The sequence below is a fragment of the Humulus lupulus genome, chromosome 1, assembly GCF_963169125.1.
Source record: "Humulus lupulus chromosome 1, drHumLupu1.1, whole genome shotgun sequence".
NCBI classification, from domain to species: Eukaryota; Viridiplantae; Streptophyta; class Magnoliopsida; order Rosales; family Cannabaceae; genus Humulus; species Humulus lupulus.
In genome coordinates this window covers 243466560-243538648 of record NC_084793.1, presented here as the reverse complement: position 1 = coordinate 243538648, position 72089 = coordinate 243466560, and positions in this window count along the sequence as shown.

Below are 72089 nucleotides of genomic sequence, written 5' to 3'. Positions count from 1 at the left end.
ATCGCAGCTATAGGGGGCGATATGTCGCAGCACGTAGATACGGAAAACACGAAACGATGCACGGTCGCCTCGGGCATACTGGCCCAGGCGATATATCGCCTACAGGGGGCGATATATCGCCTCCTTCAGCATGGATTCAAACTCTTTTGAATTCATTTCCTTTCAGCCATTCAAACTCCTTCAACAGTCCAGCATCTTCTGAACGAGTCTTCAGCCTCTGCTGAACGATTATTCAAATGATTTTCACCTAAAAAGCCATTATTTTTATTCAAGTAAAATCAAGATATTTTCATTCCCAAACTCTATAAATAGGACCTAGTACCCAGCCATTATTCACCATTTGCTCTAAGTTCAGAAGCTGCTAGTGTTAAGTGAGTGTGAGAGTGTAAACACCTGGTTTGGGGAAAAATCATAAGCTTAAACATCATAAGCTTATCAAACACTTTGGGAAGTGAGTTCTATAGTATTTCGGTTGTGGTTAGATTGATCTTGCAAATCATTGAGGTAACCAAAACTCTAGTTCCTTTCTGTATTTTATGTTATTTCTTTTCTCAAAACCTTCTACTCAGTCCCCTAACCTTATTCTTATTTTGGTTAGGGAATCCAAGCTCTTAAGCATATAAGTTGGTAAGTATGTTTTTATGGTTTAGTCTTTCCATCTCTTTCATTTCATCTCCTTTCTTTAGACTCACTCTTTCTTATGGTTTTAGGAGTGTTCCAAAAGTCCCAACTCAGTCCATAATCCCGGTAACTTTGGTAAGGAAAATAGGCTAGAATTAATATGTTATGTGCTTATGTTATCTATATGTTTTTATGTTATTAAAAGTGTTATGATATGTATATGTGTATGTTTGTAGGCTTGGGCATATGACCCATATGACTAACAAGACCCCAAATGGGTTATGGGCATATGACCTACTTAGCTAGTAGGACCCCATTAACCCCATGGGCATATGCTTGTTTAGTCTATGGGACCCCAAGTAATAATGGCCATTATAATAAGTGTATTATGTGTTATGATATGTCTTTACGTTGTTATGACATTATGTTTATGTTTATGACTATGTGTTAGATTTTCCTTGCTGGGCATTAGGCTCATTCCTTTCTGTTTATGTGCAGGAAATAAGCTTTAGAGGCGGAAAGATTCGTGACGCTTAGAGGATGTGTATCGATGGTGAATGGAGTCAAGGGGCCGAGCGTTATTCGATTCGAGGATGTAGTCTTGTTTATGTTTTTTATGGTTTTAAATGTACTTTCCGCATTTTCTATGTAACCCTTTTTAGTTTTTAAGTTATTTTTGTTTTAAAGACAATGGGTACCCATATCCTACTTATTTTATGAAAGTAAACTTTGTTTCTACAAGTTTCTGATAAATTATGGTATTTTCGCAAAAATGTAAGATTTATGTATAGATTCGTTAATGGTCCAAGTAGTCTAGATTAGTGGGTCGTTACAGCTCCATTCTTCAAAACTCCTTGGCTCTCCTTCTACGATTGATTGTCCCTCTTCTTCGTCTCCTCCTTCATTTGGTCGATAGGTGAACCCCACTATGAAGTCTGCAAGCACTTGTCCATTGATGAAGGTCCTTGGGGTATAAGTGATGTCAAATTGACTCAACTCGATCGACCATTTCATCAGTCTCCCTGAGGTTTCAGGTTTATGCAAGACCTATCTTAAGGGGCTATCGGTGAGTACTTCGATTGCATGGGCATGGAAGTAGGGCCTCAACTTCCTTAATCCACAACTAACGCGTATGCCAACTTCTCTATCTCTGGGTATCGGTTCTCCGCATCTACTAACCATTTACTGACGTAGTACATGGGTTGCTGGTGCTTCTTCTCTCATTTAACCAAGGCAGCGCTTATGGCATGCTCGGATACTGCCAAGTATAAGTATAGCCTTTCGCCCTTTTCAGGTTTTGCCAACAAGGGTGGCTTCCCTAAGTGTTCCTTCAACTTGATAAAAGCATACTCACATTCTTCATCCCAAGCGAACTTTTTGCTCCCTTTTAGGATGTTGAAGAAGGGGAGGCACTTGTCCGTAGACCTCGAAATAAATCTATTAAGGGCTGCCACCCGTCCCGTTAGAAATTGCACCTCCTTCTTGTTCTTAGGTGGGCTCATTTCTATTAGGGCCTTTATCTTATCAGGATTATCTTCGATGCCTCTGGAGTTGACCATGAAACCTAAGAACTTTCCCGAGGATACACCGAAAGTGCACTTGAGTGGATTCAGCTTCATTCGGTACCTCCTGAGTGTGTCAAACATCTCACCTAGGTCTTTGTTGAGTTCTGCGGCATTTTTGGTCTTCACCAGCATATTGTCAACGTATACCTCCATGTTCTTCCCTATCTAGTTAGCGAACATTTTGTTCACCAATCTTTGATAGGTGGCACCCGCGTTCTTTAATCCGAAAGGCATCACTTTATAACAGTAGAGTCCTTTATCCGTTATAAATGGCGTATGCTCTTCGTCAGTCGAGTTCATAGGTATCTGGTTGTATCCAGAGTAGACATCCATAAAGCTAAGTAGCTCGTGCCCGGCCGTCGCATCCACCAGCTAATCTATCCTTGGAAGCAGAAAATTGTCCTTAGGACAAGCCTTATTGAGGTTTGAGAAGTCAACGTAAGTCCTCCATTTTCCATTCGGTTTTGGGACTAGCACCGGGTTCGATACCCATATAGGATAGAATGATTCGCAGATGAACCCATTGGCCTTCAACTTGTCAACCTCCTCCTTTAAGGCTGCGTACCTCTCTGGGTCAAGTGCTCGTCTTTTCTGCCTAACAGGCCTCGCCTTGGGGGCGATATTCAATTGGTGGCACATGATAGCAGAATCTATTCCCACCATGTCTTCGAGACTCCAAGAAAATACATCCAGATCGTCCTTCAAAATCCTTACCAACTTCTCCTTAGCGTCGCTCTGAAGGCTTTTTCCCACCATCAACTTTCCCAATGGCTCTTCCATCACCACGATTTCCTCTACCTCCTCCATGGGTTCACCCCTGGCTCCTCCATGATTATGGGGTCTAGTTCATGTGGGTTTGTGCCCCCATGTACCACCATCGCCATCGGTTCTTACGGTTTCACAGACGTGCGAAGGGAGGTGTTATAACACTCCCTTGCCTTTCTTTATTCTCCTTTCATACTCGTTACTCCACCAGGAGTTGGGAACTTGACGGCGAGGTGATATATTGAGGTTATCGCTTTCAATTCTCTTAGGGATGGTCTCCCCAATATCACATTGAAAGCTGAAGCACAATCTACCACAACGAAGTTTGCCATGGTTGTGGTCTACCTGGGTTGTTCTCCCATGGTGAGTGCCAATTCGATCACCCCTAAGGGTTGTATCGAGTCCCCCGTAAATCCGTATAAGGAGGATTGACAGGGTTTCAAGTGTCTGACGCCCAAACCCATCTTCTCCAAGGCAGGGCGATATAAGATATCCACGGAGCTTCCGTTGTCTACGAGGACCCGATGCACCCGCATGTTGGCCAACTGAACTGTTAACACCAAAGGATCATTATGGGGAAAGTGCACCCCTCGTGCATCCTCCTCCGTGAAAGTGATTGAGTCATTTTCTCCCTTAAAGCTTTTCAGTGGTCGTTGCTCCAAACTCATGACACGCGGTGGTGGACTCCGTCTGGCTTTTCTAGCGTACCTGTCTCGACCCTTCCTGGACTCTCCCCCGAACCTCGGACCTCTGAAGATCATTCTCACTTCTCCTTGTATCTTCGGGGTTGTTTCTTGTGCTTGAGGTATCACCGGCTCATCCTCCGATTTCTATTTTTCCCTTCTGACATATCGGCCTAGGTATCCCTTGCGGATGAGCTCTTCAATTTCTTCCTTTAGATGGGTACATTCTGCCATGGTATGGCTGATATCCTTGAGGTACTGACAGTATATGCTAGGTTTCGTCTTGAACCGATCTTTTCTCATCGGTGGAGGCCTCTTGAAGGGAACCCAATCCTCATTTGTGAGGTAGATATGCTCTCTGGTGTCCGTCAGGCTTGTATAGAAGGTGTAAGTCGTTTGCCTATGGTCGCTTCTGCATTTGGGCCTTCTTTGTTGATCATCTCTTGGCCCTTCATATGCCCTCTTCTTCTTTGCCCCATTCGACCCTTCATTGTCTGGGGGCTTTACATGGGATTCATTTTTTCCTGCCTTTAAGTTCGCATGGCCATCCTCCACACGAATGTACTTTTGTACACTTTCGTAGAAGTCATCTAGGTCAGTGACTTCCCTTTTGAGCATATTATCCCACAACTTGCTTCCCGGACGCACTCCGGCTGTGATGGACATTTTTAACTCCATGCAGTTCAAGCTCCCTACTTTGGCTGCCTCCATGTTAAATCTATGGATGTAGTTCTTTAGACTCTCATTTTCTCCCTGCTTCACGTTGGCGAGGCTGGTGCCCGGCATTGTGTAATCACGCATGGCGTGATGTTGTTGGAGAAATTCATCAAAAAACTGCTGCCAAGACCTGATGGACCTTGGTCGAAGTCTCTTGAACCATTTGTACGCAGGTCCTTTCAATGTGACAGCAAATCAATAGCACTTGGCTCCGTTACTAATCCCCCTTAACTTCATCAGGTCGTTAAATGCGTCCAGATGGTACTTAGGATCTGTGTTTCCTTCATATGGGGTCATATGAGGCTCCTTGAAGTTGGCTGGGAGCCGAATGGCTTGGATCTCCTTAATGAAGGGTGATTCGTGGTCGAACTCATCCTCAATGGCTTGTCCCCCAGACGCGATGACGATCTTGCTTCATAGGCTCCTCATTTCAGTGTCTAGGTCTTGTCTCCTCTTTTTCAAGGAGTCTCTCAATGTGGACGGGTTAGCCTTTCCTTTTCCTTTGTCCTCATGGGGTGCCATGGGAGGTGTAGTCCTTTTGTCTGCCCTTTTCTTATTGAGCTCCTCTCGCAAGTCTGGGGGCGTTCTCTTTGACATGACCTCGACTTCACTACGTGGGTCAACATTGTTCCTCTGTTTTTTCCTCTGGGGCTACTCAGGTGGTCCGGGACGTTCGTGCTACTTCGTCTCGGGGGTATTACTGGTGGAGAGCCGAGTTCTCCCATCGTCCACTGACATTGTGGTTTCTACCCCCTCTTGCCCTTTCTCTTTTCGCCTAGGCAGAGGTATGCTCTATTTTCTTTGTAATAGGCCATTTAACACCTCTTGCATGTTCTCCAAGGTGGTTTCTAGCCTTTGGTTCTTGCGGTGCAATTAGCGTATCTCTTCTTCGTAAAATTGAGATTTAGAACTCGAGCATACGGAGTGGACCCGGGGATGCTTGTCAGGTCTGCGCGTCGATGGGCCTGGATCTTGCCGGCCGGAGTTCGGCACCTGCGACGGCTTCGGGAGTAAGAACTCACCGGCATCCCTTGTAGGGGTAGTTGCTGACTTTGGACGATTATCATCAGGCGGGACGGCTGGGGATGAGGCCTCCCTCTCATCTTCATCAACCTCGGGCTCCTTTGGGGCCTCCACATTTCTGGGTGGAGGGGGATTCTTCATGGAGGCCTTCAGCTGGTCTCCATCAAGGTCGACCTCCACCTCCCGTGGCTCTTTCAATCGCTTAGAGCATCTTGGCATCTCTTTATGCCGGAGTTAATGGAAGAATAGTGGCTTGGCACTTATCCTTCCCACAAATGGCGCCAAACTATTGATGGTAAGAACTCATCAACGATTTAAGGTTAGAAAACTCAAATTATACTATGAAAGATAGCTAAGAATAAGATGAAATGAACTTGGAAGAGAAGAGAATGCAGAACTCTCATGGAGCAAATATCATATATCCTTTAATTGTCTGTTCATATAGTCCATTTTCCAACCCCTTAACCTGAGGGGTCGAAACCTATTTATAGGTGAGCTCTATTGGCCCCTGATACAAGTAGGTCCCAGGGGACAAGGACGTATGCAGGTATAAGGTCAGGGTAGTGGCTCAGGACATAGTGGTGTCTATCCTGACAATGCTAAATTAGTGGTACAGGACATCGTACTGTCGACTCTGGTATATGGTCGAGGGTGCTCAAGTAGTGCCTCCACTCTCTGTACAAGTTCGTACCGCCACTACTCATCAGACGCGGATGACAGGGCCACGTGTAATGCCCTAGATAACCAAGACCGTTACACTGTGTGTTTGAAATAGTGCAAGACCTGCTAATCAAGTCATTTAGTTTGAACTGTGTATCTATTGACACAAGGGATTAGATTAAATAGAATTTGATTATAAACGGTTAAACTTTATTGAAAACAGACGTTTATTATATGGGATCCCAAATCAGGGTTTAAATAACGTAAATACAAAATTCTTAATTACAAATAATTGACCAAGCCACTCTAATGGCAAAATATACATTTTAGGTTCCCGTTCCTGTACAAATCCTCAACCGTGGTGGCCGAGCAGCTGACAATGTACACCTCGCCCCCAGAGCTCTCCAACCCATGGTCAACTTGTCCTACCTACACCATGTAGCACCCGTGAGCCGAAGCCCAGCAAGAAAACATAATATCATGACATAACAGTATTAACAGCTAGGAGTACACAGAGCATAGTCCAATAACCACAAAATACTATTCAGTACCATCAGGCCATAAAATTCATTCAAAGCTACACACTGACCAAAAACCATTAATCCAGCTCCAGACACTCATTAAGTCACAGACATTAATCCACAATAAACACATATCAAGTAATAACTAGGGTTAACGCCCGCAGGCCGCACCCTCTATTTAACCCACTGCCTTTGGCTCGCTTAGGCCAACTACAGTGACATGCCCACTGACTCTGGCTAGCTTAACCGAGTTCAGTGCATAATAAGCTGTCCTCGGATACCAGTGTCCGAGCCGCGCCCTACGCGCAAGTGTGGATTTTGGCACCCTTAGGCCGCTACCACATGTTCTCGTGGCATAATACCACCTTATGACATTCATATCATTATAGGGAGCTCTTAGTCCCAACATATTCACATAGTGTATCGCAATCACGTAACAACACATTCAAGTATAGGGAGCACTTAGTCCCATCCTATCCACATATACAGGTGCAGTTTTCTTACCTTGATTCGAAGTGCTTTAATTCGAAAGGACGACCCTCGAGCACAATCCATTCTCGAGCCCTAGCTTATCACCTAGCCACAACCAAACTAATGAATTCTATTAATATTAACATATGGGTTTTCATGAATAATCAAATATAGGTTTCCAGTTACAAAACTAACTCTCGGGACTCCTAATTCCACCAAGCACGGTGGTGAAACCAAACCCGAGCACACTAGACCACTCCCCCGTGCTCAAAACCCTCAAAATCTCAAGTGTGCAACCAAGGGCTGTAGCCCTTGAAGCTTAGCCGCGGCCCTTCTCCAAAACAGAGCCAACACCACACCTGAAGGGGACACGCGCCGCGGCCCTTACTTTGGCGCCGCGGTGCTTGCCTTTGGCCGAGCCTTCTTGGCTCCTTTGCAAGCTAGGGCCGCAATGCTCTAGAACAGAGCCGCGGCCCTCCCCGTCAAACCCAGAATTTCCACCATTTTCAACCTCCAAACCTATCCCAAAATCATCCCAAAGCTCCCTACTTCAATATCAATCACTCCCAACACTTTTAAGACAACTTCAACAACATAATTCAATAAGAAACCCAATCTAAAACTCTTTGCAATCCATGTTTCAATCTCTGAAACTCAAGAACATCAAACACCATAACCAACCATTCAAAACTCAGATTTAAACTCTTAAATCATAAATTAAGGTTTACCTTTTCAGCTGAACCCCTTCTCTAAACAGAATCCCAGCTAGTTCCCAAGTTCCTAGCTCCAATTCAACCTTAAACACCAAAATTGTAATTATCTTATTACCCAGAAAAACTCAGAGCTTCTAACCTTAAAACACAGTTGGATTCTTACCTTGACTTTGATTAAATGTTCCTTGGATAATCTTTAAGCTAAGCTTTTAAATCCCCACTGAAATCCTCTGAAATCCCAGCCTAAATCCTCCAAATTCCCCTGTTTTCCTTGTGTTTTTCTTAGTTTTCTTGAGAGAGAGAAGGGAGAGAAAATAAGAGTCGGTCTATCTGTGTTTCCCCTACCTTCTTAAGTCTAACCTTATCATTTAAGTCAAACCCAAGGCTCGGGGTGCCGGAACCGTCCCCGAGGCCAAAATGGTAAAACCCCCCACTATTCCCACCTAGACATCCTAACCTCAAATATATCTCCACATATTTATTTTCATAACCCGATAGTCTAATTGACTACCCGATACCTATAACATCCCTGACTTATCCAAAGTCAACTATTAAACCCCGCTGTGACTTTCCTGCTACTTGCTCCCTAGGATCGCCTCGTGCCAATAATTACAAACGCACACACCTGTACACGCATATATATATATATTTATCAAACTACCCACATAATAATGTGGTCTCAACAATTTATCACACACATTCACATTTATTCCCTAACGGGCCAAGATTACCATCATACCCTTACCAGCCAAACAGGGCCCGCATACTTACTCAATACCCATTTCACGCTTTCTTACCATTAATTCTCTTAACCTCCAATTATGCCTTCCCGGCACACTAATCAAGGCCCCTAAGCCTTATTAGTAATTTTGGGTCGTTACACCGCGCCTCTGTCCTCTTCATGATCGTACATCCCATATCAGTACACGTACCTTGTACCCAGTCGTCCTCATCAATTCATGTTTGGCGCCTAATGATTATTTGACATACCCGTTTGGTGTTTCCAAGTGCTCCTCGTACACATATCGAGGAGGCTCCAAACTTCACATGTCATGAGAAACCAAGGCGCAAGGGTGCCCCGCTAGTGGCACCTACTTCTCGAAGGGAATTAGGGCCTCTTCAGCGAGGCACGGGGTGTTTGTGGCAAGACAAGGTGTACATGGGAGGCCTAGCAAAGGTCTCACATAACAAGATGTTAGGGATCCTTTGAGGGTCTGACATAGCAAGACGACCCTTGGAGACCCTCGTTTGGATGCAACGGTCTATGTAGGTGGGACACGAGAGACCATGAGAGGCTACACCATCGCATAGCGAGGCTGGCCTAGGTGTGGACACATACGCCTATGGGCGCAGGACACACGAGATGTAGCGAGGCTGCACCCTCGCATAGCTCGGCTGGCCTTTGTGCGGACGCATACGCCTATGGGCACGCGACACGCGAGATGTAGCGAGGCTGCACCCTCGCATAGCGAGGCTAGCCGCCTTTGGTGATCACATGGAGGCTTGGCGCGATGTTTTGTGTAGACACTGTGCGCGGGAGGCTAGCCTTGAACCTCGCATAGTGAGGGTGGTGCCTTGGGATACCTATGTTCGGGTGCTTGGGTGCGCATGGGAGCCTCGCACGACGTGGCACAAGGTAGCCTCGCATAGCGAGACATAGGGTAGCCTTACATGGCGAGTTCCTCATATGACAGCCCTTGAAGACCTATACTTTGATGCATGTGTCTATGCATCTCGACTCTTGACCTTATCATCCTAGCGTAGGCACATCGGACCTCTCTATACAAAACCTTCAAGAATGAACACTACTTAAAATATTTCTTAGGAAATTATTCAACATTTACATGTTCTAAGTATAGTGATCAATTGTAGTAAGGTATTGTGAAGGGTATTTTAATTGTGATGGAGAATTGAACCTAGGTTAAATGAATTGCATGTTTAATGAATTTATTCCCTAGATTAACTTGTTTCCATTTAATGTAATGTTTTTCCTAAGTTAAATAGATTGCATGCTTAATGTTTTTATTGCATGGTAAAAAGGATTAATTAATGAGTGTTTAGCTTTAATTAATTATAATAAGGAAACTGGGATAATTGACTGCTTAAGTGTTATCTGTGGAGTAAATAGTTTAATTGAGAATAAGGAATAATGTTTGTCATTGTTGATTGATTAATTATTGAAGGTAGAGAATAATTCTTAACTATTCTTTAAAATCGTATTATCAATTATTCTTCGTTTATTACTTTATTATATGTTATTAATTCTTGAAACAAAATCCCCTATTTGAGTTTTGTTTTTATTTTGAATGATAAATGTGGGTTCTCGTGGGTTCGATCCTTACTACCACTTTACTAATAATTTAGTGAGTAATAAGGAATAAATATAATTAAATTTGGTAAGGCATACGACATGCATCATTCCTCCTTTAGTCAACATGTCATTTAATTCACATAAATCACTGTGTATTAAATCTAGCAAGTAGGAACATCTATCAACACTTGGAAAAGGTTTCTTAACCATTTTAGAGTTAACACATAATTCACATTTTTCATTCTCTTTCACATTACAATTAATTAATCCACATTTAACAACTCTTTTAATTGTGTTATAGCCTATATGAGCAAGTCTATTATGCCACAAAGTAATAGAACTTGAATTAATTTTATTACAAGATTTAGATGTCATATTATTATTGTCATTATCAATAGTACAAAGTTTGATCATCCCACCACATGAATAACCCTTTCCCACAAAAGTATCCAATTTACTCAAAATGAATTTACTGGATTTACTCAATAGACTTCCACTTACAATGATTTTAGTCATATCAGGAACATAGAAAACATTACTTAGGGTCATTTTATTTCCATTAGTGAAGAACAAATCAATGCAGTCCCTTCCAAGTACCTTGGATCTCTTTTCATTTCTCATTTGGACTTCAAGTCCCTTCTTTGTACTTTTAAATATTTTGAAAAGAGTCTTATCATAGGCTGCATGAATGGTGGTACAAGTATCATACCACCATCCTTGCACATTTCATTGGGTTGCATTAACTTCACTCAAGGTTGCAATGATCTAAACATCAATTGCGTTGACATGTTTACCTTCTCTTAAGGTTGCATTAGCCTCATCACTACTTGCATAAACTATGTAAATTCCTTTTAGGATTATCATGCAGTCCTCATTGAATGCATTATTGTCAGTTACGGTGACAATGCATTAAATTTAATTAAGGTCACAAAGATCTCATCATCAATTGAAGTAACCCAATTAAATTAATTTATAAGTGCAATGATCTTAATATCAATTCTTTTATCCCTAATATTATTATGGTTAATTTTACAATTACCAAATCTCACATGATGGTCAATAATTTTATAAACAAAAACAAGTATAACAATAACCCTTGAATTGTCCATTAACATTCACTATTGTACTCTTGAAATAAACAATAAACTCAAACTCATAAAAATACGGCAGCAAACACATTTCATTAAAATTCTTGAAATCTACACATTTAGAAATCAGGAATTTAATGCTACCAATCACCTTAAGTATGTAATCCCATAGAGTAGTCTCATATTTGTTAATGAAGACTTTGAATTCATATTCACATTCATGTAGCGCATATCCAAATAGAATTTTATTTGAACTTTCATGGTTATGTGTTCGATACAACCCAAATTTTGAAACAATGATTTTAAGGTTGTAGAAGATGAACAAATTTTCATCATTGTTGTGTTGGTATAAAAAGAGCAAATCAGAGATACTCAACGGGGGGATGGGCCCATTTTAATAATAATTAATACCAGCCTATGAAGAGTAGCCTATCAAGTGTCCTCGAATCTTTTTGTATAAAACCAATGATCTTCCTATCCAAATTCTAAAGACTCACACCTTGATCTTCCAGACCAATCCTCAAACACACAAGGGCGTGTGTGGGAACGTAGGATTCAAAAGGTTGATTTATGACTCTTTATATGTACTCAACACATGAGATCTAGAGAGGTTTGATAGAGAGAAGAGAAATTGAATAGTTTTTAGGTTTAGGAAAACTATCGCTTCTCTTTCTGAGAGAGAGTCTTTGTTTTTTTTAATAATAACCTTTTTTTTAGGTTTATAAAGATAACTAACTTATTTAATTAATTTTTATTTTATTAAAATAAAACTAATCACTTATAACCTTATTTAATTGTTAAATTTAAATCATATTTAAAAAAGAATAATTAAACATATAAAATTAAATAAAAAAAATTATTTGAAATTCAAAATTCAAATCCCAGAGATAGGAAATATCCCTGTGTGGCATCATTCACTGTGCAATACAGTGAGTGGCGTGAGCCATATTAGGGTTTTTCCTAATTTTCTCATTTGTTTATTTAATTAATATTTAAGACAATACATTTATCCCAAAATAAATATTAGTTAATTAAAAATTAAATTTATCACAAAATATCAGTTTTAAATAAATAAATATCGTATTCTAAATAAGATAATTATTAATCTCTTTTTATGTATTAATCCAAACAAGATTAATATTTATTTTAACATATAGTTTTTCAAAATAAAAACTATATAGTTAAATAATTAATTAATTCATAGTTAATCAATTGCCCATAACTATCAAATAATTATTTCATTGCCTTGGAAAATTAATTCCTTTGCAATTAAGTCATTCTTTCTTCAAATCTTATTTGACATATTTACCCTTGATAGTATAGGACAGAGGTAATTTGGGGACCATGGACCTATAATACGAAGCTTCAATAAATCTAATCTTATTTATTAATTCTATGATTACTCCACTATAATATGGAATTGCACTCTAAGTATTTATAGAATTATATTTACAAAGTTTTCTCTTGCAGTCCATTGATATAATCAATAAATGTAGTTTTGTCCTCCATTTATTGGTTTGTTAATTAGAGCTGGTTAAGATTACCGCTCACCCTTCTAATTACCTCTTGATCCTTAAGTACCATTAATTCACTAGCGAATAATTAATATATAATCATATTATAGATTTGAGCTCAATAACTATTCAGTTCCAAAATTAACCCTTAAGGGAACCAATATTCAATCTGTTAGAAAAGCATGGATTCTATTGTTGTAATTCATGTGTTCTAGCCATTCATGATATCGAATCTCCAAAACAAAAATCATTAGCCTCATTATACTAAGAAACCTTAACGAGTGAATCAAAAGATCTAATAAACACAAACAGGAGTTCATGAATACTCAGGATTTAGTAATCTGAATCTAGATCACTTGCATCATGTATGCTTAGTAAACTGCACTAGTAACAATTCATTAAAGATTCATTACTTTAATATGTTTGACTATTTTATTCATTATATATGATCTTAATTCTCATTCTCATGAATGAATAATGAATCTTCTTGATATTATCATATAATTAATTCAAACAATAATTATAATATTCAAATATATAATAACATTGTTTTTTTTATTTAGGGTTTTTTTCAGCTGCAGTCCCAATTCTTTACACTTTGTAACACTTAGGTCCAAAAAGTTGATTTTGTATCAATTAGTTCCCCAACATTTTCAAATCGTATCATTTACGTCTCTAAATGCTATTTTTATTTCTTTTTTCTTTTAAAATAAATAAAAAATACAAAATAAATGGTGAATCATTCTTTAAATATTTGGACATTTAATTTATGACAATAACAAACATAACATGAGAAAAAAAATATTTTCATGATATTTTTAAAAATATATAATATTTTTTAAATTAAATTAATTATTCATTAAAAAAATATTATTACCTACAATGTTATTCTATAATTAATACTAATAACTATATTATCTCGATTATCTTGATACTATCAATTTTTATTATGTTTATGCTTGTTTATTTCATACTTTTTTAAAACTTAATTGTGTATATAAAGTTATTTATGTGCATATATATATGGGTGCACTATGGGTGCACTCTTAATGGTTACTACCCATGTGTTGACCCACGATTTAGCCAACTGACACGGAGTCAAAATATGAATGATATGGACAAATTTAAAGAGAATAATGTAATGACGAAAGTAAAGAAAACACCGTAATTTATAGTGGTTCGGTCCCAAGGTTTGGTAATGACCTACGTCCACTTAGAATAACATTAATATGAAATCAGAAGTGTGATCATAGAACTGGGGGTTCAATGAGTTTCAGCACTTCTCACAAAACAATACAAGTTTTTCCTGGAGCAATTCTACAATGTCTAATGATTCAGAATCCAAAAGTCCCTTTCCTTGAGCCATCTCTTCTTATTTATAGGCCTAAGGTAGGTTACAAAAGATTGTTACAAATATTATCCCCGGAATAGTGGGATATTCAGAAGATTGCATGAGATAAATTCGGGATTCATAAAGATCTTCCCATAAATATTGCTTTGTTACAGAACCATCGACCAGACTGTCGCGAGTAAGACAGGCTCGTCTTACATCTGGTGTGTCTCCTGCTCGGTACTCTAGCAGATGCTTCCAGGCATTAGCCACGTGTCAAGAAATGCTTCGCCACGTCACAAATGCTATTTTACTGGATAACATTTGCCCCCCAAAGTTTATTTACTACGAACAGTAAATAAACTTTGAACGAATGACTCTTCGGTAACGCCTCCTGACGTGTCAGAACCCTTCGTGCGTCCTTGAAAAAAGCAGCCCACTCCTGTCTATTCAGGACTTTTCAGTTTCCCAGAAACAATTTTGACGGCCATCACGTTTCCCCATACTTCGAAAAAGGAAAACTAATGATCACGCCTTTTGAATATCAGAGACAAACTTATATAAGATCACCAGAGCCACTTCTTTCCTTTTCACGCACGCCACCACTCTGCCGAAAACCCTAAAAACCAGAGCTTTACTTTCTCCGGCGAACTTTCCTTTGTGCTTTCTAGACTCAGACGGTGGGCTCCTTGACTCCCGAAGCTCTCACTTCCATCTTCACGACCATTTTCCTTGGTAAGTTTTTTGAAACTCCATGCTTCTAATTTTTTGTGGTGCATGCTTTTAAATGGTGTACTGTTTGAGTCTCTTGGTTTTTGATTTTTTTAAATGCCTGTAGATAGGATATTTTTGTAGGCAGAGTAGGCTTATGAGTAGGTTTAAAACTCAGGATCAGTGCTTTTTAGGACGTAGAATCGAAGTAGCATTTCGATTTTTAAGCCAGTTGAAAATAATTTTTTTCCCGCCCTAAGGGGAGTCGAAAAAGCTCTTCAGGAAAACTTTTCACTTTCGCCCTTTGATCCGTTTTTTAAACTGTTCACACAGAAAGACTTAGTTTCTTGTTAGAATGCTGTTATATAAAGGCTTAGCTTTTATACTCGACCAGCGTTATTCTAAAAGCCTTCTAGACTCCTCTGACCTCGCCTCCCCATTCTTCTGTTTGCAGATTTTAATGCCAGATTTGTGGGGAGGTGAGAGACCCATCGACGACGACCTCCTCGCCCAACTGCTCAAGGGAGAAGAACAACCAGCCGACCACATCCACCAGATACCTTTCTCACGAGCCTCTTCCAGACCGCACCCTTCTCCTCCAATGGCCCGTTCAAAATCCTCTGGCAAGAAAAGGCCCGAATCTGAAAGTAACCCTTCTTCTCCTGCCCAGCCTGACTCGCAGGCGGGGGCTCCCTCGACCAGTGGTCGAGAGAATCTTGTTCCTGACCCTAATATCCAAACTAGGGCTCGTCCTCGTCATCGGAATCCGCCTGATGTCGAGTGGTATACTCCCCCAGCCAGTTCGATGACGCCTCGGATGGTCGCCAACTGCTTCAGAAAATACCCCCTAACGGGGGTAACCATTACACGTCCTACTGCGGACCAAAGGGCTAACCGTCCAGGAGGAGCGAACAGCGCCTGGTCCCGGTATCACATTGAAGCGGGGGCTTATCTCCCTCTTCATCCTTTCTTTGTGGGGGTGGCCAATTATTTCAGCGTCGCTCCCTTTCAAATAACTCCTAACGGATATAGGATGTTGGCTGCACTCTATGTCCTGTACAAACTTAACAAATGGCCAGAACCTTCACCTCATGAGGTTAACTACCTCTTTGACCTCAAGTCCAATCCTCAACACAACGGGACGGGCTTTTTTCACTTCTGTCACCAGGAAACCGGCCGGACGTTTTTGAGTGGCACCACCCATATATCGAACGTGGGGCATTACAACAAGGAGTACTTCTTTACTCCGGATATAGCCAGTAACAACTTGGCCTTCGCGAGAGGAGGTACAAATTTGTCTTTGTCTTGGTCGATACTTTATCATAGAGTATTTCCTTTCATTGTCTCTCAAACTTGATCTGCTTTTCAGGCCCTTGGTTACGTCCGACCCCAACACCAGACATGGTGTTGAGGTCTAACACTCTGGCCAGGATGTCTGCTGCAGCCAAATGTGTCAAGACTCTGACACTAGAAAAGAACTTGAGGTCGTCTGGCCTTCTGGCTCCTCGTCATGAAAATAGAGGGTCCGTGGCGGACGAACCCACTGCCGAGGGGGTTCCCAAGCAGCAACCTCCTGTGCCTTCTCCTAGGAGGAGGCCAACAGGAGTTACGATCAGGGAACCCACGGGCAGCCCTTCTGCAGAAAGGCCTTCTGCTCCCCAAGGCAAGGGGAAAGAAAAGGCCACAGAGCCTGTTGTTGACTTGGAAGAGTCTTCTGATGACAATGGTAACGTTATTTCGCTTTTAAATGGTTTGCCAATCCCTTGTCACATGTTTGACGGGGATGGTAACTTTACATATGCTCCAAATCTAGGGCCAAACTTCTTCGTGCCAGAAAATGAGTATATGATTAATAGAGTCAATAGTATAGCGACCAGTAGTTGTAGCTCGGGTATTCACTTTATTATCTTCTTTCTGTTGTATTATTTACTTTCACCTTTCTCTTCCCTTACTAACCTCTTGCGTTTATTTTCATGCAGATATGTCGACTCCCAATATTTTTGACATGTATCATGCCGAAGAGGAAGAGGAAGTCCCTCAACTTCAACGGAGGTCAAAGAAGTGAACTGGTGAAACCAGTCAAGGCCCTTCAGCCAAGAAGAGTCGACCAGAAGACCTTCCTCAGGGTACACCAACTGGGCAAAGTCCTGCGCCAACTGGGTGAACTCCCACTCCTCCTCCAGCTCCTTCTGAACAGCAAAACACTCCTGCTCGGTCCAACCCTCCACCTGCGCCTGCTAGGGAGCAGCTTTCTCGCGAAGAGGCCCATGGGGCCAGGCTCGTGAGCCGTGCCATCCGATCCGCTAAGGACCGACTTGAACGCATAGGCAAAGGTGAGCGTGTTGGGACTGCCATGATCCAAGCTGAAGAGCTACCAGTCGACCAGATCCTGAACAGGGCTCTGAACGAGATCTCCAACGTAAGTGTTTCTTTATTCCTCGAGTCTTTGTTTTTTTAGACCTCGTGATAAGTCTTGACTTCTTTTTCTTTCGTTTACAGGCCTTACTTTCTGCCACTACTGCTCGTACCCGAGCCCAGGCCTACTTTGAGCAGGTTGAGGCTAAAGTTCTTGAGAAACATCAGGTGAAGGCGGCCGAGGAGCTTTCGGCTGCTGAGGCCAAACATGCTAAGGAGTTGGAGACGGTGGTCCGAGAGAGGGATGCAGCGGTAACCAAACTGTCCGCGGTTGAAGCTGCAAAAGATGCAGCAGTTAAGCTGAGGGAAGAGTACCGGTCGTACAACAAAACTCATCTCCGCGAAATCAAGCATCTGGAGGGGGTAGTCAAGTCTAAGGACGAGCTTATTGCCACTCTCGAGGGCAAGGTGCAGCAGTTGGAGCTTGACAACTCCAAGAATCTGGAAAAGTACAAAAGGACGACACTCCGATGTTTCTATAACTTCTGGAAACACAATCAGGGTGCTGACTTTAGCTACCTTTCAGAGGAAGTCAGAGCTGCGGAGTTGGCCCGGTGCGCTGCTCAACTGGCTGAAGAGGAGGCAAGAGCTACGACTCCTACAACCCCAAGCGTCGTTGGTTTGGAAGAAGAAACCATCGAGGAAGTGACTGACCAGGTTGTTGCCCATGACCCTCCTGCCCCCCATGCCTCTTAATTTATTATTAACTATTTTTCTTTCTTTTTGAACATGCGACCCACGGGTCATGATGTAAAGACAATAGTTTCTTTTTAAACTTTGCTGCACGGGCAGTAAATCTTTTTGTTCGAACAGTTACATCCAAGCAGCAATGCTTGCGGTGTAAAAGCTTAACTCTTGGTGCTATAATATTTTTACTTATTATAACATTTGTCCGTATGACCGAACTTAGCATAGTACTTTGGCATGATTTAACAAAACATACATTTTGAAAAATACTCTAAGTACTTGTAGCATGCTTTCACTCATTTTGTTCATGTGTTTACATACCTTGAGAATATGCTTTGCTATCGATGTGCCTTATATGCCCCCCAAGTGATCGAGGAGCTTTAGGTCCTTGGTCACTTGCCTTGACCATGGCCTGTCTGAACATTTCTGTTCGTGTGGAAAAATGATACTTGTAATACAGCAAAACAACACACGTAATGAACAAATACTTACAAATGTAAATTCACAAAGGTTGGCAAGAACGACTGGCTGGGCACAGTCCCTTATAATTTCGTATTAGAAATGGACTAATCATGTCTTTACGAGCGATTCTGAAATAGAATCTTACATATACGAGCAGTTAGCCACACAACGTGGCTAACCCTCTTTGCAAAACTTGTAAAAGAAAATTTAAACAAGCCAGTCCTTTAAGAAGGGTTGTTCATTGATAATACTTGCGCAGGTGTTCTCCATTCCAATAGCGTGGAACGAGATCTCCGTTTAAGCGCGCGAGTTTGTAGGTGCCTGGGTGAAGGACTTCTTCAATTTGGTAAGGCCCTTCCCAGTTAGGTCCGAGCACTCCAGCTGTGGGGTCGCGGGTATTCAAGAAAACTCGTCGTAACACCAAGTCTCCGACGTTGAATCTTCTTTCTTTAACTTTGGAGTTAAAGTACCGGGCGACTTTTTGCTGATAAGCAGCAACTCGGAGTTGAGATTTTTCTCGTATCTCGTCAATTGAGTCTAAGGACTCCAGCATTAGCTGGCTGTTTTGGTCTTGATCGTACGTTAAACGCCGATGCGAGGGGGGATCTAACTCGACGGGTAACATGGCCTCATACCCATAAGCTAAGGAAAATGGGGTACGTCCTATTGCTGTTAGATGAGATGTTCTATACGACCAGAGGACTTCAGGCAGTTGTTCTGGCCATGCTCCTTTAGCTTCTTCAAGTCTTTTCTTCAGGGTGTCCTTGAGGGTTTTGTTTACAGCTTCGACTTGCCCATTCGCTTGGGGGTGTGCGACTGAAGAAAAGCTCTTAATTACCCCGTGCCTCTCGCAGAAATCGGTGAACAGGTCGCTGTCAAATTGGGTCCCGTTGTCTGATACTATCTTTCTGGGCAAACCATACCGGCACACAATGTTCTTGATGACAAAGTCGAGAACTTTCTTGGTCGTGATGGTTGCGAGTGGTTCAGCTTCGACCCATTTTGTGAAGTAATCGACTGCCACAACTGCGTACTTTACTCCTCCTTTTCATGTTGGCAGTGATCCAATTAAGTCTATTCCCCATATTGCGAAAGGCCACGGGCTTTGCATCTGCTTTAGCTCGTTTGGAGCTGCTCGTGGGATTTTGGAGAACCTTTGACATTTATCACACCTTCGTACGTACTCCATTGAATCCTCGTTCATTGTTGGCCAGAAATAGCCCTATCGGAGAACTTTTTTCGCCAAACTCTGCCCCCCAGCGTGATCTCCGCAGAAGCCTTCATGTACCTCTTTCATGAGTTCTTTAGCTTTTTCTGATGTAATGCACCTGAGCAGTGGCATTGAATATCCTCTTCGGTACATAACACCGTCGAGCAGTATGTACCTAGCGGCTTGCCTTTGCAGAGTTCTGGCCTTGTTTCTATCTGCTGGCAATGTCCCATTTGTCAGATACTCCAGGTAAGGCGCCATCCATGTATCTTCTATACGAATTTCCATGCTGGCTTCGGCCGCATCTATGCTTGGTTCACTTAATCTCTCTACTGGGACTATGTTCAAGGTGTCAGCATCTTTAGCACTTGCGAGTTTGGCCAAGGCGTCTGCATTCGAATTTTGGTCTCGCGGAATCTGCTGGAGGGTGTACTTTGTAAATTGTGCTAGCAAATCTTTTGTTTTGTTAAGGTAAGCCATCATCTTTAATCCTCGCGCTTGATATTCTCCTAGGACTTGATTCACGACCAGCTGAGAGTCGCTGTAAATATCGAGCGCTTTTATATTCATATCCCTGGCCATTCTCAGTCCAGCGAGGAGTGCTTCGTATTCCGCTTCATTGTTTGACGCTGCGAAGTCAAACCTGATTGCGCAGTGAAATCGATGCCCTTCGGGCGTTATCAATATCACTCCCGCTCCAGCGTGAGATTCATTAGATGATCCATCCGTGAATAGCTTCCATGAAGGAGTCTTGTCTTGAGGCATGGGCGTTTCAGGCTGTTTGCACAGCTCGTTGCTGGGGAGTTCGGTGAACTCCGCAATAAAATCGGCCAAGGCTTGCCCTTTTATTGCTGCTCGCGGTGAATAAGTTACGTCGAACTGTCCTAATTCGACCGCCCATTTTAATAGTCGTCCAGCCGCCTCAGGTTTTTGGAGGACTTGCCGAAGGGGCTGGTCGGTCAGAACTGTGATAGGATGGGCTTGGAAGTACGGACGCAACTTTCTGGAGGCTAGAATTAGGCAATATGCTAATCTTTCGATCGGAGGATATTTTAATTCTGCACCGATAATCCTTTTGCTGACGTAGTAAACAGCTTTCTGTACGCCTTCTTCCTCCCGTATTAGTACCGCACTAGCAGCAACTTCGGTAATCGCCAGATAAATATACAAAGTCTCTCCTTCGATTGGTTTCGATAGGATGGGAGGTTGCGACATATGAGCCTTTAAGGTCTGGAATGCTTGCTCGCAGTCTTCTGTCCATTCAAACTTCTTATTTCCCCTGAGTAGATTGAAGAATGGAACGCACTTGTCAGTTGATTTTGAGATGAATCTACTAAGGGCAGCTATCCTTCCGGTCAGGCTTTGGACATCCTTGATCTTTCCTGGCGACTTCATATCGATCAGGGCTTTTATCTTGTCGGGGTTGGCCTCGATTCCCCTTGAATTCACTATAAACCCCAAAAACTTTCCTGACCCGACTCCAAAGGAACATTTGAGGGGATTCAACTTCATTTGGTACTTGTTTAACACATCAAAGCATCTTCGCAAATCCCTCACATGTCCTTCAGCCTTCTTGGACTTTACCAGCATGTCATCCACATATACCTCCATGCTTACTCCGATCAGTTCCCTGAACATGTGGTTGACCAGTCGTTGGTAAGTTGCACCTGCGTTTTTCAGTCCGAAGGGCATTACTTTGTAACAATATAAGCCCGTATCGGTCCGAAAGCTAGTATGATCCTCATCAGGGGGATGCATGCTGATCTGATTGTAGCCTGAATACGCATCCATGAACAAGAGGATCTCATGTCCAGCAGTTGCATCGACTAGCTGGTCGATCCTCGGGAGTGGGAAGCAGTCTTTTGGGCAGGCTTTATTGAGGTCTGTAAAATCCACACAGGTCCGCCACTTGCCGTTAGGCTTGGGGACCAGCACCGGATTGGAGACCCACGATGGATAAAACGCCACCCTGATGAACCCATTTTCTTTAAGTCTTTCGACTTCTTCTTTCAAGGCTTTTGATCTGTCTTTATCGAGTAGCCTTCTTTTTTGTTGCACCGGTGGAAAGACTTTGTTTATGTTTAGGACATGGCTGATCACTGCAGGATCTATCCCGACCATGTCTTTATGCGACCAGGCAAAAACTTCCTGGTTCTCTTGCAAGAATTCCACCAGTGCCTGCTTTGCGGTAGGTCCTAAATTCTTCCCAACCCTCACGACTCAGGTCGGGTCTTTTTCATCGAGCTGGACCTCCTCCAAGTCCTCGACGGGTCCAACATTTTCTTCAAAATCCCCAAAGTGAGGATCTAAATCTATATCCTCACTTTGGGCAACGCCCTATTTGGTGATGTTACCACCTGATTGGGCTTGTCTGTCTTCTGTTATCTGCAATCGGTCTGGGGTAGTGCTCCTCGCTGCTCCACTTTTTGCCTTTGTGATCGAGGAGTTATAGCACTCCCTGGCTTCCCTTTGGTTTCCTATGACGCATCCTATCCCTGCGTCAGTCGGGAACTTCATGGTTAGATGCCATATGGAGATGATGGCCCTCAGATCGACCAGTACGGGCCTCCTAATAACGGCATTATACGCTGAAGGACAATCGACCACTACAAAAGTGGTGAGTAATGTCCTTGAGGCAGGCGCTGTACCCGTTGTCACTGGGAGTTTGATCATTCCGGCTGGGGCGAGTCCTTCTCCAGAGAAACCGTATATAGTTTGATTGCAGGGTTCCTGGTCTTTTACGGACAACTTCATGCGTTCCAGTGTTGACTTATACAGGATGTTCACTGAACTTCCTGTATCGACCAGCACTCGTTTTACCATCATATTGGCCATTTGGATGTCCACGACCAGCGGATCGGAATGTGGGAACCGGACGTGTTGGGCATCGCCATCAGAGAAGGTTATCCCGTACTCCTCTGAGCGAGCCTTCTTTGGTGGTCGGTCCTCCACAGTCATCATCTCGATGTCCTGTTCGTGGCGTAGAGTCCGAGCATATCGTTCTCTAGCCTTTTCGCTATTTCCTGCGAGGTGCGGGCCTCCACAGATGGTTAAAAGTGTTCCGGCTACGGGGGCAGGCTATAATGGTGGCGAGCGTTGGCGTGTGGACGTCTGCTCGTTGCCACCTGGAGCTTCTCGTTGGGAAGTTCCCGAGGCCCGTACGTACCTTCTCAAGTGTCCTTGTCTAATGAGGAACTCGATTTCGTCTTTTAACTGGTTGCATTCATTAGTGTCATGTCCGTAGTCGTTATGGTAACGACAGAATTTGGTAGTGTCTCTTTTTTAGATGTCTTTTCGAATGGGCCCAGGTTTCTTATAGGGCACACTAGAGCTTGTGGCCTGGTAAACCTCTCCTCGAGACTCAACGAGGGCAGTGTAGTTAGTGAACCTAGGTTCATAACGATTACCCTTGGCTCGTTTATTGTCGGAGGTGGAAGGCTCATTGTGTGGCCGTTTCCCACCATTCTTGCCATTACTGTTGCCATTCCTGTTGCCCTTGCCGTTGCCATTTGGTTTGGTGCCGTTGGCGGCTTTGGCGAGTTCGGCAGCCTTCTTACCCTTGTTCGAGGGTTTTCCATCATCGGCAATGGCTTCTTCGAGCTTGATATACCGATCAGCTCGGTCTAAGAACTCCTGGTGGTTTTAAACCCGTCCTTACGAAGACTTTTCCATAGGGGCGAACGGCGCCTCACTCCAGCGGTTATAGCCATCATTTTTCCTTCGTCCCCAACTGTCTTTGCTCCGGCTGCCGCTCGCATAAAGCGCTGGATGTAATCCTTCAGTGATTCTCCATCCTGCTGGCGGATCTCGACCAGTTGGTTTGCTTCGGTCGGTGGACACGACCTGCGTAGAACTGCCCGTAGAACTCCCTTACGAACATTTCCCAAGAAACTATGCTTGCAGGTGGGAACTTAAAGAACCATTCCTGCGCGGCTTCAGAAAGTGTTGCAGGAAAGATCCTGCACCGAGCGTCTTCGGACACTTTCTGAATGTCCATCTGGATTTCAAACTTATTCACATGCGAGACGGGATCCCCGTATCCATCAAAGTTCGGGAGCGTAGGCATCTTGAACTTGCTGGGAGTCTCTGCGTTGGCTATTCTTTGGATAAATGGAGTGCTTTTTCTTCTATCGTGGTCGATGTAAGAGGTCCTTCCTCTAACCAACTGTTGCACAGCCTGATTTAGTGCGTCTATCTGGGCTTGCAACGCAGTAGGAATAGTTACAGTCTCTGCTGCTGGGGGGATGTTCTCACCATGCTTCTCTCGACGATCATTGAGTATGTCTCTTAGATCTTCCTCTCTTCTTCGTTGCTCGCTACCTCCGAGCCGGTTGAAGACATTATTTTGCCTGGGTTGCCCCCCAGCATCTTGTCTATTTGGTTGGTCATCTTGAGGTATTTGGCTCCTGCTTTTACCTCTATTTCCGTTCCTCCCATCAGCATTGCCCTTGCCTGAGTCAGCCTCGTTGTAGCCGTGGCCATCTTTGAACTTTGATTGGCTATGGTAAGATTGGTTGTTCCCTCTATTTCCGTCTCTGGCAGAAACACCTCGAGCGTTAGAGGGTGGCCTGCGCTGGTCGCGATGTCCCCTTGCATTATCATGCCGTGGGGGTCCACGGACCGCAGAGCCTAACTCCGAGTCCCTCCTGTTACCAAGAGGGTAGTGACCTCTGTTCGCTTGGTGTGGCCCATCATTCTCGCGGCGTCTAGGACTACGAGGCTGTCGCTCGGCCCTATTCTGCCTTTGCTGCGGGGGATTCCCTCGAGCAGCTTGGGATAGTGGATTTGCCTCGGGGTCCAGTGGGACGTCGTCATGGGGCATCTGGGGCTGTTCGGGCCTTTGCAGACTTGAAGGATGGATCGGTGGGCTAGGATTGGGACCTCCCTGGGGTGGCCCATTTTCAGGTTGGTTAGGGTGCGAGGCAGGCGCGGCCTGATTTCTGGCCAACAGCAAGGCCGCTTCAAGGGCTGCCATGGCCTCGGTCTGGCGGCGATCCACCTCTGCTTGTCTCTCGCTCAACTCCGCCCGCTGACGATCAAGTTCCTGATGCTGCCTTGCCATAGCTGCTGCGGCAGTCTCTTGATTGGCTCTCAGACTAGCCAACTCTTCCTGCAACGTGCCCAAGGTGCTCCTCAAAGTCGCATCGTCCATTTCCTCCTCTTCAAAATCTAGTTGCGGCTCATCTTCCGCCATGCTTGCAGGGGGAGGAGGAGGTGGCGGATTCGACGGTGCAGCGGCGGCGGTCTGACCAGTTTTCTTTCCTGCTTTCGCCATTAGTTTTATCAACAACGATGAATCGTCCTCTCAATGAAAGCACCAGAATGTTGACCCACGATTTAGCCAACTGACACGGAGTCAAAATATGAATGATATGGACGAATTTAAAGAGAATAATGTAATGAAGAAAGTAAAGAAAACACCGTAATTTATAGTGGTTCGGTCCCAAGGTTTGGTAATGACCTACGTCCACTTAGAATAACATTAATATGAAATCAGAAGTGTGATCATAGAACTGGGGGTTCAATGAGTTTCAGCACTTCTCACAAAACAATACAAGTTTTTCCTGGAGCAATTCTACAATGTCTAATGATTCAGAATCCAAAAGTCCCTTTCCTTGAGCCATCTCTTCTTATTTATAGGCCTAAGGTAGGTTACAAAAGATTGTTACAAATATTATCCCCGGAATAGTGGGATATTCAGAAGATTGCATGAGATAAATTCGGGATTCATAAAGATCTTCCCATAAATATTGCTTTGTTACGGAACCATCGACCAGACTGTTGCGAGTAAGACAGGCTCGTCTTACATCTGGTGTGTCTCCTGCTCGGTACTCTAGCAGATGCTTCCAGGCATTAGCCACGTGTCAAGAAATGCTTCGCCACGTCACAAATGCTATTTTACTGGATAACACCATGGATGGTTACTTTAATATTAACCATTGGATTAAGATCAATGGTCCATATTTATAGTTGTTAATTAATACTTCTAAAAATAAATTTTGATTTTTTCAAATTTTTGGAAGGGTTACCTAATGAAAAACGTGTATTTATTATGAAAATATAATATTGTAAGCTTTTCATTTTTCAAATGCATGTCAATTTCTAAATATAGCTAGTGTCTCTCATTGGTTGGAAACAACATTAATTATGGCAAAAAAAATAACTAAATTCGAAATTAATATAGAAAAAAAATTTACCTATTGGTGACTTGCTATACCAAGTAACTATGTTGCCACATCATCATAATTATCAGTACTCATCTATAGGTAGTAACTATTTAGAAGTCTTCCATATATATTTATGAAATATACAAATATATATATAATATTTATATATATATGGGTACCTATAGATGGGTACTAACAATTATGATGATGTGGCAGCATAGTTACTTGGTATAGCAAGTCACCAACAGGTAAATATTTTTTTTCTACATTAATTTCAAATTTTTTTTTTGCCATAATTAATGTTGTTTCCAACCAATGACAGACACTAGCTATATTTGATAATTGACAAGATTTGAAAAATTAAAAACTTACAATATTATATTTTCATAACAAATACACGTTGAGAAAATCAAAATTTATTTTTAGAAATATTAATTAACAACTATAAATATGGATCATTGATCTTAATCCAATAATTAATATTAAAATAATTATCAATGGGTAGTAACCATTAAGGGTGCACCCAAATATATATATGTATGATTTGTTATAAGTTGCATTATAGAAAAAAATTACAAAATAAAAATAAATATGTACATGATAAATATTGATAATCTCGCGATAGTTCAGTTATTAATATAAAAATAAATGTAGGTAAGAATTTTTTTAATGAAAAATTAATTTAATTTGTAAAACTATTAAATATTTTTTAAAATTTCATGAAAATAATTGTTTTCAATGTCATGTTGGTATTGTCAAAAATTAAGTGGTCCAATTTTTTAAGAATTATTCACATGTTTTTTATATTTTATTTATGTATTTTGAAAGAAAAAAGAAATAAAAATAGCATTTAGGAACCTAAATGATACGATTTGAAAAGGTTGGGGACCTAACTGATACAAAACAAACTTTCAGAACATAAGTGTTACAAAGTGTAAAGAATGAGGATTGTAGCTGAAGAAAACCCTTTTATTTAATTCAATAAAATGTCTTAACATTCTTTTAGGGTATTAATCCTAACAATCTCCCCCTTGCCCTCAAAGCAAGTGAGGCATCTCTCTTAATCCATGTTGCATACATGACCCATAAACGACTTTGTAGGAAGTGTCTTGGTAAACGGGTTAGCCAGGTTCTGTTCCGACGCTATCTTCATAGAAGTCACATCACCTCGATGTACAATCTCTCTAACCAGATGGTATTTCCTTTCTATATGTTTTCCTCTCTTGTGGCTTCTTTGTTCCTTGGAGTTAGCTACTGCTCCACTGTTATCACAATATAGGATTAGTGGCTTATCCATATCTGGAACTACTTCTGGATCAGTGTAGAATTTTCTCAACCAAATCGCCTCCTTAGTCGCATCACAAGCCGCTATGCATTCGTCTTCCATGGTTGAATCTATTATTGTAATGTCTCAAAATCCCTAATGTTGCTTAAAGCCTGTATTAGGGGGTCGGGAGTGCCATAATTGATTTATTATGCAATCAAATGATTATATGCATGATTATGTGAATTATATTATTATATGATGATAAATGCATGCATGTGGGTCCACAATTCATTTTAAGGGTATTTTGGTAATTTGGCCCATTGAGGGCATATTTGTATATTTTCATGCATGTTGGTGAATTATGGATGAGGTCACATTATTATGTAGATATGTTCGAGCTATTCGGCATGAGATGATCTTAGAATGCAAGTTAGCGGTTTGGTCATATCGGGGTTATTTACCGGGCTCGGGGTGAGTCTCGGGGTAATTTGATGATTAGTACATTATCGTGAATTAAAGTGTAATGGGATTTGATTTATTAATTATTGGAGAATATTGAGAATAACGGGTATTGGAGGACGTTAATTATAATTAATGGGATAGTTGAGAAATGACACTTTTGCCCTTGCTAGCCTTGAGAGGGTTTTAATTGACCTAGGGGCATTTTGGTCTTTTGACCATGGGTTATATTTAAAATTAGATGGATGTAGAAGGTTAAGGCAAAAACAGAGACTCTTTCACTCACTCACTCAATCATCTCTTTCTCTCTTTTCTTTGGATTTCTTTGGTGGGAAAAGCTTGGATTTGAGAAGTTTAAGCTAGGGAATTGCTTGGGGGATTGCTAGGAAACTCTTGAGTTCTTGAGGTAATGATTCTCTACGCTTTGATCTTAAGTTTTTCCTCTGTTTTTATAGTTTTTATAGAGTTTATAGTTTGATGCTAGTTTTGGGAATCAATGAGGTTTTTGGGAAAGTTTTATTGGGTTTTGACGTCTAAGACATGTAGAAATGGTTTTGGGTTCATTTGTGAGTTTGGTTGAGGTTTGAGGTCAGTTTTTGAGGTTTGAAACTCGGAGAACATGAAGAGAAAAACCCAAAGTTTGGAAACTATAGTTCTGGTGCTACAGCGCCCAGTATAGGGCGCTATAGTGCTGGTCAAGTGATGGCAGCTCTGTCTGTAGGGCCATAGCACTGCCCCATTTTTCCAGGGCATGCTTTTGGGTACTTTTCAGGGTTTTGGACCGAGGGCTCGGGGGATGATTCCACCACCCTGTTTGGTGAAATTGGAGGTCTCGAGAGCGCGGGATTGGTCCCGGGATTAGGTTTTGGAATTCAAACTCATTGAGACACCATTTATGTTTGTGACTAGATGACCGCTAAGCACCTAAGGACGGGATCATTCCCAAAGGTCGTTTTTAACCTATTTTACGCTCAAAGTTTAAGGTAAGAAAACTAGACCCAGTATGTGACATGAATGGTTATTGATGAGGCATATTGAGTGCTCTATATGTGTACATTGATTGCATATTAAATGCTTAGCAGTCTTGATTACTTGTGAGTGGTACTGACTTATTAGTCAGAACCAGCAATGGTGTCATTATTGACTGTGAAGATGTGACTTATTAGTCAAGTTCGGCAATGGTATTGAGCACTGGTTGTATGGAATCGACCTATGAGTCAAGAATGGTATTAGCGTTTTAACGCAAGCCAAAAAGATTAGATCTAATTGACATAAGCATTATCAATATAACACGAAATGCTTGACCGACTTAATTTCGATGAAAACAAAAGCGCTTGTCTAGTCTAAAGGCTAGTTCCTTAGAGCCAGAGCCAAAAGGCTAAGGTGACTGATACGTCACATGGCTAAGGGAGCGGATCCCCAAAAATGGACTTATTAGCCATCTATTTAAGGAGAAAAACCCTAGAGATGGACTTACTAGTCATTTATATAGGGAACAAATCCTTGGAGGTTGATTTATTAGTCATCTGCACAGTGTCTAACTCAATAGTCACTTATCTGATTAGGGCTACAAGCCCCAGAATGATTACCATAATCATTTATTGATATTGTATATATGCAGTAATAAGTTTTCTTGCTAAGCCTTGGCTCACGGGTGCTATGTGGTGCAGGTAAAGGGAAAAAAAAGCTCACCCAGCCGTGGAGAGCTTAGGTGATAATGTGTACATATGCGGCCGCTTGACCACCACGGCCAAGGTGTTTCTCAGAGGAACTAGGGGTTAACCCTATTTTTGCCACTTAGGTCGGCGAGTTGTAATTTTTACACTGTAATGACCATTTTGGATTGTAATAACTTTGTAAACACTTTTATGGGCCTATGTACAGTTTAATGTAATAAATAAAATATATCCATTCCTTTTAATAGAAATTTTCACCCTGGCCTATTAATATCACCTACATGCACGTTTATAACCTAATGACTCGTTTAGCGAGTTAAGCATTGTTTAAAGTTCACAGTAATTGTCTTGGAGTAACCAAGGCGTTACAACTTGGTATCAAAGTGTGCCAAGGTTTAGGATTCATGTAGACTAGCTGGGCATGTACACTCGCCACTAAAGACAAGCTCGACTCATGGTTTGGTAACTATTTATCTGGTTATGTGTTTAACTGTGTAAATAGAATATAAATGATTTACCTGTCTACATGTGATATGTTAATAAGGCTGGGCCTTGACTATTGCATCATAAGCAAGAACGTGCTTATTAGTACTAATATTGCTAGAACATGCTTATTAGTATTGTTAATCATTGAACTATTAACAGATAAGTGTTATATGCTAAATGTTATGATCATGTATCCATTTGTTTATCTGTATGATTGTGGAACATGGGTAATTATCTGTTTGATCTTGGACCGTGAGGCGGCAAGAGGTTTAGTTATCACTGCCTAACTGGCTGCATTGATTTTTTTAGCAAGATTTAAGTTGATAATATGATTCCGAGGCAGATAGATTCACCAGCTAGCCAGGAAGATCAGGGCCAGAATAACAGACAGGGTCAAGAGAATGACCATAATCATATTCCACAGTCAATTCCTAAAAATTGGCAACAGTTGTCTGTTTACTTACATGCCAGAGTATTGAGGCATGAAGAAGAAATCTGCCTCCTGAGACAATAACAGGTTCCTGCAGGGAAGGTTTTACTTGAGGCACCACCTGCAGCGGTGCCAGTAGTTGAGCAGCTGCCAGAGGCTAGAAGCAAATGGGAACCTCTTTATGAAAGGTTCAGGAAACAACAACCTCTAGTTTTTTAGGGTATTGCAGATCTGGCTAAGGCAGAGGAGTGGATGAGTATAATTACCACCATCCTTGACTTTATGAGGTGTCTGGTAATGAGAGGGTGGCCTGTGCCTCATATATGTTTCGGGAGGATGCCCGAATTTGGTGGGAAGTGATATCCCAGACCAGAAACATAAATGCCCTGAGTTGGGAAGAGTTTCAGACTCTGTTCAATGAAAAGTATTACAATGATGCCATCAGGGCTGCAAAGGTTGAAGAGTTTATCAGATTCCTTTAGGGGAGTTTGTCAGTGACTGAATATGCTCTGAAGTTTGATAGATTGGCAAAGTTTGCCATGGAGCTAGTGCCCACTGATGGGACCAGGAGGGAGAGGTTTCTCCAGGGGCTACGGCCTAGATTAGCCTGAGATATTCATATCACCACTGTGGCTGGAGTTACTACTTATGCACAGGTGGTGGAGAAGGCGCTCACAGCTAAGAGCGCAGAGAACGAGATTTGGCGAGACAGTGCAGCCAAAAGAGAGTTTAGGAGGGCAGGACCTCCATTTGTGGGTTCAAGTAGGGGCAGAGGCCCCAGTGATCAGAAGAGGAAGGCTCTTAATGCCTTCCCAGCTCTAGGTCCTGACAGGCAACCACGTGGTATTTCAACTGGTCACCAGGGTGGCAGTGAGGCCTGGAGAATTTATCCAGAGTGCCCTAGATGCAAGAGATGCCATTTGGGGGAGTGTAAGGCAAAGGCTTGCTTCTTATGTGGGGCAATGGGACTTCTCAAGAAAGATTTCCCAAAAGCAACAAAGGAAGAACCCAGAAAGGCGGACAGCTCGGCCCCAGCTCGAGTGTTCGCATTGACTTAAGCAGAAGCTGAGGCTTCACCTTCAGTAGTTACAGGTCAGCTTGTTAGTGCTGGAACCCCTTATACTATTTTGATTGATTCTGGTGTTACACATTCTTTTGTTTCTAGTAGAATTATTGATAGATTATGTAGACCGTGTGATTATATGCTGTGGGGTTCGGGACCTTATTACCCACTGGGCAGTTGGTAGTATCCAGGAGATGGGTCAGATCTTTGTCAGTGATAGTGGAGGGCGGAGAGTTGTCAGTTGATTTGATAGAGTTAGTTATGACTGACTTTGACATGATTCTGGGTATGGATTAGTTAGTGAAGTATGGGGCAACCATAGCTTGCAGAAGGAAGATGGTAACCTTTGAGCATGAAGGTGAGGATCCTTTTGTATTTGTTGGCACTATGCATGGACCCCGTATACCTATGATATCTATTTTGAGTGCTAGAGATCTATTGCAAAGAGGTTGCATAGGATTCTTAGCCAGTGTGGTGGATACCACTCAGGCCATGCCAGTGGGACCAAAGAAGACCAGACTAGTCTGTGAGTTTCTGGATGTGTTTCCAGAAGATTTACCAGGGTTGCCACCACACAGAGAGATTGAATTTGTGATAGAACTGGCACCAGAGATGGAGCCAGTGTCTAGAGCACCTTACAGAATGGCCCTAGCAAAGTTAAAAGAATTGAAAGTACAGTTGCAAGAGCTGTTAGATTTGGGTTTTATCAAACCTAGTTTCTCACCTTTGGGTGCACCAGTTCTGTTTGTGAAGAATAAGGATGGTTCTCTGAGGATATGCATTGATTACAGAGAACTGAATAAGTTAACAATTAAGAACAAGTATCCTCTGCCAAGGATAGATGATATGTTTGATCAGTTTCAAGGTAAAAAGGTATACTCAAAGATAGACCTTCGATCTGGTTATCATCAGTTGATGGGTCAAGGAGGGAGATATACCGAAGACTGGTTTTCGCACTAGATATGGGCATTATGAGTTTTTAGTCATGTCTTTTAGATTGAATAATGCATCAGCTGCTTTTATGGATTTGATGAACATAGTATTCAAGGATTATTTGTACCAGTTTGTGATCATCTTCATCGATGATATTCTGGTTTATTCTTAGTCAGAGTCAAAGCATGAGCAACATCTGAGGTTGGTCCTATAAAGACTGAGGGAACACAAACTGTTGACTGCATTTTTAGCCAACGACGTGAGAACGTCAAATACGACAAACCTTCAAGAGAAATAAAAACGACACAGACGGTTTAAACAAGAAAAGTAAATAACACAGGAGATTTTTATTGTGGTTCAGCCCCGATTGTCGGTAATAGCCTAATCCACTTAGAATTGTGATTTATAGATCTGTACTCAAGATTAGATGGACTGAGCCAACTGAGTTTCTTCAGTACAGATTGTAAAAATACAAGAATTCTCTCTCTAGAATACTCAGACCCAACTTTCTCTCTCTAGAATACACAGTCCCAATTTTCTCTCTCTAGAAAGAAGAAGCAGAAGAAGACCCTTCTCTCATCCCATAAGCTCTCTATTTATAGGCCTGGGATCCTCAACTGATATCCCCTTACGATAGGGATATTTTATTATTCATCTTATATTTATATTACAAAGAAACATTCAAAATTCGAAATGTAACAAACCCCCCATTTGTGGGAAGAATGAGAGATTCCCGCGTATGTTGTTGAAGCTGTCTCTGGGAATCTTGACTTAGTCTCCTCTAGCTAGTTGATCCACCTCCTACTGACCACTCATGCAAGTGTTGGTCGGACGTGCATGGTGGTAGGACATGCATGGTGGTAGGATATGTTTTTGTGGGTTGAACGTGCATGGTGGTAGGACATGCATTTCTCTCCTTTAACATGGCACTCTCCTCTAGCATGCCATGTTCCTCCTTGAACCAATCTCCTTGGCTTCTCCTCGGACCAAGGTGGTCCGAGGCAACCTCCTTGGCACCTTACCTTGGACAAGTTCAAAACATTCTCCTTTAGCATCTCCCAAGCATGTCCGATCGGACATTGTGTAGGCTCTCCTTGGAAAAATCTAAGTCCCCATTCTTGACTTGCATGGGACTCCTCCTCCTTAGCTACTTACCTTGGACACGTTCGAGCCAACACTTAGGAAATCTTGGGAGGCTTACCTCAAACACACCCTTGGGGTCTCCTAGGACCACATCCTCCTTGGGGTCTCCTAGGACCACTTTCTCCTTGGGCTCTCCTAAGACCACTTTCTTGAGTTCTCCTCGGACATTATCCTTGGGTTATCCTAGGATCACTCTCTTGGGGTCTCCTAGGACCACATCCTCCTTGGGGTCTCCTAGGACCACTCCCCTTAGCTTTCCTAGAATGCATTCTCCAATTTTTGGGTATAACACAAACTGTTTGCAAAGTTCAAGAAGTATGAGTTCGGGTTATCTCAGGCATCTTTCCTTGGGCACATTGTCAATAAGGAGGGGATTAAAGTGGATCCAGCCAAGATTGAGGCGGTCAGAGATTGGCCAAGACCAAAGAATGCTTATGAAGTTAGGAGTTTCCTTGGATTGGTAGGTTATTATAGATGTTTTGTGGAAGGATTCTCAAAGATTTCCACTTCATTGATGGAGTTGACATGCAAGAATCAGAAGTTTGTGTGGTCAGACAGGTTTGAGAACAACTTCTAGGAACTGAAGCAGAGGTTGATTACAACTCCAATTTTGAGTCTTCCAACAAATCAGAAGAAGTTTGTGATATACTGTGATGCCTCACATCAGGGTTTGGGTTTTGTTTTGATGCAGTCAGGGAAGGTGATTGCTTATGCCTCATGTCGACTGAAGGAGTATGAATAGAGATATCCCACTCACGATTTAGAGTTGGCGGCTGTGGTCTTTGCATTAAAGGTATGGAGACACTACCTTTATGGGGAGAAGTGTGAGATCTCTACTGACCACAAGAGTCTGAAGTACTTCTTCACACAGAAAGACCTGAATATGAGACAAAGGCATTGGCTAGAGTTAGTAAAAGATTATGATTGTGCGATCTTGTATCATCCAGGAAAGGCCAACGTGGTAGCAGATGCTTTAAGCCGGAAGGGTCCGGGACAGATTTATAGTGCAAGGCTGATAGCCATATAGTTAGTAGAGGATATGACCAGAGTTGGTATAGAATTACTGGTGGGCCAGTTGGCCAACATTACGCTATAGTCGACACTGTTGGAGAGAATCAAGGAAGGCTAGTTTAGTGATCCACAGCTGATCAAGATTAGAGAGGATGTTTTAGCTGGAGTATCCAGAGATTATACAGTGTCTGATATGGGTTTGTTGAGATACAAGGGTTGAATATGTGTTTCGTTAGACTCTGTTATGAAGTGAGAGATTATGGATGAATCTCATACTACTCCTTATTCTTTGCATCCAGACACCATGAAGATGTATCAGGATGTGAGATCAGTGTATTGGTGGCCTGGGATGAAGAAGGATGTAGTGGAGTATGTGGCTAAGTGCTTGACATGTCAACAGGTCAAGGATAAGCATCAGAGGCCAGCAAGGTTACTGCAGCCTCTAGATATCCTAGAGTGGAAATGGGAGGACATCACGATGGATTTCATGGTGGGGTTACCCAGGACTGTTGGTCAATATGATTTTGTATGGGTTATTGTGGATCGCTACACCAAGTCAGCTCACTTCTTACCAGTGAGAACTACTTATATAGTTGACCACTACACAGATATCTATGTGATAGAGATCGTGCGCCTCCATGGAGCACCGAGGTTGATCGTGTCAGATCGGAACACTACTTTCACTTCCAAGTTCTCGGGAGTTTACAAAATGCCATGGGAACGCAGTTGAAGTTCAATACTATTTATTATCCTCAAACAAATGGACAATTTGAGAGGACGATTCAGAAATTAGAAGACATGCTGCGAGCATGTGTGCTAGACTTTGGTGGATCCTGGAGTAAGTATCTACCTTTGATAGAGTTTTCCTACAACAATAGTTATCAGTCTACCATTGGGGTGGCACCTTATGAGATGTTGTATGGTAGGAAATGCAGATCTCCCATTCATTGGGATGAGATAAGAGAAAGGAGATACTTAGGTCCTGAGGCAGTTCAAAGGACCAATGAGGCCATTGAGAAGATTAGAGCTCGGATGCTTGCTTCTCAAAGTAGACAGAACAGTTATGCAGATCCCAAACGTAGGAACGTGGAGTTCCAGGTAGGAGACTATGTTTTCCTTAGAGTCTCACCATGGAAAGGGGTGAGAAGATTTGGGAAGAATGGCAAGTTGATCCCTAGAGTTGTAGGTCCATTTGAGATCCTGGAGAGGATTGGTCAGGTGGCCTATAGGTTGGCCTTACCACCGACATTGTCGGCCGTGCATAAAGTGTTTCATGTTTCGGCTCTTCGAAGGTATGTATCAGATGTGACTCATGTCTTGAGTTTCTAAGATCTAGAGCTTGAGGTAGATCTCTCCTATGAGTCAAGAATGGTATTAGTGTTTTAACGCAAGCCGAAAAGATTAGATATAATCGACATAAGCACAAAATTCTTGACTAACCTTAAGTTCGATGAAAACAAAAGCGCTTATCTAGTCTAAAGGCTAGTTACTTAGAGCCAGAGCCAAAAGGCTAAGGTGACTGATACGTCACATGGCTTAGGGAGCTGATCCCCAAAAATGGACTTATTAGCCATCTATTTAAGGAGAAAAACCCTAGAGATGGACTTACTAGTCATCTATATAGGGAAAAAGATCCTTAGAGGTTGACTTATTAGTCATCTGCACAGCGTGTGACTCAATAGTTACTTATCAGATTAGGGCTACAAGCCCCAGAATGATTACCATAATCATTTATTGATATTGTATACATGCAGTAATAAGTTTTCTTGCTAAGCCTTGGCTCACAGGTGCTATGTGGTGTAGGTAAAGGGAAAGAAAAGCTCACCCAATCTTGAGTGGAGAGCTTAAGTGGTGATGTGTACATATGCAGCCACTTGACCACCACGGCCAAGGTGTTTCTCAGAAAAACTAGGGGTTAGCCCTATTTTTGCCGCTTAGGTCGGCGGGTTGTAATTTTTACACTGTAATGACCATTTTGGATTATAATAACTTTGTAAACACTTTTATGGGCCTATGTATAGTTTAATGTTTTAAATAAAATATATCTATTCCTTTTAATAGAAATTTTCACCCTGGCCCACTAGTATCACCTAGATGCACGTTTATAACCTAATGACTCGTTTAGTGAGTTAAGCACTGTTTAAAGTTCATAATTACGATCTTGGAGTAACCAGGGCATTATAGTTATGCTGGATTGTTTAATACTTCTTCAGACCACAGCTCCTCCACCAAGAGTGAACACTGACCCAAATGTTGATTTACGACTGTCTTTGTCTTATTGGAAATCAGAATCAGTGTATCCAGTAGGGTTCAACTCACCCCCTAAATATACAAGCATATAATCTCTCGTTCTCCTAAGATACTTGAGAATGTGCTTTACTGCAATCTAGTGTTCCAAACCAGGATTTGATTGATAACGACTCACAATCCCTACTACATAGCAAATGTCGGGTCTAGTACACACATGGCATACATTAGACTCCCAACTGCTGAAGCGTAGGGATACTTTCTCATACTTCTTCTTCCTAAGGTGTCTTAGGACACTGTTCCTTAGAGAGAGTAATTCCATGTCTGGTCGGTAACTGATATTTCTTGGAATTCCCCATAGAGAATCTTTCAAGCACATTTTTTATATAATTAGCCTGAGAAAGTGCCAAGAGCTTGTTCTTCATTTGGAACTTTTCGGCTAACCACTTCTTCACGTTTGACAATGTCTCTACATTGCTGCCAATGAGGAGAATGTCATCCACAAAAAGAACTAGGAAATCCTCTACTTTTTCTTTGATGTATTTGTACACACATCCTTCGTCGACAATCTGTTCGAAGCCATATGTTTTAATTATTTCATCAAAGGTGATATTCCGAGATCTCGATGCTTGCTTTAATCCTTACATGGATTTCAGCAACTTACATACCTTTTGATCTTCCCAATTCTTGATGAACCCTTCTGGTTGTACCATATAGATAATTTCATCAAGATAGCCATTCAAAAAATTTGTCTTGACGTCCATTTTCCATATCTCATAGTCATAGGTGGTGGCTATGGATAAGAGGATGTGAATGGATTTAAGCATGGCCACAGGAGAAAATGTTTATTCATAATCAACACCTTCTCTCTGAGTGTAGCCTTTGGTTACTAGCCTTTCTTTGAAAGTCTCCACTTTCCCATCTAAACCTCTTTTCTTCTTGTATATCCATTTGCACCCAATGGGCCTAACATCTTCAGGTAGATCTACAAGTTCCCAGACAGAATTGGAATACATTGATTTCATTTCTTGGTTCATGGCTTCTTGCCATTTCTCCTTTTCAGGATCATCCATTTCCTCTTTGAAGGTTAATGGATCATCCTTGTCTGTATTAGAAACAATGTCATGTGCCTCATGTTCGTAGCAAACAGGTTGTCTAACAATCCTCCCACTGCGACGTTGCACCGGGGTTTCTTTACAAGAAAAATGTTTTCCTCGTTTTGTCGTTTATCATTTAATGATGAAGATGAAGATGATGGAATCTTATCATCTATGAGTTCCTCCAAAATTACTTTGCTCCGAGGTTTATAGTTATTCATTTAGTTGTGTTCAAGGAAGGTCACATTTGTTGAAACAAATACATTTTGGTCCTTGGGACAATAGAAGTAACTGCCTCTTGTTTTTGGAGCGTAGCCCACAAAAATGCACACTTCAGACCTTGAATCAAGTTTTCCTGATTTAGGTCTAAGAACATGAGCAGGACAGCCCTAAATGCGAAAATGGTACAAACTACATTTGTTTCCATTCCACAATCCCAATGGCATTTTTCTTATGGTCTTAGATGGGACTACATTCAAAATATAAGTCGTCGTTTAATGTGCATATCCCCAGAATGAGAGAAGAAGTGAAGAGTAGCTTAACATAGACATGACTATGTCTAACAAGGTCCTGTTTCTTCTTTCAGAAACACCATTTTGCTGTGGCATTCCTGGTGCTGTGAGTTGGGATAGAATACCATGCTCCAACAAGAAATCTTTGATTTCTAAATCCAAATATTCTCCACCTCGATCAGATTGAAGTGTTTTAAGAGTCTTACCTAATTTCTTCTCAACCTCATCTTTGAATTCTTGAATTATGGAAATAGTTCCAACTCTTAGTTATCTCAAAGTTCCATCTTTTGTTAACCGGTTTATCCTGTCTCGACCTATATGACCAAGTCTAAGATGCCAAAGAAATGTGTCATCCTCCTTTGAAACTTTCTATCTTTTGTTTCCTTGCGGTTTTGCTACTTTGAATAATTCTGAGTTATTAAGCATTTGTTCAATTTTCATGAAAGTGTTTTTAAAGTCTGAATATTCAATTGCATGTCTAAAGAAAAATTAAGAATAATCAAATTATAAATGAAATATTATAAAGTTAAAACATGCAACAAAATTCAAAATACTGAAAAAAACAAACTAAGACATTTTTCAAACTACAATAATGATTTCTTTTAATAATAACTAAAGAATTTTAAAAGGACTTTCTTCAATGCTTTCTTGAACTAGATGCTTTCTCTCTCTTCCTCTTTCCCTTTTTTTCTCCATCTGCAAGCTCCCCTTGATTGCTTAAGTGTTTGTAAAGAAGAATAAAATATGTTTAGTGGTTTCCAAATCAAAGATTCAGGATGTTATATATTGTAATCCACTATTAAGTCTAAGGTAAAGTTAAATCATATCTACCTTTTCCGTGATTGCGGTCTTGTTTGTATATCCTCGTAGACAACATCCCACATATCACGAGCATATTCAATGTGTTCGAACTTTTTCCTTAGCTTTTCTTCCATGTTACTAAGAATGTAAAATCTCGCCATGTGATTTGATCTCATCCAATCAGCATTTTTTTCATGTTCCTCTTTCCTTGCATCCCATGATGTTACAGGAGGAGGCCGTTTTTCATTATAGATATGATTAGGCTTTTTAGCCAGAAAAACAAACAAAGTTGAATTTATCCATCCTCCTTCATCTTCTCCAGTTAGTTTCACTTTACTTATATGATCATCAATCATTTGATGCATCACCGGGCACATAATAGGAAAATAATGGTGGCAACATTTTATGAATGAAAATAAATAAAATACAATAATATTACTATTTGAAAAAATATCAATTATTCGGGAAGTAAATATGATGCATGAATGCAACAATTAAAACACATAAATAAATATTTACTTTTCCACGATAAAACTACCCAACAAATTAAGTGTCGCCTAAGGGTCAATCAAGTTAAATTCACATAGCTTATAAGACAATCTTATCTCTATAATTTAAAACTCAAAATAACTCTTTATTTTCTCTTTTAAAAATAAAGTACCGTTAGTTTGGTCATGATGCAATTATCCAATGCAAAAGCTTAATTGCATCTTTGTAATTGTAACCCATTATTTCGAAATACATGACTTAACTAAGAGAGTGTCACCTTAGGGTCGATCACGCCTAAAATACATCACTCATTCCTATCTTCGTAAGAAGTCAACCTTGGTATTAATATGTCTAGAAACCTTCCTTAGGGGGATGGAAACAAATTCGCCTCGAGGTCATATTCATATCTCACGGTGTTGTACTAATAATGGAGACCATTGGTCACATTGAGATGTTCACCTTCTCCCATTTACTATTTTAGAAATAATGTGTTTTATTAAACTAATCAATTAATTACTAGTTTAATAATAACCTATAAATGTAATTAATTACAAAATACATTTAATTATAAAAAAATCATGTTTCTACAATTAATGTGATCTAGATAATTACTCATTACATTCATCTAACTTTACTAAAATATTTTTCAAATAAAGTTGGTTATCTTAAAGGGCCTATAAAAGCTATTGCATTTATTATGGTGTGAGTTACCAAGTTTTAACTAATTTAATACTTAGTAGTTTACATGCAATTGATTTCTCCAAAACAATTCACATAAACAATTAGGACAATCCTAAATAATCATGGTTCTAAAAGATGCATGATTAATGAAAACTGTGTGAGGTTTCATGAATGACATATAATTGACTAATGCATGATCATGTTATCAATCAAACATTTATTTAAATAAATACGACAAATAAATACGACAAATAAATAAACAATAAATGATGAACCAAGTGTTGGGGTTTTATGACCTAATTAAAACTCAATTTCTAAGTAATCTCATTTTATTATCAATAAAAGAATAGAAATTATTTTTTGACTTGGTCAATCACTTTGTTCACATGTTTTATTTTCTTGATTATTTGTTTAATATAAACTTCTATTAAATCTTGAGCATATAGCTAATCGTATTTATAGTGACATAATCACAGTGGTATATAAATATGATTATATGTTCAAAATAAGTTAATCCTAAGATTAGTCAATGCACAGGATTTACAATGACTTGCCAATCTACGATATGATCTACTTACACATTGTAGTGTTGTGTTCTTTCTAGAACATTAGCAAAGTAGATAACATCGGATGTATTTGTTACATCGAACTGGACCGATATTGACAGTAGATAGGATAAGTAAACATACCGTTATTATCTATTCTAGTCATATCATATAGTCGACCATAGGTCAATTCAATCTCAATTCTGAGTGGTTAGTATTCTAACTAATTGTATTATTTGAGTTCTTTGACTTGTTCGTTACCAGCTTACCCTACGGACTAGCCCATACTTGCATCTTGGGAACTCAGTGGCATAATTGAGTGGGAGTTTTAATCATAGATATGAACATCTATAGCTTCTGATGAAGAAGTGAAATGATGGTTTCCTTTTAGTTTGGTTCAAGGTGCTAAATGATAAAGATATCATTTCAGTTGTTAATATTAGTTTACTGAAATATCATTTACAAGGAACTAAGTGTTTTAAGGATAAAATACAATGAGGGGAAAAACGGTATTTTAGTCCCATCTCATTGTAGACCATCTATAGAGGATTGAGTGATAATTATGGTTGTAACAATAGATAACTAATAACTTATCTATATTGCTTATAGAGCATTCTATGAATTCAAGAGTGCAATTCTGAGTCTTTAGTAGAGTCATGAGGAATTAATAAGTTAGTAAATTTATTTGTTAAATTTATGATAACTTATTGGACCTTGATTTCATATGCCCATGGTACCCACAGTACCTTGGATAAAATCATCTAGATAGTCTCAATTAATTTATTTAATTATCAATTAGAATATCAAAGTCGACCAGGTCAATTTTGGATAGTTTCACAGAGTTATGCAATTTAGAGAAGAAAAAAGATTTTATGGAAGATTTATTAATTAAGACAAATGGGTGTCTAAATTAATAAATAAGTTTAAATCAAGGTTCAAATTATAAATAATCAATTCGATGAATATTTAAATAAATATTTAATTAATTAATCAATAGAAAATAATACAGGTCTTGATTTTAAGTCCAGCGGGCTTATAATTAAATGAGAAATTTCACGGGCCTATAGCCATGAGAATTTTGACCTAGGGTTGTAATTGCCTATTATTTTATTGATTTTTTTAATTAAATAAGTGACCTAATTGAGTCTTTAAAAGAAATGCTAAGTGAGAGTTGAAAATAGATGATCAGAAGATCTAGTTTTGATGTTTTTAGGGTTTTAGACTCTTTGTACAACAAAAGTCATTTTGTAAGCCTCTATATTCTCTTCTCTTCTTCTCTCTATATCTATCTCATGTGTTGAGAATTTCCTACTATAGTCTAGGAGATTCTAAAGATATTGTGGAAGGCTGTGAAGAAATTTGAAGATCGGATGAATTTCATGTTTTTTATGAAGCATGTTGAATTTTATGAAATTATTAGCAAATTTGGGTTATTTTGTTGTGTTTTCTATGCAATTAATTTTTATAAATGTTTTATTTGGTGTAAAACATTGTAAAAATTCTTTAGAAACGTTTTTGGGTTGAAAAATTACACAAAATTATTTTTGAAAATAATATTTTGGGTTGTGGCCACGGCCACCAGGAATCACTAGTCGCGGCCTAGGAGTCAGAGACTACTAGTCACGGTTAGAGCGCGTATTTTTCCCAGAATAGTCACATGGCCGCGGCCACCAAGAATCACTGGCCACAGCCTACGATATAATTTTTCTTAAATTTTGAATTTTGAATGTAATTTTTAATGGGATAACCCAAAGATATCATATTTATTTTATCATTTAAAAATATATTTTTTAAAAAATATATTTTTTTCTTGTTTGATACTTAAAAATTAGATATTTTCTATAAAGATTCAAATTCAAATTTAAAAATAGGTTAGCTAATTAATTTTAAATCTTTTACTATATTAAAATATTAGAATTAAGTTATCAGATATTAAAGATATATTTTTAAATACTTGATATTTTCGAAATATTTTATTTGAAAATATTAATATCTTATTATTCTACAGATTTTAATATTTAAATTATTTGAAATTTTTTTGACTAGATATCTTTATGGATATTTGAATTTGTTTAACTATTTAAGATATTTTAAGTTTGTTATAACTATTAATATTTTTTTAGTAAAATAATTAAGATATTTGCCGATAGTTGTAACAATACAAGATATTTTTTTAAAAATAATTAATGATATTTGTTTTTAAAATTTAAAATTGGTCAAATTTTAAAAATATCATGTTTTGCAAACCAATTAATAAAATATTAATTTTTTAATAAATGAGATTTAAATTAACTTTTGTAAATTATTGATAAATCCTATTTAAATTAAATAAATATTTTTTAAAATAACCTTAAATAAGTTGATTGTTGATAAATGAAATTTAATTTAACTTATGTTAATTTTTTATAAATTTCATTTAAATTGGCTTATTTATTTTTGCAAAATTTAATCAATTCGAATTTTGGATAAATTATAGAAAATTAATTGTGGTATTTTTGCAAATGAAATAAATTGTAGTATTTTTGCATAAATTCATAGACTTGCTCATATAGTAGCATGATTAGGACCATCCAATTATAACATGTTTGTTTGCACTATATGTGGTATTTTTGCAATTTGGCTTAGATGCATATAGTGGCTCATATGTTTGCATAATATATGATATTTTGCTAAATAAAACATTTATAAAATGATAAGTTTTATTTGGGCCCATTAGAAAATATAAATTTTAAATTCCTCTCTTGTGGGTGATTCCACTTGTGAATGCTCATTTACTTTGCATGACCGGAGTGGGCCTAATCAATTAATAACAATTAATAAAACGATGGTTTAAATTCCTATATTTTGGACCTTATATGGAAGTTTGGAGGCCTAATAGTGGGAACGACATACTGGACCCAGCCCTCCTCTATACAAGCTCAATTGTTAAGGCTCATTTGCTTGAGTTTAACTTAATTGTATAGGTTCGTTATAATAGTTAAACCTAAATATTAATTAGCAACAAATTAATTCTAATTTAATTGAATTTGTTTCAATGTGACACTTTAAAATTAATAGAAAATTATAGGACTTTGGTTTTAATAATTTAATTTTATAATTTTTTGGAGAACCATAGTCATTAATTTCTCGAATATATAATAAAATACTATTTTTAATTAAATAATGAGCTTGTTTTAAGAATTATATCTGATCTCCACCATTAGTTTAACAAGATCGATAGCTTAATGGGGTCTCAAGATGCTTTGATTCGTCCCCCTATGGAAGGTGTTCATTAGTTATTTTGACAAGGTTAAACTTCGAAAGATAGATAATTATAGGTCAAATTCTAATAGACTCACCCATACGGTGACTGCTAGGACTAAATCTATGATTATCGAACCCGTGGGTCTAGCTCATTAAAATAAGAAATTTTGTTTTCTTATTTTGATTAAATAGTAGCTTGTTAATAAAGGTGTCCATTATTAAATGAGTTTATAACTCTGTTTAACTAATGATACTTTTTTTACTCTCGCCAACCAGGACAACAATATCATAGATTAGTTAAAAAAAACTAAAGAAATAGAGATATGATTATTTTTGTATTTTTTTCCATATCTTACATATTTTGTGGTATATGTTATGTTATTTCTTGAAATTTGAGTGAATAGAAGCTTTATTGAGAAAATGTGATTGATTTATATTTTTTTGATAATATGTAGTATTATTATGGTTGTGTCTACTCCCATCATTTCTCAACTTTCTATGGAGAAAACTTCCTTAAGTGGAAGCAGAATATAAACATAGTGTTGATTGGTGACAACTCAAGTTCATCATGACTAAAGATTCCCTGGAAGTTCCAGCTAAAGGAGCTACCAAGTCAATTAGAGACAAATACGAGTGTTGGCAGGCGGCTAATAACAAGCACGGTACTACATGTTGAGTAGTATGGTCGACACTCTCAAGACAAAGATGGAGAATGTTGAGATGGCCTACAAAATCATGGATTAGCTCCAAGACATGTTTGGGGCAAAGTCTGTACAGACTCGTTTTGAGGCCACCACAAAGTATGCCAATGCTCAGTCGACACCGTCTCAGCATGTTTGTGATCACCTGATCAAGATGACGAACTACTTTCAGGAAGCTGAACTGCATGGAGCTACAATAGATTAGGAGACTCAAGTCAGCTTAATCCTCAACAGTCTCTCTCCAGCTTTCCTGGCGTTCACCACCAACTATGTGATCAATAAACTCAACTAAGGTCTGACATAACTCATGAACGAGCTCCAGAATTTTGATTCTATCATGGGTTGACCAAACAAGGGAGGATAAAATAAGACTACTGTTGTTGCTGCTGATCCAGCTAAGGCTGAAGCTAACCTAGCTTCATCTTTGAAAGCTGGAAATAAGAGGAAAGGTGGAAAAAACACCAACCCAGACCTGCAAATACGAGTGCACAACCAAGTGCACAGACGCCAAAGGGGAAGAAAAAGAAAAGCAAGAAAGGTAAAGGTAAGTGTTTTAACTGCAATGAGAAGGGGCATTGGACACAGGATTGCCCCAAGTTTCTAGCAGTGAAAAACAAAGGTGATGATTATAGCTCATTCATCTTAGAAACATGTGTTTTAGAGAATGATAAATCTATTTGGATTATTGATTTTGGATCTATTAACCATGTTTGTAACTCTTTACAACTTCTTGAATCATGGGAGGAAGTGGACAAAAGCGTCTTAAAGCTTAGAGTTGGGAACGGAGCGTTCCTTGTGGTCCAAGCTAGAGGAAGAGCTTCCCTCAAGTTTGGAAATAAATATTTAATTTTGAAAGATGTATTTTTTATTCTGGATTTTAGTAGAAATTTAATTTCATTTTTCATGTTGCAATTAGAATAATTTGTTATGACTTTTACAAGTTCTAATATATCTATTTCTTTCAATGGATCACAATTGTGTATTGCATGTTTGGAAAATGGGCTTTACATTTTGCGACCTAACGAACCCCTCACACTTAATAATGATTTATTCAAAGTAGCTAAACCTAGGAACAATAAACGTCAAAAGACCGAAAATGATAACATGATGTATTTATGGCACTTGAGACTAGGTCACATTGGCTATGATAGAATTCAAAGACTTACAAAGGACAGGCCTTTGAGTGAACTCACCTTAGGTTAATTACCAGTCTGTGAATCTTGTCTAGAAGGCAAATTGACCAAGCGTCCACTCTCTGCAAAGGGTGATAGGGCCAAAGAACCACTTGGACTTGTTCATTCAAATGTTTGTGGACCTTTGAATATACAAGCCATAGGTGGTTTTGAGTATTTTGTCACCTTCATTGACGATTACTCTAGATACTCATGGCTTTACCTAATGCATAGAAAATCATAAACATTTTCAAAGTTTCAAGAATTCCTAGCTATGGCTAAAAAGCAATTAGGTATAACGTTAAAGATCTTACGATCTGATAGGGGTGGAGAATATTTAGATATGCAGTTCCAAGATCATTTAACTGAACTTGGGATTTTATCATAACTTACTGCCCGGGTACATCACAACAAAATGGTGTAGCAGAACGCTGGAGCAGAACTTTATTGGAAATGGTTAGATGCATGTTTAGTTACTCAACTCTGCCAACTTCATTATGGGGACATGAAATTGAAACTATGAATGACATTTTAAATGTTGTACCATCCAAAACAATCCCCAAAACACCTTTAGAATGCTGGAATGGTTGTGAACCTAGTTTACGTCATTATAGAATATGGGGTGTCCCGCCCACGTCCTGAGGAAAAAGGAAGGAAAGCTAGAACCGCAAACCAAAGTTTGCATGTTTTTTGGCTATCCTAAAGGCACTCGGGGTGTACTTTTCTATAGTCATTCAGAAAAGAAAGTATTTACTTCTACAAATGCTACTTTTCTTGAAAATGACTGTCCAAAACTTCAAACCGCGCAGCAAAGTACTTTTAGATGAGATGGTTAAAGAATTGACTCCAACCAATGTTCCATCGTCATCAACAAAAGTTGATGATGAAATTCCCACTCTTCATGTCCAACCGACGCAAGTCGATTTAAATAAAGAAAGTACCACTGTTCCTGAGCAAATAGTCACAGAGCCTTGTCGTAGTGGGAGGGTTTCTAGGAACCCAGTTCGCTATGGTTTAGATTGTGAAACCAATATAGTTGTTGGTGACACTGGTGATGATGATCTTTTTTCTTTCAAACAGGCAATGGCTAGCCCCGAAAAGAAACTATGACTCAAATCCATGAAACAGGAAATGGAGTCCATGTACTCAAATTCCGTCCGGGATCTTGTGGAAGCACCTAGTGACTTTAGGGCCATTGGGTGCAAGTGGATCTACAAGAAGAAACGAGGTGTTGATGCAAAGATCGAAACTTATAAATCTCGATTAGTGGCAAAGGGTTATACCCAAAAAGAATGCGAGGACTATGAGGAAACTTTTAGTCCAGTATCCATGCTCAAGTCCATTCGCATCCTCCTATCCATAGCAGCCGCTCTCGACTATGAGATCTGGCAAATGGACATCAAGACAACTTTTCTTAATGGGAACCTTAACGAAGTCATTTATATGGATCAGCCAGAAGTATTTAAAGTAGCTGGACAAAAAGGAAAAGTTTGCAAGTTGAATAGGTCCATTTATGGACTTAAGCAAGCTTCGCGTTCCTGAAACCTTAGGTTTGACGAGATAATCAATACCTATGGCTTTGAAAAAAATATTTATGAGCCTTGTGTTTACCAACTGAAGGCAAATCAAATAGTGGTATTCCTGGTTCTTTATGTAGATGATATCTTACTCATTGGAAAAAATGTTAAGAAATTATCAGATGTGAAGAATTGGCTGAGCACTCAATTCCAGATGAAGGATTTGGATGAAGAAACTTATGTTCTAGGTATCCAGATTATTAGGGATAGAAAGAACAAACTCTTAGCTCTATCTCAAGCAGCTTACATTGATAAAGTTTTTGATTGTTTATCAATGACAAATTCCAAGATCGTCTTGCCATGGAATTCATCTTTCAAAGAACCAGTCTCCTCTGACTCCTAAAAAGGAAGATGCAATGAGAAAAGTTCCTTACGCATATGTAGTTGGAAGTCTGATGTAAGCTATGTTGTGTACTATACCAGATATCTGCTATGCAGTTGGAGTACTGAGTAGATATCAGTCAAACCCAAGACTAGAACATTGGACAGTAGTTAAGCATATTCTAAAGTATATAAGGCGAACTAGGGATTATATATTAGTCTACAAGGGTGGTGTTATGAACCCTGTAGGCCACACCAATTCAGATTTTCAACCTGATGTCGATGACAAGAAGTCTACTTCTGGAATGGTGTTTACTCTTGGGGGTGGAGCTGTGATATGGAGAAGTGTAAAGTAGTCTGCGATCTCAGATTCCACCATGGAGGTTGAATACATAGTTGTGTCGGAAGCAGCTAAGGAAATAGTCTGGCTAAAGAAGTTCTATTCAGATCTTGGTGTTATTCCAGAAATTGATAAATCACTTTTGTTGTTTTGTGACAACACAAGAGCGATAGCCAACTCGAAAGAACCTCGAAGTCACAAGCGGAGTAAGCATATAGAAAGGAAGTATCGCATTATTCGAGAATATGTGGCCAGGGGAGATGTGAAGGTTATGAAGATTGCTTCTGAAGACAATCTTGCGGATCCGTTTACAAAGACACTACCAGAAGCTACATTTGATAAGCATATCAACGAAATGGGATTAGTAGAATTAAGGCATTAGTTTCAATTAGTGCAAGTGGGAGTTTGTTGCGTTTTTATGCCCTAATTAAAACACAATTTCTTTGTAATCTCATTTATTATCAATAAAAGAATAGAAATCATTTTTTGACTTGGCCAATCACTTTGCTCACATGTTTTATTTTCTTGATTATTTGTTTAATATAAACTTTTATTAAATCTCAAGCATATAGCTAATCGTATTTATAGTGATGTAATCACGGTGGTATATACATATAATTATAAGTTCAAATATAAGTTAGTCCTAAGATTAGTCTGTGCACAAGATTTACACAGACTTGCCAATCTACGATATGATCTACTTACACATTGTAGTGTTGTGTTCTTTCTGTAACATTAGCAAAGTAGATAACATCGGATGTATTTGTTACATCGAACTGGACCGATATTGACAATAGATAGGATAAGTAAACATACCGTTATTATCTATTCTAGTCATATCATATAGTCGACCATAGGTCAATTCAATCTCAATTCTGAGTGGTTAGTATTCTAACTAATTGTATTATTTGAGTTCTTTGACTTGTTCGTTACCAGCTTACCCTACGGACTAGCCCATACTTGCATCTTGGGAACTCGGTGGCATAATTGAGTGTGAGTTTTAATCATAGATATGAACATCTACAGCTTCTGATGAAGAAGTGAAATGATGGTTTCCTTTTAGTTTGGTTCAAGGTGCTAAATGATAAAGATATCATTTCAGTTGTTAATATTAGTTTACTGAAATATCATTTACAAGGATCTAAGTGTTTAAAGGATAAAATACAATGAGGGGAAAAACGGCATTTTAGTCCCATCTCATTGTAGACCATCTATAGAGGATTGAGTGATAATTATGGTTGTAACAATAGATAACTAATAACTTATCTATATTTCTTATAGAGCGTTCTATGAATTCAGAGTGCAATTCTGAGTTTTTAGTAGAGTCATGAGGAATTAATAAGTTAGTAAATTTATTTGTTAAATTTATAATAACTTATTGGACCTTGATTTCATAGGCCCATGGTACCCACAGTACCTTGGATAAAATCATCTAGATAGTCTCAATTAATTTTTTAAACATCAATTAGAATATCAAAGTCGACCAGGTCAATTTTGGATAGTTTCACAGAGTTATGGAATTTAGAGAAGAAAAAATATTTGGTGGAAGATTTATTAATTAAGACAAATGGGTGTCTAAATTAATAAATAAGTTTAAATCAAGGTTCAAATTATAAATAATCAATTCGATGAAATATTTAAATAATTATTTAATTAATTAATCAATAGAAAATAATTCGGGCCTTGATTTTAAGTCCAACAGGCTTATAATTAAATGGGAAATTTCACGGGCTTATAGCTCATGAGAATTTTGACCTAAGGGCTGTAATTGCCTATTATTTTATTAATTTTTTTAATTAAATAAGTGACCTAATTGAGCCTTTAAAAGGAATGTTATGTGAAAGTTGAAAACAGATTATCAGAAGATCTAGTTTTTAGGGTTTTAGACTCTCTCTACAACAAAAGTCCTTTTCTAAGCCTCCATATTATCTTCTCTTCTTCTTTCTGTATCTATCTCATGTATTGAGAATTGCTCACTCTAGTCTAGGTGATTCTAAGGATATTGTGGAAGGCTGTGAAGAAATTTAAAGATTGGTTTAGTTTCTTGGTGATACCCTGATACAGAAAGAATATAAAGGTTAGAGAAACTGAAAGAATGACTAATTCATTCCGCTACATATATTTTAAGTGTTCTTATCATTATCTCTGTTTAAATTCAATTATAGAAACATATTCTATGTTTTCTTATATTAATTTGTTTGATATATGATTTACATGAAAATAAATAAGATCATGTATAAGTAATTCTCAACACCGAGTACTATTGGGTATTTCTAAATTGACAACCATTGAAAAAATAGAAATACAATTTCAAAATATCCTATGACTTGTTTCCAAGACTCCAAGAATGTGTCTCCTCTCTTTTAGGCTTTCTTGCAAATCTTTAGGAATTTGTTAGGTCCACTAATTAATTAGAAACTAACTTTCTAATTAATTTATTTAATTAAAACTAACTTTTAATTAAATAACTATTTATGTCATCTTTTTAATTTAGTTTAATTTAAATAATTAAAGAACCAAATTCAAATATTTTCAAATTCAAACAATTTAAAATTAATAAAATAAAAGATAATGGCACAAAATTAGGATCTAACTTGGGCACCAAGAATGGTGCCCTAGATCACTAGGGTCGACGGCATGGAGGAGCCACAAGGGCTCGGGTTGGTGGATGTCACATACAGTAAGCACAGAAGCTGGGTGCACATGCAATGGGCATAGAGGGGTGAGCATGCACGCACACGGGTGCGGGTGGGCAAGCACAAGGGCGTAGGCTCGCAGGCGCGCGTGCGGTGTGTAGGGAGTCGTGGCTCGATCTGGTGCGTGCGGCAAGGCTCGGGCCATAGGCTTGGGTCCTTCTTTCTTCTTTGTTTACAGATTTTTAAAATACATATTTCAAAAATAAAATTTTACAAAAATCTTATACCCTTATGACTTACACAAGATCTAGAAATTCAAATTCCTAACCCAATATCACCATATAATTAACGATCCATCATTCAACCATACATTAAAAAAAAAATATCCATCCATTCATTATACATATCAACATACATATAAAAATGTAGGAAACCCACTCGTCATTTAATATATATATATATGTATGTAGACTGCTCTAATACCAATTGTTGGTATTAAAAGAGCAAATCAGAGATACACAGTGGGGGGATGGGCCCTTTTTAATAATTATTAATACCAGCCAAGATCATACACACACACATATATATATATATATATATATATATTAAATTGCATACAATCAGATTAGAGATTACATCTTGTAGCCTATCAAGTGTTATCGAATCTTTTTGTATAAAATCAACATTCTTCCTATCCATGTTTTTAAGACTCACACATTGATCTTCCAAACCAATCCTCAAACACACAAGGACGTGTGTGGGCACATAGGATTCAAAATATTGATTTATGACTCTCTAGATGTACTCAACACATGGGATCTAGAGATGTTTGATAGAGAGAAGAGGAATTAAATATTTTTCAGATTTAGGAAAACTATCGCTTCTGTTTTTGAGAGAGAGTCTCTGATTTTTTTAACAATAACCTTCTTTTTAGGTTTATAACGATAATTAACTTATTTAATTAATCTTTATTTTATTAAAATAAAACTAATCGGTTATAACCTTATTTAATTATTTAATTTAAATCATATTTAAAAAAGAATAATTAAATAAACTAATTATTTAAAATTCAAATCTTAGGAATAGGAAATATCCATGTGTGGCGCCGCTCACTGTGCAATACAGTGAGTGGCGTGAGCCACATTAGCTTTTTTCCTAATTTTCTCATTTTTTTTATTTAATTAATATTTAAGACAATATATTTATCCCAAAATAAACATTAGTTAATTTAAAATTAACTTTATCTTAAAATATCAGTTTCAAATAAATAAATATTTTATTCTAAATAAGATAATTGTTAATCTCTCTTTATATATTAATCCAAACAAGATTAATATTTATTTTAACCTATAGTTTTTTAAAATAAAAACTATATAGTTAAATAATTAATTAATTCATAATTAATAAATTGCCCATATGTAACGACCCAAAACATACAAGACCAAAATCATGTGGAAATTTAAACTTTTTACTTTTAACTCACTGTACCGAAAATCCATATAAAAATAACTTTTAAAAATATCGTGTGCGCACACTATTAGTTTAGCAAACGGAAATACAACTAATCTTCCACAAAGTTATAACAAAACAATTATCCCAAAGAAATAACAAACTTCCACCTTTTTTTTTCAAAATGGTGATCCATCAAAAATCTCCCTAGGTCAAGCCACATGTACATATCCATAAGCAGACTCCGTCGCTCATTGATCCACTTTGCCTTTGTACTTACTTACAACATGAACAAGTAGGTAAGCGACAACGCTTAGTAAGAATAGGCTTACACACAAGTATACTAAAATCCAGTAACGGGTCGACCTAAGGTAGATATCGCTACTGGTTATTAGGGTATTGGATAAGTTCCAATCCTATCATACAATTCTCAATGATAGCCATAACAGAAAATCAAGAACTTTGGTTGCACCCAACAATCAAGTTTCATACATATCATAACAACCTACACTCAAAAAATCTCAAACATTCAAGATATATAACCATATATGAAATAAACACTTTGGTTGTTTCGAACAGCCAAGTTCACACATATCACAATAACCTACACTCAGAAAATTCTCAGAACATTCAAGATATATAACCATGTCTGAAATAAATACTTTGGTTGTTTCGAACAACCAAGTTCACACATATCACAATAACCTGCACTCAGAAAATTCCCAGAATATTCAAGATATATAACACATACCATAACTAATCAATAGATTAACAGCAAGGGATCCGAGCCTCAACCTAGTTCCAGCATGAATGTCCTGTCTCCAACCCAAACTATATTACCATTGTCCTGGCTCCAACCCGGACTATATATTTTTACCATCACTTGACCCCAACCCAAACTATATTCTTACCATGTCCTGGCTCTGACCCGGACTTATATTTTTACCATGTCCTAGCTCCAACTTGTACTATATTTTTACCATGTCTTGTGTAACGACCCAAAATTACTAATATGGCTTAAGGGCCTTGATTAGTGTGTCGGGAGGGTATAACAGGACTATGTGTGATTTAAATTATTAAATGCATGATTATGTGATAAGCATGCTTATATGATTATTTGGATATATGAGATGCATGATTATGTGTATTTGGATCCTGGTGAGCGGTTTAGCAAAAAAGTCACGGTGGGGATTTATACCTGACTCGGGGGAGCCTGGGGGTATTTCTGGGAATTTGGGAAATATATTGGAGACTATTCGACATTGAGGAAAATAATTGGTGATTAGTTAGGTATCAGGAAGTAAGCAGTAATTATTAGGGACACTCGAGGAATTAGCGGGAATTGGAAACAAATGACCAAAATAACCTTAGAATGTTTAAAGGCTTAGGTTTTAATGGGAGGGCAAAATGGTCATTTGATTTAAAAAGGGATAAGTGATATTCTGCCTTTATAGACTTAGTGGAATGTTTAGAAAGTAATATAAGCTAAAAGAAAAGAAAAGAAGAGGAGGTAAAATAGAACATTGAGCTTACCCATTCTCTCCCATTCGGTTTCCTCATTCTTCATCATCTCTTGAGAATTTTTGAAGCTTTAACTCAAGGAAAGCTTAGGCTAGAGCTTGGGGTTAGGATCCTTGGTGAAGCTAAAGGATTTAGCAGGAGTTAATTACTCAATTGAGGTAAGGTTTAAAGGTTTCTGTTGAGTTTTCTGAACTTTGTTAGAATTGAATTCTGAACTTGAGTTTTGGGTGGAAGTTAAGAGAATTAAGCTTGAATAATTGAGGAGCTTAAGGCTGGAGGGATACTAAGGGCAACCTAGGGTCGAATTCCCCATCAAAGGTAAGAAACTCTGAGCTTGATCATCTAAGTTGCTGAGTTAGTTCTGGTTTCTGCTAATGAGTTCGTGAGTTTTGAGTTCAAATCTTGTTTTCTTTATTTGATGGTGCATGTGGCTAAGTTTTATGTTGTTGGGCAATGTGGGATGAGATGTAGGGGATGGTAGACTCAATTTGGAGTGCAATTGAGGTTTGGAGGGGTTTTAGGGAGTTTTGGCTCGAGGAAAATCGAATGAGAAATCAGAGGGTGTTTTGATGCTGTAAGTAGCGCTATAGCGCTAGCCTTAGGGCGCTACAGTGCAAGGCCTGGGTTGTCTGGGGATTTTGGCTCTGCTTGTAGCACTGTAGCGCCTACTCTATGGCGCTGTAGCACTACCCTGCCTTCAGAAGTAGATTTTTGGGAAATTTCTTAGGGTTTTTGCCCGGGGGCTCGAGGTTTGATTCCACCACCCCGTTTGGTGGAATTAGGGCTTCCCAAGAGCTCGGGATTGGTCCCGAGGATAGGTTACAGAATTGAAGTTTAGTGATGGTTCTAATTTATGGCTGTGACTAGGAGTTCGCTAGGGCTCGGATGAGATCGTGCTTGAAGGTCGATTTCACTAATCAAATCTATTGCAATCAAAGGTAAGAAACTGCACCCAGTTATGTGGTTATTTTGGGACTAAGAGTTCCCTTTACTTGTATCCGATGTCATAGATGGTATTATACCATGGGGACATGTGATAAACGGCCTAAGAGTGTCGAAATCAATATTTGCGCACAGGGCGCGGTTCGGCCACTGGTAGCTGAGGTTAATCAAATAATCACTAAGCTTGGCCTAAGCGAGCCAGAGTCAGTCGGTTGAACACTGGGCTCGACCTAAGTGAGCCGAAGACAGTGACGTATATAGAGGGTGCGGCCTAAGGGCGTCAAATCTAGATATTGTGTGAAATGTTTATTGATGTTAAACTGATTGTTGGCTTGTAGATTGATATCATTGTTTATGTGAGTTGTATGACTTGTGTATATCTTATTGATGATTCGTAAACTATCTATGCTATGTATTATAGGTTTCTTGATGGGTCTTGGCTCACGAGTGCTACATGGTGTAGGTAAAGGCAAGGGCAAGGTGGACTAATCCTGAGTTGGAGAGATTTGAGGCTGAATGTACATAGTCAGCTGATCAGCTGCCACGGCCGAGGAGTGGTATAGGACGGGAGAAGCCTAAATGTTTGGTTTGCCCTTAGAGTGGCCAGTACATTATTATAACTTGGAATTTTTTGTAAACTGCCTTTTAAACTCTATTCCTTTTGGGATCCCATGTGCAAAATGTTTATCTAAATGAAATGCAACTTTTATGACCAAATTCTTTTAACCCTAGTTCAATTATAGTTTCAGTGACATGTTTCTAATTAAATTACTTGATTAGCAAGTCTTGCACCTTTATAAACACACAGTGTAATAGTCTTGGCTACCCAGGGCGTTACAACTTGGTATCAGAGCGTCCTAGGTTTAAGGGTCCTGAAGACTGGCTGGACATGTACATTCGTCGCTAAAGACAAGCTCAACTCAGGGTTTGGTAATTGTGCATACGTGTTTATATGCTTAAATGATTAGAATGGAATATGAATGCTGATATCTGTGTGATTAATAGGAAGCATGAGATATTGATAGGGCCTGGCCCTTGATGGTTGTGTGATGATATTGAGGCATGCTTATTAGGATTGTTGTTGTATGTGAATGAATATTTGAGTAAATTGTTATATCTTTGTTGCTTGTGAATGATTGAGTTCCAATGGTGGAGTATGGAAGGATTATTACCCTGCCATCATAATCTGACTGCCGATTCATTGATTGTAGATTAACTTGGATAGTTATGCGTCCAAGACGATCTGTATGACTTACCGGCAGTATATTTGAGGCAAGGGATGATGATCAGTGCCAAACCCCTCCGCCAGTCCCTGAGAACTGGCAGCAACTTATGGCAGACATGCAAGCACGGCTACAGAGCCAGGATGAGCAGATCTGACTTCTACAACAGCAGGCTCCGTCAGGGAGTCCTGCCCCTATTGTGCCACCTGTAGTGGTACCAGTTGTACAACCAGTAGAGGTTGGAAATAAATGGGAGTCTTTGTATGAGCGGTTCAGGAAACAGCATCCTTCAACTTTTGAGGGAGGACTAGAACCACTAAAGGCTGAACAGTGGATGAGTATGGTCACTACTATTCTGGATTTTATGAGGGTAGAGGGTCACGACAGAGTGGCTTGTGCTGCATATATGTTGAGAGAGGATGCCCGCATCTAGTGGGAAATGGCATCATAGACCAGGGATGTTACTACATTGAGTTGGGAAGGATTTAAGGATTTATTTAGCCAGAAGTCTTACAATGTTGCTATTAGGGAGGCAAAGGTTAATGAATTTGTGGGGTTGGTTCAGGGCAGCATGACAGTTACAGAATATGCCTTGAAGTTCGACAAACTTGTGAAGTTCGTACCGAATCTTGTGCCTACTGATGCATCTAGGCAAGACAGATTTATCAGAGGACTTAATGCTGTGATAGCCCAAGATGTGAGGATTACAACAGTTCCTGAGGGGAAAACTTATGCCCAGGCTGTAGAGAAGGCTCTTACCGCTGAGGAAGCGGAGAATAAGATATGGAGGGAGAGTGCAGTAACGCAGGAGGGTCGCAGGGCGGTGCCTCCCTACTCCGGGTCTGGTAGAGGCGGAGGCCCCAATGATATGAAGAGGAATACCCCTAATGCTTCGACTGCTCTTGGTCTTGATAGGAGAGGTCGGGGTACTCAGGGTGGCCGTCAGGGAGGCGGTGACTCATGGAGGAGCTATCCTGAGTGTACGAGGTGCAGAAGACGCCATCCGGGCGAATTTCGGGCTAAGGCCTGTTATGTGTGCAGGGTGGTAGGACACCTCAAGAAGGACTGCCCAACAATGAAGAAAGGGGAAGCAAGGAAGGTGAACAGCTTGACTCCAGCTCGAGTGTTCACCCTGACACAGGCAGAGATCGAGGCTAGTCCCTCGATAGTGACAAGTCAGCTTTCTAGCGCTGGCACTCCTTTTACTGTATTGATTGACTCTAGTGCTATGCATTCATTTGTTTCTAGTAAGGTGATTGATAGACTGTGTAGACCTAGTGAGTATTATATTGCAGGGTTCGGGACTACTTTGTCTACAGGAGAACTGGTAGTTTCTAGGAGGTGGATTAGAGCACTGTCAGTGATGGTTGATTGTAGGGAATTTTTAGTAGACTTGATTGAGTTGGGTATGGAGGACTTTGACATGATTTTGGGGATGGATTGGTTGGTCAGATGCGGAGCCACTATTGATTGCAGGAAGAAGATGGTGACCTTTGAGCCGGAGGGCGAGGATCCCTTTGTCTTTGTGGGAGAGGTATATGGACCCTGCGTACCCATGATATCAGCGCTGAGAGCCAGAGATTTATTACAGGGAGAATGTATTGGTTTTCTGGCTAGTGTGGTGGATACCACTAGGGTTTCGCCAACAGGGCCGGGGGAGACTAGATTGGTTTGTGAGTTTTTGGACGTGTTCCCTGAGGATTTACCAGGGCTGCCGCCACACAGGGAGATTCAGTTTGTTATTGAGTTGGCGCCAGGGACAGAGCCAGTGTCGAGGGCACCATATAGAATGGCACCGGCAAAACTAAAGGAATTGAAGATACAATTACATGAGCTTCTGGATTTGGGGTTCATCAGGCCAAGCTATTCGCCATGGGGTGCTCCAGTTTTGTTTGTGAAGAAGACGGACGGGACTCTGAGGATGTGTATAGACTATAGGGAATTGAACAAGTTGACTATCAAGAATAAGTATCCTCTACCAAGGATTGACGACTTGTTCGGTCAGCTACAAGGTAAGACGGTGTTCTCGAAGATTGATCTTCGATCTAGTTATCACCAGCTGAGGATCAAGGATGAGGACATACCGAAGACGGCCTTCTGAATGAGGTATTGGCACTATGAATTTCTGGTCATGTCGTTTGGTTTGACCAATGTCCCAGCAGCCTTTATGGACCTAATGAACAGGGTGTTCAAGGACTTTTTGGATCAGTTCATCATTGTCTTCATCGACGACATATTAGTGTACTCCAGCTCAGTGGTAGAGCATGAGTTTCATCTTTGACAGGTTCTGCAGAGGTTTAGAGAGCATCAGTTTTACGCTAAGTTTAAGAAGTGTGAGTTTTGGTTACCAGAAGTGACATTCCTTGGACACATTGTTGGTGTAGATGGGATTAAGGTGGATCCATCAAAGGTGGAGGCAGTTAGGGATTGGCCGAGGCCAAGGAACGCCTCGGAGGTTCGGAGTTTTCTCGGTTTAGCAGGTTACTAAAGACGATTTGTGGAAGGCTTCTCGAAGATAGCAGTACCGATGACAGAATTGACACGGAAGAATTTGAAGTTCGTCTAGTCAAACAAGTTTGAGAACAGTTTCCAAGAATTGAAGCAGCGACTTATTACTGCACCTATGTTGAGTCTTCCTTCGGAGGGAGGAAAGTTTGTGGTTTATTGCAATGCGTCAAGGTTTGGTTTGGGTTGTGTGTTGATGAAGAACAAGAAAGTTATAGCTTATGTGTCACGAGAGCTAAAGGAGTATGAGTAGTGGTATCCTACCCATTATTTGGAGCTAGTAGCGGTGGTATTCGCATTGAAGGTTTGGCGGCACTATCTGTATGGGGAAAAGTGCGAGATATACACTGATCACAAGAGTTTGAAGTACTTTTTCACACAGAAGGACTTGAACATGAGGCAGAGACGTTGGCTAGAGTTGGTAAAACACTATGACTGTGATATCCTTTACCATCTGGGGAAAGCCAATGTAGTGGCGGATGCGTTGAGCTGGAGGGGCCCTGATCAGTTATATAGTTCCACCCAGATTTCGAGAGAGTTAGCAGATGAGATGGCCAGAGCAAGGATAGAATTGGTAGTGGGTTGGTTGGCCAACATTACTTTGCAGTCGACCCTGCTAAAGTGGATTAAGGAAGGTCAGTTGGTAGACGCTCAATTACAGGAGGTTAGAGAGAATGTCTTAGCGAGAGTAGCTAATGTAGAGTCCCAGAATGTTTACTTAGTTAGCTAGATAGTTAGTAGCAGTTTGTAGTATTTTAGATTTTGTGGATTTTGGTTCAAACTGAGGCTTAGTAGGACACTCGTAGCAATAGTTATGGATTTTATAAGTTTAACCTATAGTTTAGAAATATTAATTATAACATAAGGTTTGATTAATAATTTTGGTCTTAGAAATATTTTAATTATAACCTAAGGTTTAGATAGAACCATTAAGAGTATGACACTTGTCATAATCATGTTTATTTTTAGTTTAAATAAAAGAAAGTTCTAGAAACTCTAGAATCTTCTAGAACCATTAAGAACATGACACTTGTCACAATCTTGTTTATTTGAGGATTTAAGCATTTTAAATGGATAATTCAATATTAGAAGTTTCTAGAAACTCTAGACCCTTCCAGACCTTGCTGGAATCACGTATTACTCAGTCAAACCTGATTAATCAACTCTAATTATCCTAAATTCGTGCAAAAATGCGTTTAAATTATCAACGTATGCCGACATATGGCAGCCTTAGAGGCGATATATCGCAACACGGGAGATACGAAAAACACGTTGACTTCTCACGAACGAAATCGTGAGCACTCGAGATATAGGGTTAGGCGATATATCACCTAGGGTGAGCGATATATTGGCCCTAGGAGTGGTTTTTCGAACTCCGAGAAATCCGAGCTTGATTCATCCCTTAACCTCTTGACTTGCCTCTGAACGTTTTTGACCGAGTCTTAAGCATCTGTTGACTGAATATTCAAGTATTTTTCATTTAATATTCATTATTTTATTCAAGCCAAAAAGGAGATATTTTCATTCCTTGAACTCTATAAATAGGACCTAGTACCTAGCCATTTCTTTCATTCTTCAAGCTGTGTTCAGAGCCTTCAAGCTTCTAGGATTTCTATAGAGTGATACACTTGGGTTTTGGGGATAAAAGCTTTATCATCTTAAGCTTTATAAACACTTGGGTAGTGAGATAAAGTGTGTTTTCGATATTGAAGTGTAGATCGGTTCTAGTTCATCCAAGGTAATATTTTTCATAAGTTCTATTCTTTATGATTCCTTAGTTTTCCTTAAGTTTCTTTCAGTTCCTAACTTCTGTTTATGGTTTTGTGGTTAGGTGTTTAAGTTCTTTGATCTAAGGTTCTTCTCAGTAAGTTTCCTCTTTGATGGTTTAGTTTCCTTTTCATCTCTTTTCTTTAGAAACTCACCATTCTTACTTTTGGTTTTAGGAGTGTTCTAATCCCGCTCTTGTTCTCAAATATCCCAGTTTTGGTAAGGAAAATAGGATAGATTTTATATGTTTATATGATATGTTATGCTTATGTTATGTTATCTTATGTATAGTATGTTTATAGTCCTTGCGCACATGACTTGTCTAGCTAGCAAGCCCCAATAATTTATGGGCATATGACTTGCTTGGCTAGCAAGCCCCACAAATCTATGGGCATATGACTTGCTTAGTTAACAAGCCCCAAGAAGTACGATGGCCATTGTAGTCTTACATGATATATGTTTTATAGTATATGTTTATGATATAGTCTGATGTATATGATTTATGTTATATGTTGTTAGTAGATTTTCCTAGCTGGGAATTAGGCTCACTCCTTTATTTTTAATGTGATGCAGGAAACTAAATACGGAGGTGGAAGGATTCTTGGTGGCTTGACTTGTGTATTGAGGATGAATGGAATGAATGGGCTGCAAGTCGATCGAGGATGACGTTTATTTTAGTTTTTTTTAATTATGTTTTTATGTATTTTTCGCATTTAGTTTTGTAAACAACTTCATTTAATTTAAAGTATTGTTTTATTTTAAAACAATGGGATCCCATACCGCTCATTGATGTATTTCAATATTTACTTTGGAGTTTTTAATAAAGTTTTGAATATTCCTTATGTATGTTTTCTCAAAAATAGTGGCTATGTCTAGTAGTTTTAGTGGTCCAAGGTCTTAGAAATAGTTAGGTCATTACAGCTAAGGACTATTCTATTTCTGAGGTTGGCTTGTTACGGTATCAGGGGCGGATTTGTGTCCTAGCTGATGTGGGGATCAGACGAGAGATATTGGATGAGTCGCATACTACGTCGTACTCACTTCATCCGGGTACCACAAAGATGTATCAGGATCTACGGACGTTGTATTGGTGGCCCAGGATGAAGAAGGATGTGGTGGAGTACGTGGCTAAATGAACTGTGTGGGAGGTTTACCCAGGACTGTAGGGCATCATGACTCGGTGTGGGTGATAGTGGACGGATACACCAAGTCAGCTCATTTTCTTCTAGTGAAGATGACATATACAGTGGATCAGTATGCAGAGTTATATGTGCGGGAGATCATATGTCTCCATGGGGTTCCTAAGTCTATAGTGTCAGATCGAGATCCTATCTTTACCTCCACGTTTTGGAGTAGTTTGTAGAAGGCTATGGGGACTCAGTTGAAGTTTAGCACGACCTTTCATCCTCAAACTGATGGACAGTCTGAGAGGACGATTCAGGTGTTGGAGGATATGCTTCGAGTGTGCGTGATCGAGTTTGAGGGGTCGTGGAGTAAGTATCTCCTGTTGATTGAGTTTTCATACAACAATAGTTACCAATCAACGATTGGAGTGTCTCCTTATGAAATGTTATATGGGAGGAGATGTAGATCACCCATTCATTGGGATGAGATGGGTGAGAGGAAGTATTTGGGGCCGGACATGGTTCAGAAGACAAATGAAGCTATTGAGAAGATCCGAGCTAGGATGCTCACCTCACAGAGCAGACAGAAAAGCTATGTTGATCCCAAGCGTAGGGACGTGGAGTTCCAGGTTGGGGACCACGTCTTTCTCCGGGTTTCACCACTGCGAGGGGTGAGGAGGTTTGGGAAGAAGGGAAAGCTGAGCCCTAGATTCATCAGACCTTTTGAGATCCTAGAAAGGATCGGACATGTGGCTTACAGGTTAGCTTTGCCACCGTCGTTGTCGGGAGTTCATGACGTGTTCCATGTTTCTATGCTCCGGAAGTACATCTCTGATACGACACATGTGTTGAAGTATGAAGACCTGGAATTGCAGACAGATTTGTCTTATGAGGAATGACTGGTTCAGATTTTAGATCAGAAGGATAAAGTCCTACAAAATAAGATGATTCCTCTAGTTAAAGTGTTATGGAGGAATAGTAAGGTCGAGGAGGCGACATGGGAGCTTGAGTCAGCAATGCGGGATCAATATCTCGAGTTATTCAGGTAAATTTCAAGGATAAAATTCTCATTAGGAGGGGATAGTTGTAATGACCCAAAATTACTAATAGGGCTTAAGGGTCTTGATTAGTGTGCCAGGAGGGCATAACAGGATTATGTGTGATTTAAATGATTAAATGCTTGATTATGTGATAAGCATGTTGTTACTCATCAACGATTAAAGGTTAGAAAACTAAGATTTTTATACTAAGGTTAGCTTAGAACCAGATAGAAATAACTTGAATCCACAGAAAAACTAGAACTCTCCTGGAATCAAAATCATATATCTCTTAAGTGTCTCTCATACAATAAATTTTCCAACCCCTTAACCCGAGGGGTTGAGGCCTATTTATAGGTGGGCTCTATTGGCCCCTGATACAAATAAGTCTCAGGAGACAGGGACGTACGCGGGTACACTGATAGTGTAGTGGCTCAGGGCGTAGTGGTGTCTACCCTAACAATGCCAGAGTTATGGCTCAGGACATAGTACTGTCGGCTCTGGTGTATGGTCGGGGGTGTTCAAGTGGTGCCAATACTCTTCGTACAGGTCCGTACTGCCACTACTCCTCAGATGCAAATGACAGGGCCACGCCTCTATTCTCTTCACAACCGTATGCCTTGTGTCAATACACGTGTCCTGTACCCGGCCGTCCTCATCAATCCCTGTTCGATGCCTAATGTTCGTTTGGCGCACCCATTAGGTGTCTCCAAGTGTTCCTCGTGCCTATGTCAAGGAGGCTTCAACCTATACGTTTCATGAGAGGCCAAGGCGCTAGGGGTCGAGGCTGGCCTATGCAGGTCACATGGAGGCGAGGCTCAAGACACGGGCAATGCAACGAGGCCACACCCTCGCATAGCGAGGCTGGCCCTCTTCCCCCGGGTGCAGGCGAGGCGAGGCTTGGGATACGGGCGCCGCAACAAGGCCACACCCTCGCATAGCAAGGGTGTCTCGCATAATGAGGCTGGTCTTCTTCTCCCATGTGCAGGCGAGGCGAGGCTCGATGCTTGAGTGGACGCGGCATACGTAGATGGCCGGCCGAGGACCCGCGCACAACGAAGGCTACGCAACGCGCATGGGATGACAGCTGAGGACCCTCGCATAGCAAGGATGGCGTTCGGGTTGGTAAGCGGCCGAGGACCCTCACGTAGCAAGGGTGGCTCTCTTAGCCCAATTCCTTCAACACCATGTGACATCCTTGTCCCCTTGTGCATGCAATAAGTAGCCTTTAGGATGCCTCGTAGTGTAGAGGTTCTCTTGAATGGAATTCACAAGGGAAGAATTCCCACATTTACACTTCCCCATGAGTCTATAAGTACACTTTTAAGTGTGTTTGTAGACTCTTTCTTTTTCTCTTGCTTGACATGTATGGCCAACTTTAGTGGACTCAGCCTTGGAGCGTTTCCCAATGTCGCCTGAAGAAACACAAAGTGAATTTTGAAGTTGTGTTTCTTTATAGTGTCCAAAGAAACACAACAACCATCTAACTCTTGGGGGATCCATGAAAATCCCTAAGATTGCATAAGGGCCAATCATTCTCAATTGCGGATCCCAAGGTTACCCATACTCTTGATCTCCACCATTCATAGGGATATAGATCCAATGGCTAGGGGGCCTTGACTATCCTTATAAATACCCCAAGGCCTGAAGCCATTTCTCCACACCAAGACTTGCCTAGCCTAGTGGTATTCCCTCCAAACCACTTTCAAGAGTTCAAGGGTTCTATCCACCTCCAAAGCATTCTTGAGGTAACCTTCCTTCTATTTTCATTATTCATCTTCCTTTCTTCTCTTTTTTTTTATTATTATTTTTCTTGATTCTTTTGCTCTCTCTCTTTTTTTTTTTTGGGGGGGGGGGCTAGCATTGTGGTGACGCTAGGCATTCTCTTGCTCCTACGGTCTTGCCCCTACTTATCGCTCAACCGACCCCACACCTACACAAGTCTATCCTTGCACACCCTCAGCTTCATATACCCACAAGTATGCCTCCTTCCTCTCTTTATCATTTTGTTTTACCTTGATTACACGGGGGTAGAATTAATGGTTGCACGACACTCATTCTTCAGAGTTTGTCATCCTTTTCGTATGGCCTTTCCAATACATATACATAGGCCCTTTTCTTATACCCCTCACACTCATGTTGTAGATATAGGGTTACCCTTATGCATACACGCCCTCGAGTCTTAGCTGGTCCATGGCGTCTAGGCGATGTCCTGAAGGTCCGTCCAATGTTGAATTTATTGAGTTGTCATCCTCCGACTCAGAGGCCGACGTATGTAGACCCTCTAACCGTAGGGGTGTGCGGGCGCTCTACCTCCGAAGACTGTCCTACCTCAGACATAAAGCGTGCGACCTGGAGAGGGAGCTAGAATCCAATACCAGGGACGCGGGTTTTTGTTTCTCCCCCCAGCAAGCGACATACATTTCTCAGCTACAATCAATCCTCCAGGATTACCTTTCTAAAATTGCTTGCCTAGAAGAAAACTTGCCCCCTAAGCCTTTTTCCTTTCATCGTGACGAGTCTCCCGGTCATAGGGATCTCTCCTTTGAAGGCGGTAGACGTGAATTGGTTAAACCGGAGTTCCTTTCCATGATTCCACCCGCGCTTCCTCTCCTATCTCAGGTCTTGCACCCTAGGGTCAAGCAAAGCGCTGGTAGACATAGGACACGTGGGGGGTCTTCCAGGATCCTTAGAAAGTCTATTTCTCATAAGCTGCCTATCTTTGTCCAGGTACCTGAGATGTCGAGGAAAGCCTTGGACACTTCCAAAGAAACAGGCAGGTCCACACTTACCATGAACAAACTGGGCAACATGCTAAAAGCTCATCAGTTAGCATTAAATCTCAAGTTCATTATATCAGAGCGCAATGAATGCGTGTCCAAACTGCCAGAAGGGTTCATGGCCTTCAGTGATTCCATAATCCGATCTGGTGGGGCTTTGCCACTTCACCCTTATTTCATCAAAGTGTTGAACTACTTTGAATTGGTGCCACTACAATTGTCCCCCAACTCCTGGGTGACGCTCAGCTGCCTATATGTGTTGTATCATCAGGTGCACTCTAAGGGGCCTTCGATGAGCGAGGTTCATCACTTCTTCACCCTGAGGGTGAATACATCTGCCCCCGGCTTCTACCAACTCCAGAAATTCACGGCCCTTAAAGGGAGTTCCTCGTGGAGGGCTCCATTTCTAATAGGGGGTCGTGGAAGTCAGACTACTTCCTTACTTATAGCGGGCAGACCCGACGCACTAGCTTCAACACCCCACGTAAGGCTATTCCCACTTTGATCCCATATATTAGAGGTTTCTCTTTTTACTCGGCTTCTCTCTTTTTTTTATAGCTTTTCTAACTGTAGTTATTTCTTTTCATTTGATGGCAGGTCTCTTAGGGGTTGTTGGTTCCAACTTGAAACGGTCGGCTCGTGACCGAGTAATGCATATCCTGGCCTTGCCGAAGGGATGCAAACAAGCCAGTGCCCTTTTTACAGAGAGCAACCTTCGCTTGTACAGGATGCTGACCCCGGACCAGACAGTCACCCTATGCTCCGTTTCCTCTGAATCTGAGGATCCACGCCCCGCGTCACCTGACCCTGCGGGTTCCTGCCCTGTGTCACCCGACCCTGTGGGTCCACGCCCTACGTCACCCGAACCTGTGGATCCACCCCCTACGGCACCCGAACCTGTGGGTCCATGGGTATATGGTCACGATGAAAGTAATTATGACGAGGTAGCCGATAGGGACTATGTCTACCCTTCAGACGACCATATGGACGTTGAGGAGACAGTGGTGTCTGAGAACTACTACTGCTTGTACTCTGCTGCTGGCAGGGCTAAGGGTGTAGCCGATGACGGTCATACTAGTGGCGCTACCTCTCGGATGTCACCATCGATGCCTAGCGGCGGGTTTCCCTTTGATGCCTCTGTCCCTCGCCCCTCCGTGCCTAAAAGGAATTTCGTCATTCCTCCTTTTGTTGAGGCTCCTTTACCCCCGAGGAGGTATCCCAGGGGGGCATCTTCAGGCGCCTCTTTACCCAAGGAAATGACTCCGCACTCTTCTGCTCCCCACACAACTGCAGATGGGTCAGGACCTTCTCGGTCCCCATCTCTGACAAAGCACGCCTCGGAAAGTACTCACACCTCCCCTGGCCAAGCTCATGTTTCTGCTCCTGAAGATCATCCTCTGGCAAGCCAGTATGGGGAAGCCATGAGCCATCATCTGGGAAACTTTCCCAAAGGTGAGTGGGGGACGTTGCACAATGTTCCCAAGGCCGAGCTAGAGGACGCCTATATGCGAGCCTCCTTATAGGTATTTGTCGTGATACTCGGTTTATTCATTTATGATGGTTATATATATACTTTTTATATATTATTTTTTGTATATCACCTTACCCTCGAGGCTTTGTTTCATATCCTCGCCCTTACTCAGGCTTCCATCTTGAGTCATCGGCTGATCGCCTCCAACTCTTCATCGACCCAACGGTTGCAACACGAGCTTGACTGGGGAACCTATCGGTGGCCGAGGTGGCAAAGGATGCCTTGTCAAGTCAATTGACCAAGGCGGTTTTCCAAAGGGACGTCGCCTTAGCTCGGGCTGCATCAACCTCCCACACCAACATTCAACTAGAGGCTACCATCCAAACTTTAAATGAAAGGATCAGTGCGCTTGAGGCCAAGCTTGTGGATGCTGAGAATCGCATAGTCGAGCACACGTTGCATGCCGTCTGGAGGACCAACCCCACCGTTGACCTATCTCCCTTTGGAGACTACGCCGTCGAGAAGATTTCTGAGTGGAAGGGTCAGGATGGAGATTTGTAGGTTCCTTTGTATTCGGCCTATGTATGTTGTTGCTTTGTAATCCCTCACATTATTTCTCCTTTCTCTCATTTTTTCTTTTGTGTTCATCAAACTTAAGGGACTTTGGTAAGTCCCTCTTATTATTATTGTTTGTGGATTACATATCTCTTCCTTGATCTGATGGCGATAATCTTTCTGGTGCACCTTGATTATACTTGTAAGGACACGTTAACCCATTGGGCTCTTGGGGTCCTTTTACATTCTTTGCACGCGCTTGTTACTTTTTGCAAGAAGCGTCCTTCTCGTCGTTATACATAGTACTATTTCTTCAAGGGTCTCTTGTAGGACCCTTTTTGGCTAGCCGGCTTAATGGTCGTTCTAGACTTATTGGGAGATTCCCTCCTTACAGCCTCACCCCTTGGGGTGTCGGCCTTTAGTTGGAGGTCATCCTTTTAAAATGTTCCCTTGATATTCATAAGGGTAGCTAATCCTTTTGAATATAAGAGAGATTTTTTTTTTTTTACTCGTGCCTCATGTCCTACCCCCCAAGTGCTTGGTGAGATTTATTTCAGCAGGCACTTTGGTTGATGCTCGCATAAAGAAGAAAAATAACATGTGAAGTTGTTAACATTTTCATTCATAGTAGTCAGATTACAACGATATATATATAAAAGGCTTACATATACTTGGGAGGTTATCTAGGTAACCTCTTTGATTCCCGTCTACTAAGATAACATAACCTGCAACAATCTCAACACAGCTACTGCTTGCATCAAATGTGGGAGTTTTACTGGTAGTCTTACTGGGTTGGTCCCTCCATGATTCTGGGGTCTAGTTCCTACGGGTCTACGCCCCCATGCACCACCATCGCCATCGGTTCTCACGGTTTTGCAGACATGCGAAGGGAAGTGTTATAACACTCCTTTGCCTCTCTTTGTTCTCCATTCATACTTGCTACTCCACCAGGAGTTGGGAACTTGACGGCGAGGTGATTTATTGAAGTGATGGCTTTCAATTCTCTTAGGGATGGTCTCCCCAATACCGCATTGAAAGTTGAAGCACAATCTACTACGACGAAGTTTGCCATGACTGTGGTCTGTCGGGGTTGCTCTCCCATGGTGAGTGCTAATTTGATCACCCCTAAAGTTTGTATCGAGTCCCCCGTGAACCCGTATAAGGAGGATTGATAGGGTTTCAAGTGTCTGACGCCCAAACCCATCTTCTCCAAGGCGGGGCGATATAAGATATCTATGGAACTTCCATTGTCTACGAGGACCCGATGCACCCGCAGGTTGGCCAACTGAACAGTCAACACCAAAGGATCATTATGAGGAAAGTGCACCCCTCGTGCATCCTCCTCTGTAAAAGTGATTGAGTCATTTTCTCCCTTAAAGCTTTTTGGGGGTCGCTGCTCCAAACTCATGACACACGGTGGTGGACTCCGTATAGCTTCTCTAGCGTATCTGTCTCGACCCTTCCTAGACTCTCCCCCAAACCCCAGACCTCCGAAAATCATTCTCACCTCTCCTTGTATCTCTGGGGCTCCCCCTTGTGTCCGAGGTATCACCGGCTCGTCCTCTGATTTCTTCTTCTCTCTTCTAACATATCAGCCCAGGTATCCCCTTCGGATGAGCTCTTCAATTTCTTCCTTCAAATGGGTACATTCTACCGTGGTATGGCCGATATCCTTGTGGTATTGACAGTATTTTCCAGGGTCCCTCATGGACCGGTCTCTTCTCATCGATGGGGGGCTTTTGAAGGGAACCCAATCCTTATTTGTGAGGTAGATATGCTCTCTGGTGTCCATCAGGTTTGTGTAGAAGGTGTAGGCCGTTTGCCTATGGTTGCTTCCCCACTTGGTCCTTCTATGTTGATCATCTCTCGACCCATCAAACGTCCTCTTCTTCTTCGCTCCATTCGACCCTTCATTGGCTGGGGACTTTACGTGTGATTCACTCTTTCCCGCCTTTAAGTTCGCATGGCCATCCTCCACACAAATGTACTTCTGCACTCTCTCGTAGAAGTCATTTAGGTCAGTGACTTCCCTTTTTAGCATATTATCCCACAATTTGCTTCCTGGACGCACCCCTGCTGTGATGGCCATTTTTAACTCCCTGCAGGTCAGGCTTCCTACTTTGGCTACCTCCATGTTAAACCTGTGTATGTAGCCCTTTAGACTCTCATTTTCTCCCTGCTTCACATTGGCGAGGCTGGTGCCCGGCATTGTGTAATCACGCATGGCATGATGCTGTTGGAGAAATTCATCTCAAAACTGCTGCCAAGACCTGATGGACCCTGGTCTAAGTCTCTTGAACCATTTGTACGTAGGTCCTTTCAGTGTGACAGCAAAGCAATGGCACCTGGCTCCGCTACTAATCCCCCTTAACTTCATCAAGTCGTTGAATGCGTCCAGATGGTATTTGGGGTCTGTGCTTCCTTCATACGGGGTCATATGAGGCTCCTTGAAGTTGACTGGGAGTCGGATGGCTTGGATCTCTTTGGTGAAGGGCGATTCATGGTCGAACTCGTCCTCAATGGTTTGTCCTCTAGATGCGGTGACAATCTTGCTCCGCAGGCTCCTCATCTCTGTATCGAGGTCTTGCCTCTTCTTCTTCAGGGAGTCTCTCAACATGGACGAATTGACATCTTCCTTTCCTTTGCCGTCCCGGGGGACAGTAGGAGGTGTAGTCCTCTTACCCGCCCTCCTCTTGTTGAGATCTTCTCATAGATCTGAGGATGTCTTCCTTGAAGTGACCTTGACGTCATTATGAGGGCTAGAGTTGTTCTTCTGCTCGGGCCTCGGAGGCTGCTTCGACGGTCTGGGACGTTCATGCTGCTTCCCCCAAGGGGTGTTACTGGGACAGTGGTCTCTGCCCCCCCCCCCCCTCGGCCTCTCTCTTTTCACTTAGGGAGTGATATGTTTGACTTCCTTTGCAACAGGCCATTCAACACCTCCTGCATGTTCTCTAAAATGGTTTCAAGCCTTTGGTTCTTGCGGTGTAGTTCATGTATCTCCTCTACATAGAATCGAGACCTTGAACTCAAGCTCACGGAATGGACCCGGGGATGCTTATCAGGTCTACGCATCGATGGGCCCGGGTCCTGCCGGCCGGAGTTTGGCACCTATGGCGGCCTTAGGGGTGGGAACTCGCCGGTATCTTTTGCAGGGGGAGCGGTTGGCCTCAGATTATTATCATCGGGAGGGACGGCCGGGGATGAAGCCTCCATCTCTACTTCATGAACTTCAGGTTCCTTTGGGGCTTCTGCATCTCTGAGCGGAGGAGGGTTCTTCATGGAGGCCTTCAGCTGATCTCCATCAAGGCGGACCACCACCTCTTGTGGCTCTCTCAGTCGTTTAGAACGTCTTGGCATTTCTTGATGCCAGAACTAATGGAAGAATAGTGGCTTGACACTTCTCCTTCCCACAGACGGCGCCAAACTGTTGACGGTAAGAACTCGTCAACGATTAAAGGTTAGAAAACTAAGATTTTTATACTAAGGTTAGCTTAGAACTAGATAGAAATAACTTGAATCCACAGAAAAACCAAAACTCTCCTGGAATCAAAATCATATATCTCTTAAGTGTCTCTCATACAATCAGTTTTCCAACCCCTTAACCCGAGGGGTTGAGGCCTATTTATAGGTGGGCTCTATTGGCTCCTGATACAAACAAGTCTCAGGAGACAGGGACGTACGTGGGTACACTGATAGTGTAGTGGCTCAGGGCGTAGTGGTGTCTACCCTGACAATGCCAGAGTTGTGGCTCAGGACATAGTACTATCGGCTCTGGTGTATGGTCGGGGGTGTTCAAGTGGTGCCATTACTCTTTGTACAGGTCCGTACTGCCACTACTCCTCAGATGCAGATGACAGGGCCACGCCTCTGTTCTCTTCACAACCGTATGCCTCGTGTCAGTACATGTGTCCTGTACCCGGCCGTCCTCATCAATCCCTGTTCGATGCCTAATGTTCGTTTGGCGCACCCATTAGGTGTCTCCAAGTGTTCCTCGTGCCTATGTCAAGGAGGCTTCAACCTATACGTGTCATGAGAGGCCAAGGCGCTAGGGGTCGAGGCTGGCCTATGCAGGTCACATGGAGGCGAGGCTCAAGACACGGGCAGTGCAATGAGGCCACACCCTCGCATAGCGAGGGTGTCTCGCATAGTGAGGCTGGCCCTCTTCCCCCGAGTGCAGGCGAGGCGAGGCGAGGGATACGGGCGCTGCAACAAGGCCACACCCTCGCATAGCGAGGGTGTCTCGCATAGCGAGGCTGGTCTTCTTCTCCCGTGTGCAGGCGAGGCTCGATGCTTGAGTGGACGCGGCGTACGCAGATGGCCGGCCGAGGACCCGCGCACAGCGAAGGCTACGCGGCGCGCATGGGACACCAGCCGAGGACCCTCGCTTAGCGAGGATGGCATTCGGGTTGGTAAGCGGCCAAGGAGCCTCGCGTAGCAAGGGTGGCTCTCTTAGCCCAATTCCTTCAACACCGTGTGACGTCCTTGTCCCCTTGTGCATGCAATAAGTAGCCTTTAGGATGCCTCATAGTGTAGAGGTTCTCTTGAATTGAATTCACAAGGGAAGAATTCCCACATTTACACATGCTTATATGATTATTTCGATATATGAGTTGCATGATTATGTGTATTAGTAAGCATGTAGGCCCTGATTAGATTAAAAGGGAATATTCATGATTTTGGCCCATTGAGGGCATAAATGTAATTATTTGCGATAAATTGTTGAGACCACATTATTATGTGGATATATTTGCAGCTTGTGACTCGAGGCAATCCTGGTGAGCGGTTTAGCGAAAAAGTCACGGTGGGGATTTATACCCGGCTCGGTGGAGCCTGGGGGTATTTCTGGGAATTTGGGAAATATATTGGACACTATTCAACATTGAGAAAAATAATTGGTGATTAGATAGGTGTTGGGAAGTAAGCAGTAATTATTAGGGACACTCGAGGAATTAGCGGGAATTGGAAACAAATGACCAAAATACCCTTAGAATGTTTAAAGGCTTATGTTTTAATGGGAGGGCAAAATGGTCATTTGATTTAAAAAGGGATAAGTGATATTCTGCCTTTATAGACTTAGTGGAATGTTTAGAAAGTAATATAAGCTAAAAGAAAAGAAAAGAAGACGAAAAAAAGAACATTGAGCACCCTTTCTCTCCCATTCGGTTTTCCCATTCTTCATCATCTCTTGAGAATGTTTGAAGCTTTAACTCAAGGAAAGCTTAGGTTGGAGCTTGGGGTTAGGATCCTTGGT